This window comes from Vicugna pacos, chromosome 30, assembly GCF_048564905.1.
Source record: "Vicugna pacos chromosome 30, VicPac4, whole genome shotgun sequence".
Lineage (NCBI taxonomy): Eukaryota > Metazoa > Chordata > Mammalia > Artiodactyla > Camelidae > Vicugna > Vicugna pacos.
Window position 1 is genome coordinate 34,883,624 of NC_133016.1, and position 72,089 is coordinate 34,955,712.

Sequence of the window (72,089 nt, forward strand, 5' to 3'; positions counted from 1 at the left end):
AAATAATGCAGAGGGACGCGTGAATGACTGTGAAGACAGGGGAAGAGAAAAACCTCGGTCAGAAGCAGACATAGGAAAGCAAGTGCAAACAAATGAAAACATTGCAGTTGAACCCTGGGTTAAGACAGGGCATGAAAGAATAGAAATCATGAGTCCCAGATGGAAAAGCAAGAGATAAAGAAACAAAAAGTGTCTGAAAATTTATCTGTAGAAAAATCAGACTGAAACTTGCTGAAAGCCAAGAAAGAATCATCTATGCGAATTCAGGAATTACACAGCATCCGAAGGAGTTGGAATCCCAATAGACCTACCAGCAGCTGTATGATTCAAATCAACCAAGTTCACGAATATCCGAGTGATTTAAAATGCACCTGGAGGAAACAACATAGTCACAAGGAAACCTCCAGAGGGGTTTCAGCTGATATCTCGGCAGCAATATTGCAGGACAGGGAGGAGTGCCAGGACACAGACCATATCCTGAATGGACAAATGCTGCCACCTAGGGTAGCCTATGCCACATGAACACCATTTCAAATAACGGCAGAGCTAGAGAATTCTACAGACCGGCAAATCTTAAAAGAATTCAGCAGTTCAAAAGTTTTTCTAAAAGAAAGGTTGAGAAAACTCCCCTGAATAGAAAAGCAGCAAGATGGAATGGAAAGAAGAAACCATTATTGGAAATGCAAGAAGAGCATGTGTGGCAGAGAAGAAAGAAGAAGAACTTAAGGAGGACATCAAAACCCTAAAGATGGGAGAGGGAAGCAGGGAATCATAGGTGATTGGAAGCACTCTCTTAAGTGAATCAGCTTATTTGACTCTGTTTGAAGCGAAAGGAGAGATGCATGGCCTGACGTGTTTGCAAAACAAGCGAGAAGAAGACCAACAAAGAATCAAACCAACAAACAAGCACCAAAATGGTATGGTTGGCTGACATATACAAAGGGAACCATGATTATTCAAAAGAAAATACTCAAGGTGAGGTCAAGGGTCATTCAGAACGCATCGACCCAGTATCGTGGCTTGCATGTACTCAGCACACTTGTATTCGGAAATCAGAAGCGTGCATTCATATTCGTAAATTTTGATTCATAAGAGCATATCGTGACCTAACACTAATGCCGATTTGGAATCAAATGGATTCCTAGTCCGTGATGTAGACTTGTATGTCTTCCAACAGGATGAAGGAATGCCATATTCTAGGCTACGTAGAGAAGAAATGTAAGAAGCCTATAACAAAGGCAAGTAGCTCTGCCAAAGTGTACTAAGTGCAAAAGAGACCGACAGCAAAGTGCACATTGGGGTTGGTTTCATTTCTTGGAATTTCAGCCCCCATGAATCCAATGGATCCATGTCCTGAGAGTGTGGGTGTTTCAGCAGAAATCAGGCGACGCATATGTATTCCGGGTGTACGGATCTTATAGGAACATAAGTCTCCTTTAGTGGGTCCCTGTGTACTGTGAACTGTTAGAAAGTTTAAAGACGTGTGAAACCATCAACTGAAAAGGGACACACTTCCCTCCATTGGTACGGTGCATAGAGCTCTGAACAAAAGGAAAGAGGGAAGAAGAAAGGCCCATGGGACGCTAGTGGGTAGAATCACATTTACCTTAGGAACCTCTCGTCGGATGCAGCCCCTCCCCCAACACTGACAAGATGCAGCAGCCATTGGGGATGGCAGTTAGCGGTTGGATTCCAGGTGGAATGTTGGTGTTTACCGCGAGGCTTGTTGTGGCTGTTGGATCCTAGGTAACCGGGCAGAGTTCTGTGGGTGGATCAGTGTGATGGAGGGGCTGCCGCCCTCTGTGGAGCTTGGCTTAGGTGTTTGGTCCGGGAAGCTGTGTAAGTTCGAGATACTGCTGCTGCCCAAAGACCTGAGGTCACAGGTCAGTTTCCAGAACCTGAAAGGGCAGACAGTGGAAGATCTGCCTGTCATCAGCTTACTGGTCAGGCTCCGAGGTACTTTCAGACTTGCCCAGTCCTGGTGAAGTCGACTTTAGGGGAGACACGAAGAGAAGCTGGCCGATAAGCTGGCTGCACGGATTGAGGAGAGATGCGAACACATGGATGAGAGATGTTCTGCTACAATGGAGAATACTGGCGTGGAGACAGCTGTAGAGGATACCAGGCTCAAAAGACATTCATGAGACATATTGAAACTCACTGATACAGGCAGAAACATACGGAGTGCCAACGTGGACTTGAGGAAGTTCCTCAATTCTCTTCTCCAAGAACGGGTCCAAGGTCCCTGACGTCTGAAGGAGAAGAAATGGCAGAGATGATCAAAACGCTCCTGTTCTTGGAAGAGGTCGTGAGAATCCACACGTCCCAAGGGGCATTCCCAAGCCATTCAGACCAAAATTCAACAAGCCCAGGTAAGCCTTTTCCCAGGTTTGGGCCTAGCTAGTGAGCACTTGCCCTTGCCTCCCCTCCACTCAGGCATCCATTTTGAAGGATCAGTACCTGAGCTGCAATGAAGCCATTACGAGAAGAGCAAGCCCCTCCTAGAATCAGAGTTCCTCCAGCTTCACTCTCTGTGAACAACAGTGAACACCTTAAAGGTCAAATAGTCTCGGCTGAAATAGATAAAATTGAATACTTAGCTCACACCTAGAAACGATGTCCTTCCGCTAGATTCAGCAAATGTTGTGTTTATGTCTTCCCTGGGGTGAAGGGAGTGTGGTAAGTGAGGGGAATCTTTGACTGAACATGAATCTGTATTAGGCTTCAGTTTTTCAAGACAGTGAAGGTAAATAGTACAAGTCAGAAAGTGAACTGAACTGTAAAAGTCGCCAATGACATTAAAGACACAGCTTATGTGGATCGTCTTTCACTTGAGTCAAGCCCCCGGGGGCACTATATCATGGGGGTGCAGACTTGGTTGCGTTAAATGGCTTTAAACTACAGGATCGGATGATTAAGCGTTCTCAACACTGATAGAAAAACACCTGGTTCTCAATAGACTAGCATAACTGCAGCAGGATTCTCCTAGCTAGAATGCCTCTAGGTGCTTTTGGATTCAAACCTAAATGTATATATTTGGTTCGTTTCCTCTTGTATTTTCCTAGAGAGGGATGTTACCCCTTGAAATGCCAACATTGGCCAGTAGGTGTCATTGGGATACAGGGCACCACATGCACAAGTGTATCCAAGGTTGGGGGTTATTCCATGTTTCCAAAAGTTATTTCATGGTTCCTGTTGGTTTCGGAGGCTTCAACCTTAAAGAGCTGACATGACCCCTTGAACAGTTTGGACTGCTAGTTTGCATTCTATCTGTCTAGCTTTTCCGTCGAGCTGACACAATGTTACCAAAATTGACAAGTCTGGCTTCTAGGTCGATTGAGTGTGTTTCAAAAAATAACTCCATTTTCGTATAACTCCCAAAACATGTAAATGAGTTCTGTTAAACTTCTTAAAGACTGCAAATGGGATATCAACACAATGTCAAAATAGTTGTCTTCGGACAATCCCTCCCACCACGGCTGTATAGAAACAAAGAGCTAAGCAAATATCACATTTCTGTGAAATGTATCTGGATAGTGTTGATTCATCGATGCCCAGTTGGCAGAGAAGAAGTGCAACCTGCACTCACTCGCTCCCATGTACAGAGCAATGGAAACATCCACTCACCCAGCCCTTAGCATAGGACACTGGCCGAAGAGAGGTCTGTTACTCCCAAAGACAGGATGAGGCCTCAGGACACCTGGAAGCAGGAGAATGCAAAGCAGGGAATGGAAACCAGTGCAGGTTCGGACCCCTGGTGATGGAGCAACAAGGGTGAAACTCTGTTTAACTTGGACGCACACTCTCAAGCGGACAGGAGACATGGGTTTGAAGGTGATGTGCTGAGATTTACAAGAGTGCACAGCAGATGCTTGGCTGAGAGAACTCAAAGAAACCAGCGCAAAATATCCCCACAGTTAATTCTGAGACCAAGATCCCAGCTGCCAAGTTTGAGGTAGCAGAGGCAACGGTCAGTGAGGCATAGAGCTACGGATGATGGCACACGCTGAGTCTCAGGGATCTGGAGTGCGTTGTGGGATGTGGTGGGTCGAATCAAGAGAGCAAACCGAACTGTGTACCAATAATAAATCAACCACACTGGTCGCGCGGTTGCGATTACCGATATGTCCCATGGCCACACCCAGTACATCTGCAGGACCAGGGACCAATTGGGAATTTTGCCAATAGAGCACGTGTGGGGCTGAATCAGAGATATCGTGCATCTGGTCTGAGGGATCCAGGGGGCCTTGAATTTGAAATCAAAATGAAAAGCCTTAGGATATGCTACATTCATAACCTGGGCTGGTATTATGGTTTGGTTTGAGTCACAGGATGCGCAACAACTCTGTGGTTGCCTTCGTGCACCCGTGCCACAAGGATGAGAGGACAAGGAAGAGTGGTCCAAGTCCACAGCGTGAGAAGAGGAAGCATTCCCTTCAGCACTATCTCCCAAAAGCAGATGCTACATTTTGGATGGCACCGGCACGGTACGGCACCTAGGACAACAAGGAAGGTCTGCGGGATCATTCCAGCAGGCCCTGATATGTGACATCCATAGATATGCTTCCACTGGTGTTTCTGTAGACAGAGAAGCTCTGGAAAGAACTGATTTCATTGGGACATTCCCGTGGCAATAAAAAGCAGAAGAGCACTCTCAGTTTGCTGTTTTTGAAACACTAAAAAATGACATAGAGAAGAATGCAGAGCTGAGAACTTTTAGAAGCTTCATTTCCACAAGAGGAAGTGTCCTGTGCACTTTCAGAAGTGTGAGATAAGTATAATCAAAATGAAGTTATGCTAATCGAAGTAGAATGGGTTGTTCATCACAACTAATGCAACACCAGAAATTGGAGATATACCAAACAACACACACAGGTACAGGTTATGGCATCAATGCCTAGGAGAAATTGTCCTCACAGAAATCCCATGGAATTGCGTAGAGACAAGGGTCTAAATTTTTCAATTAACAAAGCCCTAGAAGTCTACATTAGATACCTGATATTACCTGACCAGTAGAGATGAAGAAGAACAGTAAAAGAAACAGGAAGTACAATTTCAGTTCCAAAGATATTGAAGGCGCAAAAGATAAGCTTTCAAACAACTAGTCTGCAAAACGCTATCCAGAACAAGTGTTGAAAATGAAGTTCAGGAAAACACTGAAGAACACCAGTGTCTCAGAATCACAAAAGGCAGAATACCAGAAAAGGGGAAGAGAAAGTCTCAACACGAGCCAAAAATATCAGGAAACTCAATGGTTGTGATAATATCAGGGCTAAAATTCAGTCCTTAGCAGACTAGATAATGCAGAGGGACGCGTGAATGACTGTGAAGACAGGGGAAGAGAAAAACCTCGGTCAGAAGCAGACATAGGAAAGCAAGTGCAAACAAATGAAAACATTGCAGTTGAACCCTGGGTTAAGACAGGGCATGAAAGAATAGAAATCATGAGTCCCAGGTGGAAAAGCAAGAGATAAAGAAGCAAAAAATGTCTGAAAATTTATCTGTAGAAAAATCAGACTGAAACTTGCTGAAAGCCAAGAAAGAATCATCTATGCGAATTCAGGAATTACACAGCATCCGAAGGAGGTGGAATCCCAATAGACCTACCAGCAGCTGTATGATTCAAATCAACAACGTTCACGAATATCCGAGTGATTTAAAATGCACCTGGAGGAAACAACATAGTCACAAGGAAACCTCCAGAGGGGTTTCAGCTGATATCTCGGCAGCAATATTGCAGGACAGGGAGGAGTGCCAGGACACAGACCATATCCTGAATGGCCAAATGCTGCCACCTAGGGTAGCCTATGCCACATGAACACCATTTCAAATAACGGCAGAGCTAGAGAATTCTACAGACCGGCAAATCTTAAAAGAATTCAGCAGTTCAAAAGTTTTTCTAAAAGAAAGGTTGAGAAAACTCCCCTGAATAGAAAAGCAGCAAGATGGAATGGAAAGAAGAAACCATTATTGGAAATGCAAGAAGAGCATGTGTGGCAGAGAAGAAAGAAGAAGAACTTAAGGAGGACATCAAAACCCTAAAGATGGGAGAGGGAAGCAGGAAATCATAGGTGATTGGAAGCACTCTCTTAAGTGAATCAGCTTATTTGACTCTGTTTGAAGCGAAAGGAGAGATGCATGGCCTGACGTGTTTGCAAAACAAGCGAGAAGAAGACCAACAAAGAATCAAACCAACAAACAAGCACCAAAATGGTATGGTTGGCTGACATATACAAAGGGAACCATGAATATTCAAAAGAAAATACTCAAGGTGAGGTCAAGGGTCATTCAGAACGCATCGACCCAGTATCGTGGCTTGCATGTACTCAGCACACTTGTATTCGGAAATCAGAAGCGTGCATTCATATTCGTAAATTTTGATTCATAAGAGCATATCGTGACCTAACACTAATGCCGATTTGGAATCAAATGGATTCCTAGTCCGTGATGTAGACTTGTATGTCTTCCAACAGGATGAAGGAATGCCATATTCTAGGCTACGTAGAGAAGAAATGTAAGAAGCCTATAACAAAGGCAAGTAGCTCTGCCAAAGTGTACTAAGTGCAAAAGAGACCGACAGCAAAGTGCACATTGGGGTTGGTTTCATTTCTTGGAATTTCAGCCCCCATGAATCCAATGGATCCATGTCCTGAGAGTGTGGGTGTTTCAGCAGAAATCAGGCGACGCATATGTATTCCGGGTGTACGGATCTTATAGGAACATAAGTCTCCTTTAGTGGGTCCCTGTGTACTGTGAACTGTTAGAAAGTTTAAAGACGTGTGAAACCATCAACTGAAAAGGGACACACTTCCCTCCATTGGTACGGTGCATAGAGCTCTGAACAAAAGGAAAGAGGGAAGAAGAAAGGCCCATGGGACGCTAGTGGGTAGAATCACATTTACCTTAGGAACCTCTCGTCGGATGCAGCCCCTCCCCCAACACTGACAAGATGCAGCAGCCATTGGGGATGGCAGTTAGCGGTTGGATTCCAGGTGGAATGTTGGTGTTTACCGCGAGGCTTGTTGTGGCTGTTGGATCCTAGGTAACCGGGCAGAGTTCTGTGGGTGGATCAGTGTGATGGAGGGGCTGCTGCCCTCTGTGGAGCTTGGCTTAGGTGTTTGGTCCGGGAAGCTGTGTAAGTTCGAGATACTGCTGCTGCCCAAAGACCTGAGGTCACAGGTCAGTTTCCAGAACCTGAAAGGGCAGACAGTGGAAGATCTGCCTGTCATCAGCTTACTGGTCAGGCTCCGAGGTACTTTCAGACTTGCCCAGTCCTGGTGAAGTCGACTTTAGGGGAGACACGAAGAGAAGCTGGCCGATAAGCTGGCTGCACGGATTGAGGAGAGATGCGAACACATGGATGAGAGATGTTCTGCTACAATGGAGAATACTGGCGTGGAGACAGCTGTAGAGGATACCAGGCTCAAAAGACATTCATGAGACATATTGAAACTCACTGATACAGGCAGAAACATACGGAGTGCCAACGTGGACTTGAGGAAGTTCCTCAATTCTCTTCTCCAAGAACAGGTCCAAGGTCCCTGACGTCTGAAGGAGAAGAAATGGCAGAGATGATCAAAACGCTCCTGTTCTTGGAAGAGGTCGTGAGAATCCACACGTCCCAAGGGGCATTCCCAAGCCATTCAGACCAAAATTCAACAAGCCCAGGTAAGCCTTTTCCCAGGTTTGGGCCTAGCTAGTGAGCACTTGCCCTTGCCTCCCCTCCACTCAGGCATCCATTTTGAAGGATCAGTACCTGAGCTGCAATGAAGCCATTACGAGAAGAGCAAGCCCCTCCTAGAATCAGAGTTCCTCCAGCTTCACTCTCTGTGAACAACAGTGAACACCTTAAAGGTCAAATAGTCTCGGCTGAAATAGATAAAATTGAATACTTAGCTCACACCTAGAAACGATGTCCTTCCGCTAGATTCAGCAAATGTTGTGTTTATGTCTTCCCTGGGGTGAAGGGAGTGTGGTAAGTGAGGGGAATCTTTGACTGAACATGAATCTGTATTAGGCTTCAGTTTTTCAAGACAGTGAAGGTAAATAGTACAAGTCAGAAAGTGAACTGAACTGTAAAAGTCGCCAATGACATTAAAGACACAGCTTATGTGGATCGTCTTTCACTTGAGTCAAGCCCCCGGGGGCACTATATCATGGGGGTGCAGACTTGGTTGCGTTAAATGGCTTTAAACTACAGGATCGGATGATTAAGCGTTCTCAACACTGATAGAAAAACACCTGGTTCTCAATAGACTAGCATAACTGCAGCAGGATTCTCCTAGCTAGAATGCCTCTAGGTGCTTTTGGATTCAAACCTAAATGTATATATTTGGTTTGTTTCCTCTTGTATTTTCCTAGAGAGGGATGTTACCCCTTGAAATGCCAACATTGGCTAGTAGGTGTCATTGGGATACAGGGCACCACATGCACAAGTGTATCCAAGGTTGGGGGTTATTCCATGTTTCCAAAAGTTATTTCATGGTTCCTGTTGGTTTCGGAGGCTTCAACCTTAAAGAGCTGACATGACCCCTTGAACAGTTTGGACTGCTAGTTTGCATTCTATCTGTCTAGCTTTTCCGTCGAGCTGACACAATGTTACCAAAATTGACAAGTCTGGCTTCTAGGTCGATTGAGTGTGTTTCAAAAAATAACTCCATTTTCGTATAACTCCCAAAACATGTAAATGAGTTCTGTTAAACTTCTTAAAGACTGCAAATGGGATATCAACACAATGTCAAAATAGTTGTCTTCGGACAATCCCTCCCACCACGGCTGTATAGAAACAAAGAGCTAAGCAAATATCACATTTCTGTGAAATGTATCTGGATAGTGTTGATTCATCGATGCCCAGTTGGCAGAGAAGAAGTGCAACCTGCACTCACTCGCTCCCATGTACAGAGCAATGGAAACATCCACTCACCCAGCCCTTAGCATAGGACACTGGCCGAAGAGAGGTCTGTTACTCCCAAAGACAGGATGAGGCCTCAGGACACCTGGAAGCAGGAGAATGCAAAGCAGGGAATGGAAACCAGTGCAGGTTCGGACCCCTGGTGATGGAGCAACAAGGGTGAAACTCTGTTTAACTTGGACGCACACTCTCAAGCGGACAGGAGACATGGGTTTGAAGGTGATGTGCTGAGATTTACAAGAGTGCACAGCAGATGCTTGGCTGAGAGAACTCAAAGAAACCAGCGCAAAATATCCCCACAGTTAATTCTGAGACCAAGATCCCAGCTGCCAAGTTTGAGGTAGCAGAGGCAACGGTCAGTGAGGCATAGAGCTACGGATGATGGCACACGCTGAGTCTCAGGGATCTGGAGTGCGTTGTGGGATGTGGTGGGTCGAATCAAGAGAGCAAACCGAACTGTGTACCAATAATAAATCAACCACACTGGTCGCGCGGTTGCGATTACCGATATGTCCCATGGCCACACCCAGTACATCTGCAGGACCAGGGACCAATTGGGAATTTTGCCAATAGAGCACGTGTGGGGCTGAATCAGAGATATCGTGCATCTGGTCTGAGGGATCCAGGGGGCCTTGAATTTGAAATCAGAATGAAAAGCCTTAGGACATGCTACATCCATAACCTGGGCTGGGATTATGGTTTGGTTTGTGTCACAGGATGCGCAACAACTCTGTGGTTGCCTTCGTGCACCCGTGCCACAAGGATGAGAGGACAAGGAAGAGTGGTCCAAGTCCACAGCGTGAGAAGAGGAAGCATTCCCTTCAGCACTATCTCCCAAAAGCAGATGCTACATTTTGGATGGCACCGGCACGGTACGGCACCTAGGACAACAAGGAAGGTCTGCGGGATCATTCCAGCAGGCCCTGATATGTGACATCCATAGATATGCTTCCACTGGTGTTTCTGTAGACAGAGAAGCTCTGGAAAGAACTGATTTCATTGGGACATTCCCGTGGCAATAAAAAGCAGAAGAGCACTCTCAGTTTGCTGTTTTTGAAACACTAAAAAATGACATAGAGAAGAATGCAGAGCTGAGAACTTTTAGAAGCTTCATTTCCACAAGAGGAAGTGTCCTGTGCACTTTCAGAAGTGTGAGATAAGTATAATCAAAATGAAGTTATGCTAATCGAAGTAGAATGGGTTGTTCATCACAACTAATGCAACACCAGCAATTGGAGATATACCAAACAACACACACAGGTACAGGTTATGGCATCAATGCCTAGGAGAAATTGTCCTCACAGAAATCCCATGGAATTGCGTAGAGACAAGGGTCTAAATTTTTCAATTAACAAAGCCCTAGAAGTCTACATTAGATACCTGATATTACCTGACCAGTAGAGATGAAGAAGAACAGTAAAAGAAACAGGAAGTACAATTTCAGTTCCAAAGATATTGAAGGCACAAAAGATAAGCTTTCAAACAACTAGTCTGCAAAACGCTATCCAGAACAAGTGTTGAAAATGAAGTTCAGGAAAACACTGAAGAACACCAGTGTCTCAGAATCACAAAAGGCAGAATACCAGAAAAGGGGAAGAGAAAGTCTCAACACGAGCCAAAAATATCAGGAAACTCAATGGTTGTGATAATATCAGGGCTAAAATTCAGTCCTTAGCAGACTAGATAATGCAGAGGGACGCGTGAATGACTGTGAAGACAGGGGAAGAGAAAAACCTCGGTCAGAAGCAGACATAGGAAAGCAAGTGCAAACAAATGAAAACATTGCAGTTGAACCCTGGGTTAAGACAGGGCATGAAAGAATAGAAATCATGAGTCCCAGGTGGAAAAGCAAGAGATAAAGAAACAAAAAATGTCTGAAAATTTATCTGTAGAAAAATCAGACTGAAACTTGCTGAAAGCCAAGAAAGAATCATCTATGCGAATTCAGGAATTACACAGCATCCGAAGGAGGTGGAATCCCAATAGACCTACCAGCAGCTGTATGATTCAAATCAACAACGTTCACGAATATCCGAGTGATTTAAAATGCACCTGGAGGAAACAACATAGTCACAAGGAAACCTCCAGAGGGGTTTCAGCTGATATCTCGGCAGCAATATTGCAGGACAGGGAGGAGTGCCAGGACACAGACCATATCCTGAATGGCCAAATGCTGCCACCTAGGGTAGCCTATGCCACATGAACACCATTTCAAATAACGGCAGAGCTAGAGAATTCTACAGACCGGCAAATCTTAAAAGAATTCAGCAGTTCAAAAGTTTTTCTAAAAGAAAGGTTGAGAAAACTCCCCTGAATAGAAAAGCAGCAAGATGGAATGGAAAGAAGAAACCATTATTGGAAATGCAAGAAGAGCATGTGTGGCAGAGAAGAAAGAAGAAGAACTTAAGGAGGACATCAAAACCCTAAAGATGGGAGAGGGAAGCAGGAAATCATAGGTGATTGGAAGCACTCTCTTAAGTGAATCAGCTTATTTGACTCTGTTTGAAGCGAAAGGAGAGATGCATGGCCTGACGTGTTTGCAAAACAAGCGAGAAGAAGACCAACAAAGAATCAAACCAACAAACAAGCACCAAAATGGTATGGTTGGCTGACATATACAAAGGGAACCATGAATATTCAAAACAAAATACTCAAGGTGAGGTCAAGGGTCATTCAGAACGCATCGACCCAGTATCGTGGCTTGCATGTACTCAGCACACTTGTATTCGGAAATCAGAAGCGTGCATTCATATTCGTAAATTTTGATTCATAAGAGCATATCGTGACCTAACACTAATGCCGATTTGGAATCAAATGGATTCCTAGTCTGTGATGTAGACTTGTATGTCTTCCAACAGGATGAAGGAATGCCATATTCTAGGCTACGTAGAGAAGAAATGTAAGAAGCCTATAACAAAGGCAAGTAGCTCTGCCAAAGTGTACTAAGTGCAAAAGAGACCGACAGCAAAGTGCACATTGGGGTTGGTTTCATTTCTTGGAATTTCAGCCCCCATGAATCCAATGGATCCATGTCCTGAGAGTGTGGGTGTTTCAGCAGAAATCAGGCGACGCATATGTATTCCGGGTGTACGGATCTTATAGGAACATAAGTCTCCTTTAGTGGGTCCCTGTGTACTGTGAACTGTTAGAAAGTTTAAAGACGTGTGAAACCATCAACTGAAAAGGGACACACTTCCCTCCATTGGTACGGTGCATAGAGCTCTGAACAAAAGGAAAGAGGGAAGAAGAAAGGCCCATGGGACGCTAGTGGGTAGAATCACATTTACCTTAGGAACTTCTCGTCGGATGCAGCCCCTCCCCCAACACTGACAAGATGCAGCAGCCATTGGGGATGGCAGTTAGCGGTTGGATTCCAGGTGGAATGTTGGTGTTTACCGCGAGGCTTGTTGTGGCTGTTGGATCCTAGGTAACCGGGCAGAGTTCTGTGGGTGGATCAGTGTGATGGAGGGGCTGCCGCCCTCTGTGGAGCTTGGCTTAGGTGTTTGGTCCGGGAAGCTGTGTAAGTTCGAGATACTGCTGCTGCCCAAAGACCTGAGGTCACAGGTCAGTTTCCAGAACCTGAAAGGGCAGACAGTGGAAGATCTGCCTGTCATCAGCTTACTGGTCAGGCTCCGAGGTACTTTCAGACTTGCCCAGTCCTGGTGAAGTCGACTTTAGGGGAGACACGAAGAGAAGCTGGCCGATAAGCTGGCTGCACGGATTGAGGAGAGATGCGAACACATGGATGAGAGATGTTCTGCTACAATGGAGAATACTGGCGTGGAGACAGCTGTAGAGGATACCAGGCTCAAAAGACATTCATGAGACATATTGAAACTCACTGATACAGGCAGAAACATACGGAGTGCCAACGTGGACTTGAGGAAGTTCCTCAATTCTCTTCTCCAAGAACAGGTCCAAGGTCCCTGACGTCTGAAGGAGAAGAAATGGCAGAGATGATCAAAACGCTCCTGTTCTTGGAAGAGGTCGTGAGAATCCACACGTCCCAAGGGGCATTCCCAAGCCATTCAGACCAAAATTCAACAAGCCCAGGTAAGCCTTTTCCCAGGTTTGGGCCTAGCTAGTGAGCACTTGCCCTTGCCTCCCCTCCACTCAGGCATCCATTTTGAAGGATCAGTACCTGAGCTGCAATGAAGCCATTACGAGAAGAGCAAGCCCCTCCTAGAATCAGAGTTCCTCCAGCTTCACTCTCTGTGAACAACAGTGAACACCTTAAAGGTCAAATAGTCTCGGCTGAAATAGATAAAATTGAATACTTAGCTCACACCTAGAAACGATGTCCTTCCGCTAGATTCAGCAAATGTTGTGTTTATGTCTTCCCTGGGGTGAAGGGAGTGTGGTAAGTGAGGGGAATCTTTGACTGAACATGAATCTGTATTAGGCTTCAGTTTTTCAAGACAGTGAAGGTAAATAGTACAAGTCAGAAAGTGAACTGAACTGTAAAAGTCGCCAATGACATTAAAGACACAGCTTATGTGGATCGTCTTTCACTTGAGTCAAGCCCCCGGGGGCACTATATCATGGGGGTGCAGACTTGGTTGCGTTAAATGGCTTTAAACTACAGGATCGGATGATTAAGCGTTCTCAACACTGATAGAAAAACACCTGGTTCTCAATAGACTAGCATAACTGCAGCAGGATTCTCCTAGCTAGAATGCCTCTAGGTGCTTTTGGATTCAAACCTAAATGTATATATTTGGTTTGTTTCCTCTTGTATTTTCCTAGAGAGGGATGTTACCCCTTGAAATGCCAACATTGGCCAGTAGGTGTCATTGGGATACAGGGCACCACATGCACAAGTGTATCCAAGGTTGGGGGTTATTCCATGTTTCCAAAAGTTATTTCATGGTTCCTGTTGGTTTCGGAGGCTTCAACCTTAAAGAGCTGACATGACCCCTTGAACAGTTTGGACTGCTAGTTTGCATTCTATCTGTCTAGCTTTTCCGTCGAGCTGACACAATGTTACCAAAATTGACAAGTCTGGCTTCTAGGTCGATTGAGTGTGTTTCAAAAAATAACTCCATTTTCGTATAACTCCCAAAACATGTAAATGAGTTCTGTTAAACTTCTTAAAGACTGCAAATGGGATATCAACACAATGTCAAAATAGTTGTCTTCGGACAATCCCTCCCACCACGGCTGTATAGAAACAAAGAGCTAAGCAAATATCACATTTCTGTGAAATGTATCTGGATAGTGTTGATTCATCGATGCCCAGTTGGCAGAGAAGAAGTGCAACCTGCACTCACTCGCTCCCATGTACAGAGCAATGGAAACATCCACTCACCCAGCCCTTAGCATAGGACACTGGCCGAAGAGAGGTCTGTTACTCCCAAAGACAGGATGAGGCCTCAGGACACCTGGAAGCAGGAGAATGCAAAGCAGGGAATGGAAACCAGTGCAGGTTCGGACCCCTGGTGATGGAGCAACAAGGGTGAAACTCTGTTTAACTTGGACGCACACTCTCAAGCGGACAGGAGACATGGGTTTGAAGGTGATGTGCTGAGATTTACAAGAGTGCACAGCAGATGCTTGGCTGAGAGAACTCAAAGAAACCAGCGCAAAATATCCCCACAGTTAATTCTGAGACCAAGATCCCAGCTGCCAAGTTTGAGGTAGCAGAGGCAATGGTCAGTGAGGCATAGAGCTACGGATGATGGCACACGCTGAGTCTCAGGGATCTGGAGTGCGTTGTGGGATGTGGTGGGTCGAATCAAGAGAGCAAACCGAACTGTGTACCAATAATAAATCAACCACACTGGTCGCGCGGTTGCGATTACCGATATGTCCCATGGCCACACCCAGTACATCTGCAGGACCAGGGACCAATTGGGAATTTTGCCAATAGAGCACGTGTGGGGCTGAATCAGAGATATCGTGCATCTGGTCTGAGGGATCCAGGGGGCCTTGAATTTGAAATCAGAATGAAAAGCCTTAGGACATGCTACATCCATAACCTGGGCTGGGATTATGGTTTGGTTTGTGTCACAGGATGCGCAACAACTCTGTGGTTGCCTTCGTGCACCCGTGCCACAAGGATGAGAGGACAAGGGAGAGTGGTCCAAGTCCACAGCGTGAGAAGAGGAAGCATTCCCTTCAGCACTATCTCCCAAAAGCGGATGCTACATTTTGGATGGCACCGGCACGGTACGGCACCTAGGACAACAAGGAAGGTCTGCGGGATCATTCCAGCAGGCCCTGATATGTGACATCCATAGATATGCTTCCACTGGTGTTTCTGTAGACAGAGAAGCTCTGGAAAGAACTGATTTCATTGGGACATTCCCGTGGCAATAAAAAGCAGAAGAGCACTCTCAGTTTGCTGTTTTGGAAACACTCCAAAATGACATAGAGAAGAATGCAGAGCTGAGAACTTTTAGAAGCTTCATTTCCACAAGAGGAAGTGTCCTGTGCACTTTCAGAAGTGTGAGATAAGTATAATCAAAATGAAGTTATGCTAATCGAAGTAGAATGGGTTGTTCATCACAACTAATGCAACACCAGCAATTGGAGATATACCAAACAACACACACAGGTACAGGTTATGGCATCAATGCCTAGGAGAAATTGTCCTCACAGAAATCCCATGGAATTGCGTAGAGACAAGAGTCTAAATTTTTCAATTAACAAAGCCCTAGAAGTCTACATTAGATACCTGATATTACCTGACCAGTAGAGATGAAGAAGAACAGTAAAAGAAACAGGAAGTACCATTTTCAGTTCCAAAGATATTGAAGGCGCAAAAGATAAGCTTTCAAACAACTAGTCTGCAAAACGCTATCCAGAACAAGTGTTGAAAATGAAGGTCAGGAAAACACTGAAGAACACCAGTGTCTCAGAATCACAAAAGGCAGAATACCAGAAAAGGGGAAGAGAAAGTCTCAACACGAGCCAAAAATATCAGGAAACTCAATGGTTGTGATAATATCAGGGCTAAAATTCAGTCCTTAGCAGACTAGATAATGCAGAGGGACGCGTGAATGACTGTGAAGACAGGGGAAGAGAAAAACCTCGGTCAGAAGCAGACATAGGAAAGCAAGTGCAAACAAATGAAAACATTGCAGTTGAACCCTGGGTTAAGACAGGGCATGAAAGAATAGAAATCATGAGTCCCAGATGGAAAAGCAAGAGATAAAGAAACAAAAAATGTCTGAAAATTTATCTGTAGAAAAATCAGACTGAAACTTGCTGAAAGCCAAGAAAGAATCATCTATGCGAATTCAGGAATTACACAGCATCCGAAGGAGGTGGAATCCCAATACACCTACCAGCAGCTGTATGATTCAAATCAACAACGTTCACGAATATCCGAGTGATTTAAAATGCACCTGGAGGAAACAACATAGTCACAAGGAAACCTCCAGAGGGGTTTCAGCTGATATCTCGGCAGCAATATTGCAGGACAGGGAGGAGTGCCAGGACACAGACCATATCCTGAATGGCCAAATGCTGCCACCTAGGGTAGCCTATGCCACATGAACACCATTTCAAATAACGGCAGAGCTAGAGAATTCTACAGACCGGCAAATCTTAAAAGAATTCAGCAGTTCAAAAGTTTTTCTAAAAGAAAGGTTGAGAAAACTCCCCTGAATAGAAAAGCAGCAAGATGGAATGGAAAGAAGAAACCATTATTGGAAATGCAAGAAGAGCATGTGTGGCAGAGAAGAAAGAAGAAGAACTTAAGGAGGACATCAAAACCCTAAAGATGGGAGAGGGAAGCAGGAAATCATAGGTGATTGGAAGCACTCTCTTAAGTGAATCAGCTTATTTGACTCTGTTTGAAGCGAAAGGAGAGATGCATGGCCTGACGTGTTTGCAAAACAAGCGAGAAGAAGACCAACAAAGAATCAAACCAACAAACAAGCACCAAAATGGTATGGTTGGCTGACATATACAAAGGGAACCATGATTATTCAAAAGAAAATACTCAAGGTGAGGTCAAGGGTCATTCAGAACGCATCGACGCAGTATCGTGGCTTGCATGTACTCAGCACACTTGTATTCGGAAATCAGAAGCGTGCATTCATATTCGTAAATTTTGATTCATAAGAGCATATCGTGACCTAACCCTAATGCCGATTTGGAATCAAATGGATTCCTAGTCCGTGATGTAGACTTGTATGTCTTCCAACAGGATGAAGGAATGCCATATTCTAGGCTACGTAGAGAAGAAATGTAAGAAGCCTATAACAAAGGCAAGTAGCTCTGCCAAAGTGTACTAAGTGCAAAAGAGACCGACAGCAAAGTGCACATTGGGGTTGGTTTCATTTCTTGGAATTTCAGCCCCCATGAATCCAATGGATCCATGTCCTGAGAGTGTGGGTGTTTCAGCAGAAATCAGGCGACGCATATGTATTCCGGGTGTACGGATCTTATAGGAACATAAGTCTCCTTTAGTGGGTCCCTGTGTACTGTGAACTGTTAGAAAGTTTAAAGACGTGTGAAACCATCAACTGAAAAGGGACACACTTCCCTCCATTGGTACGGTGCATAGAGCTCTGAACAAAAGGAAAGAGGGAAGAAGAAAGGCCCATGGGACGCTAGTGGGTAGAATCACATTTACCTTAGGAACCTCTCGTCGGATGCAGCCCCTCCCCCAACACTGACAAGATGCAGCAGCCATTGGGGATGGCAGTTAGCGGTTGGATTCCAGGTGGAATGTTAGTGTTTACCGCGAGGCTTGTTGTGGCTGTTGGATCCTAGGTAACCGGGCAGAGTTCTGTGGGTGGATCAGTGTGATGGAGGGGCTGCCGCCCTCTGTGGAGCTTGGCTTAGGTGTTTGGTCCGGGAAGCTGTGTAAGTTCGAGATACTGCTGCTGCCCAAAGACCTGAGGTCACAGGTCAGTTTCCAGAACCTGAAAGGGCAGACAGTGGAAGATCTGCCTGTCATCAGCTTACTGGTCAGGCTCCGAGGTACTTTCAGACTTGCCCAGTCCTGGTGAAGTCGACTTTAGGGGAGACACGAAGAGAAGCTGGCCGATAAGCTGGCTGCACGGATTGAGGAGAGATGCGAACACATGGATGAGAGATGTTCTGCTACAATGGAGAATACTGGCGTGGAGACAGCTGTTGAGGATACCAGGCTCAAAAGACATTCATGAGACATATTGAAACTCACTGATACAGGCAGAAACATACGGAGTGCCAACGTGGACTTGAGGAAGTTCCTCAATTCTCTTCTCCAAGAACGGGTCCAAGGTCCCTGACGTCTGAAGGAGAAGAAATGGCAGAGATGATCAAAACGCTCCTGTTCTTGGAAGAGGTCGTGAGAATCCACACGTCCCAAGGGGCATTCCCAAGCCATTCAGACCAAAATTCAACAAGCCCAGGTAAGCCTTTTCCCAGGTTTGGGCCTAGCTAGTGAGCACTTGCCCTTGCCTCCCCTCCACTCAGGCATCCATTTTGAAGGATCAGTACCTGAGCTGCAATGAAGCCATTACGAGAAGAGCAAGCCCCTCCTAGAATCAGAGTTCCTCCAGCTTCACTCTCTGTGAACAACAGTGAACACCTTAAAGGTCAAATAGTCTCGGCTGAAATAGATAAAATTGAATACTTAGCTCACACCTAGAAACGATGTCCTTCCGCTAGATTCAGCAAATGTTGTGTTTATGTCTTCCCTGGGGTGAAGGGAGTGTGGTAAGTGAGGGGAATCTTTGACTGAACATGAATCTGTATTAGGCTTCAGTTTTTCAAGACAGTGAAGGTAAATAGTACAAGTCAGAAAGTGAACTGAACTGTAAAAGTCGCCAATGACATTAAAGACACAGCTTATGTGGATCGTCTTTCACTTGAGTCAAGCCCCCGGGGGCACTATATCATGGGGGTGCAGACTTGGTTGCGTTAAATGGCTTTAAACTACAGGATCGGATGATTAAGCGTTCTCAACACTGATAGAAAAACACCTGGTTCTCAATAGACTAGCATAACTGCAGCATGATTCTCCTAGCTAGAATGCCTCTAGGTGTTTTTGGATTCAAACCTAAATGTATATATTTGGTTTGTTTCCTCTTGTATTTTCCTAGAGAGGGATGTTACCCCTTGAAATGCCAACATTGGCCAGTAGGTGTCATTGGGATACAGGGCACCACATGCACAAGTGTATCCAAGGTTGGGGGTTATTCCATGTTTCCAAAAGTTATTTCATGGTTCCTGTTGGTTTCGGAGGCTTCAACCTTAAAGAGCTGACATGACCCCTTGAACAGTTTGGACTGCTAGTTTGCATTCTATCTGTCTAGCTTTTCCGTCGAGCTGACACAATGTTACCAAAATTGACAAGTCTGGCTTCTAGGTCGATTGAGTGTGTTTCAAAAAATAACTCCATTTTCGTATAACTCCCAAAACATGTAAATGAGTTCTGTTAAACTTCTTAAAGACTGCAAATGGGATATCAACACAATGTCAAAATAGTTGTCTTCGGACAATCCCTCCCACCACGGCTGTATAGAAACAAAGAGCTAAGCAAATATCACATTTCTGTGAAATGTATCTGGATAGTGTTGATTCATCGATGCCCAGTTGGCAGAGAAGAAGTGCAACCTGCACTCACTCGCTCCCATGTACAGAGCAATGGAAACATCCACTCACCCAGCCCTTAGCATAGGACACTGGCCGAAGAGAGGTCTGTTACTCCCAAAGACAGGATGAGGCCTCAGGACACCTGGAAGCAGGAGAATGCAAAGCAGGGAATGGAAACCAGTGCAGGTTCGGACCCCTGGTGATGGAGCAACAAGGGTGAAACTCTGTTTAACTTGGACGCACACTCTCAAGCGGACAGGAGACATGGGTTTGAAGGTGATGTGCTGAGATTTACAAGAGTGCACAGCAGATGCTTGGCTGAGAGAACTCAAAGAAACCAGCGCAAAATATCCCCACAGTTAATTCTGAGACCAAGATCCCAGCTGCCAAGTTTGAGGTAGCAGAGGCAACGGTCAGTGAGGCATAGAGCTACGGATGATGGCACACGCTGAGTCTCAGGGATCTGGAGTGCGTTGTGGGATGTGGTGGGTCGAATCAAGAGAGCAAACCGAACTGTGTACCAATAATAAATCAACCACACTGGTCGCGCGGTTGCGATTACCGATATGTCCCATGGCCACACCCAGTACATCTGCAGGACCAGGGACCAATTGGGAATTTTGCCAATAGAGCACATGTGGGGCTGAATCAGAGATATCGTGCATCTGGTCTGAGGGATCCAGGGGGCCTTGAATTTGAAATCAGAATGAAAAGCCTTAGGATATGCTACATTCATAACCTGGGCTGGGATTATGATTTGGTTTGAGTCACAGGATGCGCAACAACTCTGTGGTTGCCTTCGTGCACCCGTGCCACAAGGATGAGAGGACAAGGGAGAGTGGTCCAAGTCCACAGCGTGAGAAGAGGAAGCATACCCTTCAGCACTATCTCCCAAAAGCGGATGCTACATTTTGGATGGCACCGGCACGGTACGGCACCTAGGACAACAAGGAAGGTCTGCGGGATCATTCCAGCAGGCCCTGATATGTGACATCCATAGATATGCTTCCACTGGTGTTTCTGTAGACAGAGAAGCTCTGGAAAGAACTGATTTCATTGGGACATTCCCGTGGCAATAAAAAGCAGAAGAGCACTCTCAGTTTGCTGTTTTGGAAACACTCCAAAATGACATAGAGAAGAATGCAGAGCTGAGAACTATTAGAAGCTTCATTTCCACAAGAGGAAGTGTCCTGTGCACTTTCAGAAGTGTGAGATAAGTATAATCAAAATGAAGTTATGCTAATCGAAGTAGTATGGGTTGTTCATCACAACTAATGCCACACCAGCAATTGGAGATATACCAAACAACACACACAGGTACAGGTTATGGCATCAATGCCTAGGAGAAATTGTCCTCACAGAAATCCCATGGAATTGCGTAGAAACAAGAGTCTAAATTTTTCAATTAACAAAGCCCTAGAACTCTACATTAGATACCTGATATTACCTGACAGTAGAGATGAAGAAGAACAGTAAAAGAAACAGGAAGTACCATTTTCAGTTCCAAAGATATTGAAGGCGCAAAAGATAAGTTTCAAACAACTAGTCTGCAAAACGCTATCCAGAACAAGTGTTGAAAATGAAGGTCAGGAAAACACTGAAGAACACCAGTGTCTCAGAATCACAAAAGGCAGAATACCAGAAAAGGGGAAGAGAAAGTCTCAACACGAGCCAAAAATATCAGGAAACTCAATGGTTGTGATAATATCAGGGCTAAAATTCAGTCCTTAGCAGACTAGATAATGCAGAGGGACGCGTGAATGACTGTGAAGACAGGGGAAGAGAAAAACCTCGGTCAGAAGCAGACATAGGAAAGCAAGTGCAAACAAATGAAAACATTGCAGTTGAACCCTGGGTTAAGACAGGGCATGAAAGAATAGAAATCATGAGTCCCAGATGGAAAAGCAAGAGATAAAGAAACAAAAAGTGTCTGAAAATTTATCTGTAGAAAAATCAGACTGAAACTTGCTGAAAGCCAAGAAAGAATCATCTATGCGAATTCAGGAATTACACAGCATCCGAAGGAGGTGGAATCCCAATAGACCTACCAGCAGCTGTATGATTCAAATCAACAAAGTTCACGAATATCCGAGTGATTTAAAATGCACCTGGAGGAAACAACATAGTCACAAGGAAACCTCCAGAGGGGTTTCAGCTGATATCTCGGCAGCAATATTGCAGGACAGGGAGGAGTGCCAGGACACAGACCATATCCTGAATGGCCAAATGCTGCCACCTAGGGTAGCCTATGCCACATGAACACCATTTCAAATAACGGCAGAGCTAGAGAATTCTACAGACCGGCAAATCTTAAAAGAATTCAGCAGTTCAAAAGTTTTTCTAAAAGAAAGGTTGAGAAAACTCCCCTGAATAGAAAAGCAGCAAGATGGAATGGAAAGAAGAAACCATTATTGGAAATGCAAGAAGAGCATGTGTGGCAGAGAAGAAAGAAGAAGAACTTAAGGAGGACATCAAAACCCTAAAGATGGGAGAGGGAAGCAGGAAATCATAGGTGATTGGAAGCACTCTCTTAAGTGAATCAGCTTATTTGACTCTGTTTGAAGCGAAAGGAGAGATGCATGGCCTGACGTGTTTGCAAAACAAGCGAGAAGAAGACCAACAAAGAATCAAACCAACAAACAAGCACCAAAACGGTATGGTTGGCTGACATATACAAAGGGAACCATGATTATTCCAAAGAAAATACTCAAGGTGAGGTCAAGGGTCATTCAGAACGCATCGACGCAGTATCGTGGCTTGCATGTACTCAGCACACTTGTATTCGGAAATCAGAAGCGTGCATTCATATTCGTAAATTTTGATTCATAAGAGCATATCGTGACCTAACACTAATGCCGATTTGGAATCAAATGGATTCCTAGTCCGTGATGTAGACTTGTATGTCTTCCAACAGGATGAAGGAATGCCATATTCTAGGCTACGTAGAGAAGAAATGTAAGAAGCCTATAACAAAGGCAAGTAGCTCTGCCAAAGTGTACTAAGTGCAAAAGAGACCGACAGCAAAGTGCACATTGGGGTTGGTTTCATTTCTTGGAATTTCAGCCCCCATGAATCCAATGGATCCATGTCCTGAGAGTGTGGGTGTTTCAGCAGAAATCAGGCGACGCATATGTATTCCGGGTGTACGGATCTTATAGGAACATAAGTCTCCTTTAGTGGGTCCCTGTGTACTGTGAACTGTTAGAAAGTTTAAAGACGTGTGAAACCATCAACTGAAAAGGGACACACTTCCCTCCATTGGTACGGTGCATAGAGCTCTGAACAAAAGGAAAGAGGGAAGAAGAAAGGCCCATGGGACGCTAGTGGGTAGAATCACATTTACCTTAGGAACCTCTCGTCGGATGCAGCCCCTCCCCCAACACTGACAAGATGCAGCAGCCATTGGGGATGGCAGTTAGCGGTTGGATTCCAGGTGGAATGTTGGTGTTTACCGTGAGGCTTGTTGTGGCTGTTGGATCCTAGGTAACCGGGCAGAGTTCTGTGGGTGGATCAGTGTGATGGAGGGGCTGCGGCCCTCTGTGGAGCTTGGCTTAGGTGTTTGGTCCGGGAAGCTGTGTAAGTTCGAGATACTGCTGCTGCCCAAAGACCTGAGGTCACAGGTCAGTTTCCAGAACCTGAAAGGGCAGACAGTGGAAGATCTGCCTGTCATCAGCCTACTGGTCAGGCTCCGAGGTACTTTCAGACTTGCCCAGTCCTGGTGAAGTCGACTTTAGGGGAGACACGAAGAGAAGCTGGCCGATAAGCTGGCTGCACGGATTGAGGAGAGATGCGAACACATGGATGAGAGATGTTCTGCTACAATGGAGAATACTGGCGTGGAGACAGCTGTAGAGGATACCCGGCTCAAAAGTCATTAATGAGACATATTGAAACTCACTGATACAGGCAGAAACATACGGAGTGCCAACGTGGACTTGAGGAAGTTCCTCAATTCTCTTCTCCAAGAACGGGTCCAAGGTCCCTGACGTCTGAAGGAGAAGAAATGGCAGAGATGATCAAAACGCTCCTGTTCTTGGAAGAGGTCGTGAGAATCCACACGTCCCAAGGGGCATTCCCAAGCCATTCAGACCAAAATTCAACAAGCCCAGGTAAGCCTTTTCCCAGGTTTGGGCCTAGCTAGTGAGCACTTGCCCTTGCCTCCCCTCCACTCAGGCATCCATTTTGAAGGATCAGTACCTGAGCTGCAATGAAGCCATTACGAGAAGAGCAAGCCCCTCCTAGAATCAGAGTTCCTCCAGCTTCACTCTCTGTGAACAACAGTGAACACCTTAAAGGTCAAATAGTCTCGGCTGAAATAGATAAAATTGAATACTTAGCTCACACCTAGAAACGATGTCCTTCCGCTAGATTCAGCAAATGTTGTGTTTATGTCTTCCCTGGGGTGAAGGGAGTGTGGTAAGTGAGGGGAATCTTTGACTGAACATGAATCTGTATTAGGCTTCAGTTTTTCAAGACAGTGAAGGTAAATAGTACAAGTCAGAAAGTGAACTGAACTGTAAAAGTCGCCAATGACATTAAAGACACAGCTTATGTGGATCGTCTTTCATTTGAGTCAAGCCCCCGGGGGCACTATATCATGGGGGTGCAGACTTGGTTGCGTTAAATGGCTTTAAACTACAGGATCGGATGATTAAGCGTTCTCAACACTGATAGAAAAACACCTGGTTCTCAATAGACTAGCATAACTGCAGCAGGATTCTCCTAGCTAGAATGCCTCTAGGTGCTTTTGGATTCAAACCTAAATGTATATATTTGGTTTGTTTCCTCTTGTATTTTCCTAGAGAGGGATGTTACCCCTTGAAATGCCAACATTGGCCAGTAGGTGTCATTGGGATACAGGGCACCACATGCACAAGTGTATCCAAGGTTGGGGGTTATTCCATGTTTCCAAAAGTTATTTCATGGTTCCTGTTGGTTTCGGAGGCTTCAACCTTAAAGAGCTGACATGACCCCTTGAACAGTTTGGACTGCTAGTTTGCATTCTATCTGTCTAGCTTTTCCGTCGAGCTGACACAATGTTACCAAAATTGACAAGTCTGGCTTCTAGGTCGATTGAGTGTGTTTCAAAAAATAACTCCATTTTCGTATAACTCCCAAAACATGTAAATGAGTTCTGTTAAACTTCTTAAAGACTGCAAATGGGATATCAACACAATGTCAAAATAGTTGTCTTCGGACAATCCCTCCCACCACGGCTGTATAGAAACAAAGAGCTAAGCAAATATCACATTTCTGTGAAATGTATCTGGATAGTGTTGATTCATCGATGCCCAGTTGGCAGAGAAGAAGTGCAACCTGCACTCACTCGCTCCCATGTACAGAGCAATGGAAACATCCACTCACCCAGCCCTTAGCATAGGACACTGGCCGAAGAGAGGTCTGTTACTCCCAAAGACAGGATGAGGCCTCAGGACACCTGGAAGCAGGAGAATGCAAAGCAGGGAATGGAAACCAATGCAGGTTCGGACCCCTGGTGATGGAGCAACAAGGGTGAAACTCTGTTTAACTTGGACGCACACTCTCAAGCGGACAGGAGACATGGGTTTGAAGGTGATGTGCTGAGATTTACAAGAGTGCACAGCAGATGCTTGGCTGAGAGAACTCAAAGAAACCAGCGCAAAATATCCCCACAGTTAATTCTGAGACCAAGATCCCAGCTGCCAAGTTTGAGGTAGCAGAGGCAACGGTCAGTGAGGCATAGAGCTACGGATGATGGCACACGCTGAGTCTCAGGGATCTGGAGTGCGTTGTGGGATGTGGTGGGTCGAATCAAGAGAGCAAACCGAACTGTGTACCAATAATAAATCAACCACACTGGTCGCGCGGTTGCGATTACCGATATGTCCCATGGCCACACCCAGTACATCTGCAGGACCAGGGACCAATTGGGAATTTTGCCAATAGAGCACGTGTGGGGCTGAATCAGAGATATCGTGCATCTGGTCTGAGGGATCCAGGGGGCCTTGAATTTGAAATCAGAATGAAAAGCCTTAGGATATGCTACATTCATAACCTGGGCTGGTATTATGGTTTGGTTTGAGTCACAGGATGCGCAACAACTCTGTGGTTGCCTTCGTGCACCCGTGCCACAAGGATGAGAGGACAAGGGAGAGTGGTCCAAGTCCACAGCGTGAGAAGAGGAAGCATTCCCTTCAGCACTATCTCCCAAAAGCGGATGCTACATTTTGGATGGCACCGGCACGGTACGGCACCTAGGACAACAAGGAAGGTCTGCGGGATCATTCCAGCAGGCCCTGATATGTGACATCCATAGATATGCTTCCACTGGTGTTTCTGTAGACAGAGAAGCTCTGGAAAGAACTGATTTCATTGGGACATTCCCGTGGCAATAAAAAGCAGAAGAGCACTCTCAGTTTGCTGTTTTGGAAACACTCCAAAATGACATAGAGAAGAATGCAGAGCTGAGAACTTTTAGAAGCTTCATTTCCACAAGAGGAAGTGTCCTGTGCACTTTCAGAAGTGTGAGATAAGTATAATCAAAATGAAGTTATGCTAATCGAAGTAGAATGGGTTGTTCATCACAACTAATGCCACACCAGCAATTGGAGATATACCAAACAACACACACAGGTACAGGTTATGGCATCAATGCCTAGGAGAAATTGTCCTCACAGAAATCCCATGGAATTGCGTAGAGACAAGAGTCTAAATTTTTCAATTAACAAAGCCCTAGAAGTCTACATTAGATACCTGATATTACCTGACCAGTAGAGATGAAGAAGAACAGTAAAAGAAACAGGAAGTACCATTTTCAGTTCCAAAGATATTGAAGGCGCAAAAGATAAGCTTTCAAACAACTAGTCTGCAAAACGCTATCCAGAACAAGTGTTGAAAATGAAGGTCAGGAAAACACTGAAGAACACCAGTGTCTCAGAATCACAAAAGGCAGAATACAAGAAAAGGGGAAGAGAAAGTCTCAACACGAGCCAAAAATATCAGGAAACTCAATGGTTGTGATAATATCAGGGCTAAAATTCAGTCCTTAGCAGACTAGATAATGCAGAGGGACGCGTGAATGACTGTGAAGACAGGGGAAGAGAAAAACCTCGGTCAGAAGCAGACATAGGAAAGCAAGTGCAAACAAATGAAAACATTGCAGTTGAACCCTGGGTTAAGACAGGGCATGAAAGAATAGAAATCATGAGTCCCAGATGGAAAAGCAAGAGATAAAGAAACAAAAAATGTCTGAAAATTTATCTGTAGAAAAATCAGACTGAAACTTGCTGAAAGCCAAGAAAGAATCATCTATGCGAATTCAGGAATTACACAGCATCCGAAGGAGGTGGAATCCCAATAGACCTACCAGCAGCTGTATGATTCAAATCAACAACGTTCACGAATACCCGAGTGATTTAAAATGCACCTGGAGGAAACAACATAGTCACAAGGAAACCTCCAGAGGGGTTTCAGCTGATATCTCGGCAGCAATATTGCAGGACAGGGAGGAGTGCCAGGACACAGACCATATCCTGAATGGCCAAATGCTGCCACCTAGGGTAGCCTATGCCACATGAACACCATTTCAAATAACGGCAGAGCTAGAGAATTCTACAGACCGGCAAATCTTAAAAGAATTCAGCAGTTCAAAAGTTTTTCTTAAAGAAAGGTTGAGAAAACTCCCCTGAATAGAAAAGCAGCAAGATGGAATGGAAAGAAGAAACCATTATTGGAAATGCAAGAAGAGCATGTGTGGCAGAGAAGAAAGAAGAAGAACTTAAGGAGGACATCAAAACCCTAAAGATGGGAGAGGGAAGCAGGAAATCATAGGTGATTGGAAGCACTCTCTTAAGTGAATCAGCTTATTTGACTCTGTTTGAAGCGAAAGGAGAGATGCATGGCCTGACGTGTTTGCAAAACAAGCGAGAAGAAGACCAACAAAGAATCAAACCAACAAACAAGCACCAAAATGGTATGGTTGGCTGACATATACAAAGGGAACCATGAATATTCAAAAGAAAATACTCAAGGTGAGGTCAAGGGTCATTCAGAACGCATCGACCCAGTATCGTGGCTTGCATGTACTCAGCACACTTGTATTCGGAAATCAGAAGCGTGCATTCATATTCGTAAATTTTGATTCATAAGAGCATATCGTGACCTAACCCTAATGCCGATTTGGAATCAAATGGATTCCTAGTCCGTGATGTAGACTTGTATGTCTTCCAACAGGATGAAGGAATGCCATATTCTAGGCTACGTAGAGAAGAAATGTAAGAAGCCTATAACAAAGGCAAGTAGCTCTGCCAAAGTGTACTAAGTGCAAAAGAGACCGACAGCAAAGTGCACATTGGGGTTGGTTTCATTTCTTGGAATTTCAGCCCCCATGAATCCAATGGATCCATGTCCTGAGAGTGTGGGTGTTTCAGCAGAAATCAGGCGACGCATATGTATTCCGGGTGTACGGATCTTATAGGAACATAAGTCTCCTTTAGTGGGTCCCTGTGTACTGTGAACTGTTAGAAAGTTTAAAGACGTGTGAAACCATCAACTGAAAAGGGACACACTTCCCTCCATTGGTACGGTGCATAGAGCTCTGAACAAAAGGAAAGAGGGAAGAAGAAAGGCCCATGGGACGCTAGTGGGTAGAATCACATTTACCTTAGGAACCTCTCGTCGGATGCAGCCCCTCCCCCAACACTGACAAGATGCAGCAGCCATTGGGGATGGCAGTTAGCGGTTGGATTCCAGGTGGAATGTTGGTGTTTACCGCGAGGCTTGTTGTGGCTGTTGGATCCTAGGTAACCGGGCAGAGTTCTGTGGGTCGATCAGTGTGATGGAGGGGCTGCCGCCCTCTGTGGAGCTTGGCTTAGGTGTTTGGTCCGGGAAGCTGTGTAAGCTCGAGATACTGCTGCTGCCCAAAGACCTGAGGTCACAGGTCAGTTTCCAGAACCTGAAAGGGCAGACAGTGGAAGATCTGCCTGTCATCAGCTTACTGGTCAGGCTCCGAGGTACTTTCAGACTTGCCCAGTCCTGGTGAAGTCGACTTTAGGGGAGACACGAAGAGAAGCTGGCCGATAAGCTGGCTGCACGGATTGAGGAGAGATGCGAACACATGGATGAGAGATGTTCTGCTACAATGGAGAATACTGGCGTGGAGACAGCTGTAGAGGATACCAGGCTCAAAAGACATTCATGAGACATATTGAAACTCACTGATACAGGCAGAAACATACGGAGTGCCAACGTGGACTTGAGGAAGTTCCTCAATTCTCTTCTCCAAGAACGGGTCCAAGGTCCCTGACGTCTGAAGGAGAAGAAATGGCAGAGATGATCAAAACGCTCCTGTTCTTGGAAGAGGTCGTGAGAATCCACACGTCCCAAGGGGCATTCCCAAGCCATTCAGACCAAAATTCAACAAGCCCAGGTAAGCCTTTTCCCAGGTTTGGGCCTAGCTAGTGAGCACTTGCCCTTGCCTCCCCTCCACTCAGGCATCCATTTTGAAGGATCAGTACCTGAGCTGCAATGAAGCCATTACGAGAAGAGCAAGCCCCTCCTAGAATCAGAGTTCCTCCAGCTTCACTCTCTGTGAACAACAGTGAACACCTTAAAGGTCAAATAGTCTCGGCTGAAATAGATAAAATTGAATACTTAGCTCACACCTAGAAACGATGTCCTTCCGCTAGATTCAGCAAATGTTGTGTTTATGTCTTCCCTGGGGTGAAGGGAGTGTGGTAAGTGAGGGGAATCTTTGACTGAACATGAATCTGTATTAGGCTTCAGTTTTTCAAGACAGTGAAGGTAAATAGTACAAGTCAGAAAGTGAACTGAACTGTAAAAGTCGCCAATGACATTAAAGACACAGCTTATGTGGATCGTCTTTCACTTGAGTCAAGCCCCCGGGGGCACTATATCATGGGGGTGCAGACTTGGTTGCGTTAAATGGCTTTAAACTACAGGATCGGATGATTAAGCGTTCTCAACACTGATAGAAAAACACCTGGTTCTCAATAGACTAGCATAACTGCAGCAGGATTCTCCTAGCTAGAATGCCTCTAGGTGCTTTTGGATTCAAACCTAAATGTATATATTTGGTTTGTTTCCTCTTGTATTTTCCTAGAGAGGGATGTTACCCCTTGAAATGCCAACATTGGCCAGTAGGTGTCATTGGGATACAGGGCACCACATGCACAAGTGTATCCAAGGTTGGGGGTTATTCCATGTTTCCAAAAGTTATTTCATGGTTCCTGTTGGTTTCGGAGGCTTCAACCTTAAAGAGCTGACATGACCCCTTGAACAGTTTGGACTGCTAGTTTGCATTCTATCTGTCTAGCTTTTCCGTCGAGCTGACACAATGTTACCAAAATTGACAAGTCTGGCTTCTAGGTCGATTGAGTGTGTTTCAAAAAATAACTCCATTTTCGTATAACTCCCAAAACATGTAAATGAGTTCTGTTAAACTTCTTAAAGACTGCAAATGGGATATCAACACAATGTCAAAATAGTTGTCTTCGGACAATCCCTCCCACCACGGCTGTATAGAAACAAAGAGCTAAGCAAATATCACATTTCTGTGAAATGTATCTGGATAGTGTTGATTCATCGATGCCCAGTTGGCAGAGAAGAAGTGCAACCTGCACTCACTCGCTCCCATGTACAGAGCAATGGAAACATCCACTCACCCAGCCCTTAGCATAGGACACTGGCCGAAGAGAGGTCTGTTACTCCCAAAGACAGGATGAGGCCTCAGGACACCTGGAAGCAGGAGAATGCAAAGCAGGGAATGGAAACCAGTGCAGGTTCGGACCCCTGGTGATGGAGCAACAAGGGTGAAACTCTGTTTAACTTGGACGCACACTCTCAAGCGGACAGGAGACATGGGTTTGAAGGTGATGTGCTGAGATTTACAAGAGTGCACAGCAGATGCTTGGCTGAGAGAACTCAAAGAAACCAGCGCAAAATATCCCCACAGTTAATTCTGAGACCAAGATCCCAGCTGCCAAATTTGAGGTAGCAGAGGCAATGGTCAGTGAGGCATAGAGCTATGGATGATGGCACACGCTGAGTCTCAGGGATCTGGAGTGCGTTGTGGGATGTGGTGGGTCGAATCAAGAGAGCAAACCGAACTGTGTACCAATAATAAATCAACCAAACTGTTCGCGCGGTTGCGATTACCGATATGTCCCATGGCCACACCCAGTACATCTGCAGGACCAGGGACCAATTGGGAAATTTGCCAATAGAGCATGTGTGGGGCTGAATCAGAGATATCGTGCATCTGGTCTGAGGGATCCAGGGGGCCTTGAATTTGAAATCAGAATGAAAAGCCTTAGGATATGCTACATTCATAACCTGGGCTGGGATTATGGTTTGGTTTGAGTCACAGGATTCGCAACAACTCTGTGGTTGCCTTCGTGCACCCATGCCACAAAGATGAGAGGACAAGGAAGAGTGGTCCAAGTCCACAGCATGAGAAGAGGAAGCATTCCCTTCAGCACTATCTCCCAAAAGCGGATGCTACATTTTGGATGGCACCGGCACGGTACGGCACCTAGGACAACAAGGAAGGTCTGCGGGATCATTCCAGCAGGCCCTGATATGTGACATCCATAGATATGCTTCCACTGGTGTTTCTGTAGACAGAGAAGCTCTGGAAAGAACTGATTTCATTGGGACATTCCCGTGGCAATAAAAAGCAGAAGAGCACTCTCAGTTTGCTGTTTTGGAAACACTCCAAAATGACATAGAGAAGAATGCAGAGCTGAGAACTTTTAGAAGCTTCATTTCCACAAGAGGAAGTGTCCTGTGCACTTTCAGAAGTGTGAGATAAGTATAATCAAAATGAAGTTATGCTAATCGAAGTAGTATGGGTTGTTCATCACAACTAATGCCACACCAGCAATTGGAGATATACCAAACAACACACACAGGTACAGGTTATGGCATCAATGCCTAGGAGAAATTGTCCTCACAGAAATCCCATGGAATTGCGTAGACACAAGAGTCTAAATTTTTCAATTAACAAAGCCCTAGAACTCTACATTAGATACCTGATATTACCTGACAGTAGAGATGAAGAAGAACAGTAAAAGAAACAGGAAGTACCATTTTCAGTTCCAAAGATATTGAAGGCGCAAAAGATAAGTTTCAAACAACTAGTCTGCAAAACGCTATCCAGAACAAGTGTTGAAAATGAAGGTCAGGAAAACACTGAAGAACACCAGTGTCTCAGAATCACAAAAGGCAGAATACCAGAAAAGGGGAAGAGAAAGTCTCAACACGAGCCAAAAATATCAGGAAACTCAATGGTTGTGATAATATCAGGGCTAAAATTCAGTCCTTAGCAGACTAGATAATGCAGAGGGACGCGTGAATGACTGTGAAGACAGGGGAAGAGAAAAACCTCGGTCAGAAGCAGACATAGGAAAGCAAGTGCAAACAAATGAAAACATTGCAGTTGAACCCTGGGTTAAGACAGGGCATGAAAGAATAGAAATCATGAGTCCCAGATGGAAAAGCAAGAGATAAAGAAACAAAAAGTGTCTGAAAATTTATCTGTAGAAAAATCAGACTGAAACTTGCTGAAAGCCAAGAAAGAATCATCTATGCGAATTCAGGAATTACACAGCATCCGAAGGAGGTGGAATCCCAATAGACCTACCAGCAGCTGTATGATTCAAATCAACAAAGTTCACGAATATCCGAGTGATTTAAAATGCACCTGGAGGAAACAACATAGTCACAAGGAAACCTCCAGAGGGGTTTCAGCTGATATCTCGGCAGCAATATTGCAGGACAGGGAGGAGTGCCAGGACACAGACCATATCCTGAATGGCCAAATGCTGCCACCTAGGGTAGCCTATGCCACATGAACACCATTTCAAATAACGGCAGAGCTAGAGAATTCTACAGACCGGCAAATCTTAAAAGAATTCAGCAGTTCAAAAGTTTTTCTAAAAGAAAGGTTGAGAAAACTCCCCTGAATAGAAAAGCAGCAAGATGGAATGGAAAGAAGAAACCATTATTGGAAATGCAAGAAGAGCATGTGTGGCAGAGAAGAAAGAAGAAGAACTTAAGGAGGACATCAAAACCCTAAAGATGGGAGAGGGAAGCAGGAAATCATAGGTGATTGGAAGCACTCTCTTAAGTGAATCGGCTTATTTGACTCTGTTTGAAGCGAAAGGAGAGATGCATGGCCTGACGTGTTTGCAAAACAAGCGAGAAGAAGACCAACAAAGAATCAAACCAACAAACAAGCACCAAAATGGTATGGTTGGCTGACATATACAAAGGGAACCATGATTATTCCAAAGAAAATACTCAAGGTGAGGTCAAGGGTCATTCAGAACGCATCGACGCAGTATCGTGGCTTGCATGTACTCAGCACACTTGTATTCGGAAATCAGAAGCGTGCATTCATATTCGTAAATTTTGATTCATAAGAGCATATCGTGACCTAACCCTAATGCCGATTTGGAATCAAATGGATTCCTAGTCCGTGATGTAGACTTGTATGTCTTCCAACAGGATGAAGGAATGCCATATTCTAGGCTACGTAGAGAAGAAATGTAAGAAGCCTATAACAAAGGCAAGTAGCTCTGCCAAAGTGTACTAAGTGCAAAAGAGACCGACAGCAAAGTGCACATTGGGGTTGGTTTCATTTCTTGGAATTTCAGCCCCCATGAATCCAATGGATCCATGTCCTGAGAGTGTGGGTGTTTCAGCAGAAATCAGGCGACGCATATGTATTCCGGGTGTACGGATCTTATAGGAACATAAGTCTCCTTTAGTGGGTCCCTGTGTACTGTGAACTGTTAGAAAGTTTAAAGACGTGTGAAACCATCAACTGAAAAGGGGCACACTTCCCTCCATTGGTACGGTGCATAGAGCTCTGAACAAAAGGAAAGAGGGAAGAAGAAAGGCCCATGGGACGCTAGTGGGTAGAATCACATTTACCTTAGGAACCTCTCGTCGGATGCAGCCCCTCCCCCAACACTGACAAGATGCAGCAGCCATTGGGGATGGCAGTTAGCGGTTGGATTCCAGGTGGAATGTTGGTGTTTACCGTGAGGCTTGTTGTGGCTGTTGGATCCTAGGTAACCGGGCAGAGTTCTGTGGGTGGATCAGTGTGATGGAGGGGCTGCGGCCCTCTGTGGAGCTTGGCTTAGGTGTTTGGTCCGGGAAGCTGTGTAAGTTCGAGATACTGCTGCTGCCCAAAGACCTGAGGTCACAGGTCAGTTTCCAGAACCTGAAAGGGCAGACAGTGGAAGATCTGCCTGTCATCAGCCTACTGGTCAGGCTCCGAGGTACTTTCAGACTTGCCCAGTCCTGGTGAAGTCGACTTTAGGGGAGACACGAAGAGAAGCTGGCCGATAAGCTGGCTGCACGGATTGAGGAGAGATGCGAACACATGGATGAGAGATGTTCTGCTACAATGGAGAATACTGGCGTGGAGACAGCTGTAGAGGATACCCGGCTCAAAAGTCATTCATGAGACATATTGAAACTCACTGATACAGGCAGAAACATACGGAGTGCCAACGTGGACTTGAGGAAGTTCCTCAATTCTCTTCTCCAAGAACGGGTCCAAGGTCCCTGACGTCTGAAGGAGAAGAAATGGCAGAGATGATCAAAACGCTCCTGTTCTTGGAAGAGGTCGTGAGAATCCACACGTCCCAAGGGGCATTCCCAAGCCATTCAGACCAAAATTCAACAAGCCCAGGTAAGCCTTTTCCCAGGTTTGGGCCTAGCTAGTGAGCACTTGCCCTTGCCTCCCCTCCACTCAGGCATCCATTTTGAAGGATCAGTACCTGAGCTGCAATGAAGCCATTACGAGAAGAGCAAGCCCCTCCTAGAATCAGAGTTCCTCCAGCTTCACTCTCTGTGAACAACAGTGAACACCTTAAAGGTCAAATAGTCTCGGCTGAAATAGATAAAATTGAATACTTAGCTCACACCTAGAAACGATGTCCTTCCGCTAGATTCAGCAAATGTTGTGTTTATGTCTTCCCTGGGGTGAAGGGAGTGTGGTAAGTGAGGGGAATCTTTGACTGAACATGAATCTGTATTAGGCTTCAGTTTTTCAAGACAGTGAAGGTAAATAGTACAAGTCAGAAAGTGAACTGAACTGTAAAAGTCGCCAATGACATTAAAGACACAGCTTATGTGGATCGTCTTTCACTTGAGTCAAGCCCCCGGGGGCACTATATCATGGGGGTGCAGACTTGGTTGCGTTAAATGGCTTTAAACTACAGGATCGGATGATTAAGCGTTCTCAACACTGATAGAAAAACACCTGGTTCTCAATAGACTAGCATAACTGCAGCAGGATTCTCCTAGCTAGAATGCCTCTAGGTGCTTTTGGATTCAAACCTAAATGTATATATTTGGTTTGTTTCCTCTTGTATTTTCCTAGAGAGGGATGTTACCCCTTGAAATGCCAACATTGGCCAGTAGGTGTCATTGGGATACAGGGCACCACATGCACAAGTGTATCCAAGGTTGGGGGTTATTCCATGTTTCCAAAAGTTATTTCATGGTTCCTGTTGGTTTCGGAGGCTTCAACCTTAAAGAGCTGACATGACCCCTTGAACAGTTTGGACTGCTAGTTTGCATTCTATCTGTCTAGCTTTTCCGTCGAGCTGACACAATGTTACCAAAATTGACAAGTCTGGCTTCTAGGTCGATTGAGTGTGTTTCAAAAAATAACTCCATTTTCGTATAACTCCCAAAACATGTAAATGAGTTCTGTTAAACTTCTTAAAGACTGCAAATGGGATATCAACACAATGTCAAAATAGTTGTCTTCGGACAATCCCTCCCACCACGGCTGTATAGAAACAAAGAGCTAAGCAAATATCACATTTCTGTGAAATGTATCTGGATAGTGTTGATTCATCGATGCCCAGTTGGCAGAGAAGAAGTGCAACCTGCACTCACTCGCTCCCATGAACAGAGCAATGGAAACATCCACTCACCCAGCCCTTAGCATAGGACACTGGCCGAAGAGAGGTCTGTTACTCCCAAAGACAGGATGAGGCCTCAGGACACCTGGAAGCAGGAGAATGCAAAGCAGGGAATGGAAACCAGTGCAGGTTCGGACCCCTGGTGATGGAGCAACAAGGGTGAAACTCTGTTTAACTTGGACGCACACTCTCAAGCGGACAGGAGACATGGGTTTGAAGGTGATGTGCTGAGATTTACAAGAGTGCACAGCAGATGCTTGGCTGAGAGAACTCAAAGAAACCAGCGCAAAATATCCCCACAGTTAATTCTGAGACCAAGATCCCAGCTGCCAAATTTGAGGTAGCAGAGGCAATGGTCAGTGAGGCATAGAGCTATGGATGATGGCACACGCTGAGTCTCAGGGATCTGGAGTGCGTTGTGGGATGTGGTGGGTCGAATCAAGAGAGCAAACCGAACTGTGTACCAATAATAAATCAACCAAACTGTTCGCGCGGTTGCGATTACCGATATGTCCCATGGCCACACCCAGTACATCTGCAGGACCAGGGACCAATTGGGAAATTTGCCAATAGAGCATGTGTGGGGCTGAATCAGAGATATCGTGCATCTGGTCTGAGGGATCCAGGGGGCCTTGAATTTGAAATCAGAATGAAAAGCCTTAGGATATGCTACATTCATAACCTGGGCTGGGATTATGGTTTGGTTTGAGTCACAGGATTCGCAACAACTCTGTGGTTGCCTTCGTGCACCCATGCCACAAAGATGAGAGGACAAGGAAGAGTGGTCCAAGTCCACAGCATGAGAAGAGGAAGCATTCCCTTCAGCACTATCTCCCAAAAGCGGATGCTACATTTTGGATGGCACCGGCACGGTACGGCACCTAGGACAACAAGGAAGGTCTGCGGGATCATTCCAGCAGGCCCTGATATGTGACATCCATAGATATGCTTCCACTGGTGTTTCTGTAGACAGAGAAGCTCTGGAAAGAACTGATTTCATTGGGACATTCCCGTGGCAATAAAAAGCAGAAGAGCACTCTCAGTTTGCTGTTTTGGAAACACTCCAAAATGACATAGAGAAGAATGCAGAGCTGAGAACTTTTAGAAGCTTCATTTCCACAAGAGGAAGTGTCCTGTGCACTTTCAGAAGTGTGAGATAAGTATAATCAAAATGAAGTTATGCTAATCGAAGTAGAATGGGTTGTTCATCACAACTAATGCAACACCAGCAATTGGAGATATACCAAACAACACACACAGGTACAGGTTATGGCATCAATGCCTAGGAGAAATTGTCCTCACAGAAATCCCATGGAATTGCGTAGAGACAAGAGTCTAAATTTTTCAATTAACAAAGCCCTAGAAGTCTACATTAGATACCTGATATTACCTGACCAGTAGAGATGAAGAAGAACAGTAAAAGAAACAGGAAGTACCATTTTCAGTTCCAAAGATATTGAAGGCGCAAAAGATAAGCTTTCAAACAACTAGTCTGCAAAACGCTATCCAGAACAAGTGTTGAAAATGAAGGTCAGGAAAACACTGAAGAACACCAGTGTCTCAGAATCACAAAAGGCAGAATACCAGAAAAGGGGAAGAGAAAGTCTCAACACGAGCCAAAAATATCAGGAAACTCAATGGTTGTGATAATATCAGGGCTAAAATTCAGTCCTTAGCAGACTAGATAATGCAGAGGGACGCGTGAATGACTGTGAAGACAGGGGAAGAGAAAAACCTCGGTCAGAAGCAGACATAGGAAAGCAAGTGCAAACAAATGAAAACATTGCAGTTGAACCCTGGGTTAAGACAGGGCATGAAAGAATAGAAATCATGAGTCCCAGATGGAAAAGCAAGAGATAAAGAAACAAAAAATGTCTGAAAATTTATCTGTAGAAAAATCAGACTGAAACTTGCTGAAAGCCAAGAAAGAATCATCTATGCGAATTCAGGAATTACACAGCATCCGAAGGAGGTGGAATCCCAATAGACCTACCAGCAGCTGTATGATTCAAATCAACAACGTTCACGAATATCCGAGTGATTTAAAATGCACCTGGAGGAAACAACATAGTCACAAGGAAACCTCCAGAGGGGTTTCAGCTGATATCTCGGCAGCAATATTGCAGGACAGGGAGGAGTGCCAGGACACAGACCATATCCTGAATGGCCAAATGCTGCCACCTAGGGTAGCCTATGCCACATGAACACCATTTCAAATAACGGCAGAGCTAGAGAATTCTACAGACCGGCAAATCTTAAAAGAATTCAGCAGTTCAAAAGTTTTTCTAAAAGAAAGGTTGAGAAAACTCCCCTGAATAGAAAAGCAGCAAGATGGAAAGGAAAGAAGAAACCATTATTGGAAATGCAAGAAGAGCATGTGTGGCAGAGAAGAAAGAAGAAGAACTTAAGGAGGACATCAAAACCCTAAAGATGGGAGAGGGAAGCAGGAAATCATAGGTGATTGGAAGCACTCTCTTAAGTGAATCAGCTTATTTGACTCTGTTTGAAGCGAAAGGAGAGATGCATGGCCTGACGTGTTTGCAAAACAAGCGAGAAGAAGACCAACAAAGAATCAAACCAACAAACAAGCACCAAAATGGTATGGTTGGCTGACATATACAAAGGGAACCATGATTATTCCAAAGAAAATACTCAAGGTGAGGTCAAGGGTCATTCAGAACGCATCGACGCAGTATCGTGTCTTGCATGTACTCAGCACACTTGTATTCGGAAATCAGAAGCGTGCATTCATATTCGTAAATTTTGATTCATAAGAGCATATCGTGACCTAACACTAATGCCGATTTGGAATCAAATGGATTCCTAGTCCGTGATGTAGACTTGTATGTCTTCCAACAGGATGAAGGAATGCCATATTCTAGGCTACGTAGAGAAGAAATGTAAGAAGCCTATAACAAAGGCAAGTAGCTCTGCCAAAGTGTACTAAGTGCAAAAGAGACCGACAGCAAAGTGCACATTGGGGTTGGTTTCATTTCTTGGAATTTCAGCCCCCATGAATCCAATGGATCCATGTCCTGAGAGTGTGGGTGTTTCAGCAGAAATCAGGCGACGCATATGTATTCTGGGTGTACGGATCTTATAGGAACATAAGTCTCCTTTAGTGGGTCCCTGTGTACTGTGAACTGTTAGAAAGTTTAAAGACGTGTGAAACCATCAACTGAAAAGGGACACACTTCCCTCCATTGGTACGGTGCATAGAGCTCTGAACAAAAGGAAAGAGGGAAGAAGAAAGGCCCATGGGACGCTAGTGGGTAGAATCACATTTACCTTAGGAACCTCTCGTCGGATGCAGCCCCTCCCCCAACACTGACAAGATGCAGCAGCCATTGGGGATGGCAGTTAGCGGTTGGATTCCAGGTGGAATGTTGGTGTTTACCGCGAGGCTTGTTGTGGCTGTTGGATCCTAGGTAACCGGGCAGAGTTCTGTGGGTGGATCAGTGTGATGGAGGGGCTGCCGCCCTCTGTGGAGCTTGGCTTAGGTGTTTGGTCCGGGAAGCTGTGTAAGTTCGAGATACTGCTGCTGCCCAAAGACCTGAGGTCACAGGTCAGTTTCCAGAACCTGAAAGGGCAGACAGTGGAAGATCTGCCTGTCATCAGCTTACTGGTCAGGCTCCGAGGTACTTTCAGACTTGCCCAGTCCTGGTGAAGTCGACTTTAGGGGAGACACGAAGAGAAGCTGGCCGATAAGCTGGCTGCACGGATTGAGGAGAGATGCGAACACATGGATGAGAGATGTTCTGCTACAATGGAGAATACTGGCGTGGAGACAGCTGTAGAGGATACCAGGCTCAAAAGACATTCATGAGACATATTGAAACTCACTGATACAGGCAGAAACATACGGAGTGCCAACGTGGACTTGAGGAAGTTCCTCAATTCTCTTCTCCAAGAACGGGTCCAAGGTCCCTGACGTCTGAAGGAGAAGAAATGGCAGAGATGATCAAAACGCTCCTGTTCTTGGAAGAGGTCGTGAGAATCCACACGTCCCAAGGGGCATTCCCAAGCCATTCAGACCAAAATTCAACAAGCCCAGGTAAGCCTTTTCCCAGGTTTGGGCCTAGCTAGTGAGCACTTGCCCTTGCCTCCCCTCCACTCAGGCATCCATTTTGAAGGATCAGTACCTGAGCTGCAATGAAGCCATTACGAGAAGAGCAAGCCCCTCCTAGAATCAGAGTTCCTCCAGCTTCACTCTCTGTGAACAACAGTGAACACCTTAAAGGTCAAATAGTCTCGGCTGAAATAGATAAAATTGAATACTTAGCTCACACCTAGAAACGATGTCCTTCCGCTAGATTCAGCAAATGTTGTGTTTATGTCTTCCCTGGGGTGAAGGGAGTGTGGTAAGTGAGGGGAATCTTTGACTGAACATGAATCTGTATTAGGCTTCAGTTTTTCAAGACAGTGAAGGTAAATAGTACAAGTCAGAAAGTGAACTGAACTGTAAAAGTCGCCAATGACATTAAAGACACAGCTTATGTGGATCGTCTTTCACTTGAGTCAAGCCCCCGGGGGCACTATATCATGGGGGTGCAGACTTGGTTGCGTTAAATGGCTTTAAACTACAGGATCGGATGATTAAGCGTTCTCAACACTGATAGAAAAACACCTGGTTCTCAATAGACTAGCATAACTGCAGCAGGATTCTCCTAGCTAGAATGCCTCTAGGTGCTTTTGGATTCAAACCTAAATGTATATATTTGGTTCGTTTCCTCTTGTATTTTCCTAGAGAGGGATGTTACCCCTTGAAATGCCAACATTGGCCAGTAGGTGTCATTGGGATACAGGGCACCACATGCACAAGTGTATCCAAGGTTGGGGGTTATTCCATGTTTCCAAAAGTTATTTCATGGTTCCTGTTGGTTTCGGAGGCTTCAACCTTAAAGAGCTGACATGACCCCTTGAACAGTTTGGACTGCTAGTTTGCATTCTATCTGTCTAGCTTTTCCGTCGAGCTGACACAATGTTACCAAAATTGACAAGTCTGGCTTCTAGGTCGATTGAGTGTGTTTCAAAAAATAACTCCATTTTCGTATAACTCCCAAAACATGTAAATGAGTTCTGTTAAACTTCTTAAAGACTGCAAATGGGATATCAACACAATGTCAAAATAGTTGTCTTCGGACAATCCCTCCCACCACGGCTGTATAGAAACAAAGAGCTAAGCAAATATCACATTTCTGTGAAATGTATCTGGATAGTGTTGATTCATCGATGCCCAGTTGGCAGAGAAGAAGTGCAACCTGCACTCACTCGCTCCCATGTACAGAGCAATGGAAACATCCACTCACCCAGCCCTTAGCATAGGACACTGGCCGAAGAGAGGTCTGTTACTCCCAAAGACAGGATGAGGCCTCAGGACACCTGGAAGCAGGAGAATGCAAAGCAGGGAATGGAAACCAGTGCAGGTTCGGACCCCTGGTGATGGAGCAACAAGGGTGAAACTCTGTTTAACTTGGACGCACACTCTCAAGCGGACAGGAGACATGGGTTTGAAGGTGATGTGCTGAGATTTACAAGAGTGCACAGCAGATGCTTGGCTGAGAGAACTCAAAGAAACCAGCGCAAAATATCCCCACAGTTAATTCTGAGACCAAGATCCCAGCTGCCAAGTTTGAGGTAGCAGAGGCAACGGTCAGTGAGGCATAGAGCTACGGATGATGGCACACGCTGAGTCTCAGGGATCTGGAGTGCGTTGTGGGATGTGGTGGGTCGAATCAAGAGAGCAAACCGAACTGTGTACCAATAATAAATCAACCACACTGGTCGCGCGGTTGCGATTACCGATATATCCCATGGCCACACCCAGTACATCTGCAGGACCAGGGACCAATTGGGAATTTTGCCAATAGAGCACGTGTGGGGCTGAATCAGAGATATCGTGCATCTGGTCTGAGGGATCCAGGGGGCCTTGAATTTGAAATCAGAATGAAAAGCCTTAGGATATGCTACATTCATAACCTGGGCTGGGATTATGGTTTGGTTTGAGTCACAGGATGCGCAACAACTCTGTGGTTGCCTTCGTGCACCCGTGCCACAAGGATGAGAGGACAAGGGAGAGTGGTCCAAGTCCACAGCGTGAGAAGAGGAAGCATTCCCTTCAGCACTATCTCCCAAAAGCGGATGCTACATTTTGGATGGCACCGGCACGGTACGGCACCTAGGACAACAAGGAAGGTCTGCGGGATCATTCCAGCAGGCCCTGATATGTGACATCCATAGATATGCTTCCACTGGTGTTTCTGTAGACAGAGAAGCTCTGGAAAGAACTGATTTCATTGGGACATTCCCGTGGCAATAAAAAGCAGAAGAGCACTCTCAGTTTGCTGTTTTGGAAACACTCCAAAATGACATAGAGAAGAATGCAGAGCTGAGAACTTTTAGAAGCTTCATTTCCACAAGAGGAAGTGTCCTGTGCACTTTCAGAAGTGTGAGATAAGTATAATCAAAATGAAGTTATGCTAATCGAAGTAGTATGGGTTTTTCATCACAACTAATGCAACACCAGCAATTGGAGATATACCAAACAACACACACAGGTACAGGTTATGGCATCAATGCCTAGGAGAAATTGTCCTCACAGAAATCCCATGGAATTGCGTAGAGACAAGAGTCTAAATTTTTCAATTAACAAAGCCCTAGAAGTCTACATTAGATACCTGATATTACCTGACCAGTAGAGATGAAGAACAGTAAAAGAAACAGGAAGTACCATTTTCAGTTCCAAAGATATTGAAGGCGCAAAAGATAAGCTTTCAAACAACTAGTCTGCAAAACGCTATCCAGAACAAGTGTTGAAAATGAAGGTCAGGAAAACACTGAAGAACACCAGTGTCTCAGAATCACAAAAGGCAGAATACCAGAAAAGGGGAAGAGAAAGTCTCAACACGAGCCAAAAATATCAGGAAACTCAATGGTTGTGATAATATCAGGGCTAAAATTCAGTCCTTAGCAGACTAGATAATGCAGAGGGACGCGTGAATGACTGTGAAGACAGGGGAAGAGAAAAACCTCGGTCAGAAGCAGACATAGGAAAGCAAGTGCAAACAAATGAAAACATTGCAGTTGAACCCTGGGTTAAGACAGGGCATGAAAGAATAGAAATCATGAGTCCCAGATGGAAAAGCAAGAGATAAAGAAACAAAAAATGTCTGAAAATTTATCTGTAGAAAAATCAGACTGAAACTTGCTGAAAGCCAAGAAAGAATCATCTATGCGAATTCAGGAATTACACAGCATCCGAAGGAGGTGGAATCCCAATAGACCTACCAGCAGCTGTATGATTCAAATCAACAAAGTTCACGAATATCCGAGTGATTTAAAATGCACCTGGAGGAAACAACATAGTCACAAGGAAACCTCCAGAGGGGTTTCAGCTGATATCTCGGCAGCAATATTGCAGGACAGGGAGGAGTGCCAGGACACAGACCATATCCTGAATGGCCAAATGCTGCCACCTAGGGTAGCCTATGCCACATGAACACCATTTCAAATAACGGCAGAGCTAGAGAATTCTACAGACCGGCAAATCTTAAAAGAATTCAGCAGTTCAAAAGTTTTTCTAAAAGAAAGGTTGAGAAAACTCCCCTGAATAGAAAAGCAGCAAGATGGAATGGAAAGAAGAAACCATTATTGGAAATGCAAGAAGAGCATGTGTGGCAGAGAAGAAAGAAGAAGAACTTAAGGAGGACATCAAAACCCTAAAGATGGGAGAGGGAAGCAGGAAATCATAGGTGATTGGAAGCACTCTCTTAAGTGAATCAGCTTATTTGACTCTGTTTGAAGCGAAAGGAGAGATGCATGGCCTGACGTGTTTGCAAAACAAGCGAGAAGAAGACCAACAAAGAATCAAACCAACAAACAAGCACCAAAATGGTATGGTTGGCTGACATATACAAAGGGAACCATGAATATTCAAAAGAAAATACTCAAGGTGAGGTCAAGGGTCATTCAGAACGCATCGACCCAGTATCGTGGCTTGCATGTACTCAGCACACTTGTATTCGGAAATCAGAAGCGTGCATTCATATTCGTAAATTTTGATTCATAAGAGCATATCGTGACCTAACACTAATGCCGATTTGGAATCAAATGGATTCCTAGTCCGTGATGTAGACTTGTATGTCTTCCAACAGGATGAAGGAATGCCATATTCTAGGCTACGTAGAGAAGAAATGTAAGAAGCCTATAACAAAGGCAAGTAGCTCTGCCAAAGTGTACTAAGTGCAAAAGAGACCGACAGCAAAGTGCACATTGGGGTTGGTTTCATTTCTTGGAATTTCAGCCCCCATGAATCCAATGGATCCATGTCCTGAGAGTGTGGGTGTTTCAGCAGAAATCAGGCGACGCATATGTATTCCGGGTGTACGGATCTTATAGGAACATAAGTCTCCTTTAGTGGGTCCCTGTGTACTGTGAACTGTTAGAAAGTTTAAAGACGTGTGAAACCATCAACTGAAAAGGGACACACTTCCCTCCATTGGTACGGTGCATAGAGCTCTGAACAAAAGGAAAGAGGGAAGAAGAAAGGCCCATGGGACGCTAGTGGGTAGAATCACATTTACCTTAGGAACCTCTCGTTGGATGCAGCCCCTCCCCCAACACTGACAAGATGCAGCAGCCAATGGGGATGGCAGTTAGCGGTTGGATTCCAGGTGGAATGTTGGTGTTTACCGCGAGGCTTGTTGTGGCTGTTGGATCCTAGGTAACCGGGCAGAGTTCTGTGGGTGGATCAGTGTGATGGAGGGGCTGCCGCCCTCTGTGGAGCTTGGCTTAGGTGTTTGGTCCGGGAAGCTGTGTAAGTTCGAGATACTGCTGCTGCCCAAAGACCTGAGGTCACAGGTCAGTTTCCAGAACCTGAAAGGGCAGACAGTGGAAGATCTGCCTGTCATCAGCTTACTGGTCAGGCTCCGAGGTACTTTCAGACTTGCCCAGTCCTGGTGAAGTCGACTTTAGGGGAGACACGAAGAGAAGCTGGCCGATAAGCTGGCTGCACGGATTGAGGAGAGATGCGAACACATGGATGAGAGATGTTCTGCTACAATGGAGAATACTGGCGTGGAGACAGCTGTAGAGGATACCAGGCTCAAAAGACATTCATGAGACATATTGAAACTCACTGATACAGGCAGAAACATACGGAGTGCCAACGTGGACTTGAGGAAGTTCCTCAATTCTCTTCTCCAAGAACGGGTCCAAGGTCCCTGACGTCTGAAGGAGAAGAAATGGCAGAGATGATCAAAACGCTCCTGTTCTTGGAAGAGGTCGTGAGAATCCACACGTCCCAAGGGGCATTCCCAAGCCATTCAGACCAAAATTCAACAAGCCCAGGTAAGCCTTTTCCCAGGTTTGGGCCTAGCTAGTGAGCACTTGCCCTTGCCTCCCCTCCACTCAGGCATCCATTTTGAAGGATCAGTACCTGAGCTGCAATGAAGCCATTACGAGAAGAGCAAGCCCCTCCTAGAATCAGAGTTCCTCCAGCTTCACTCTCTGTGAACAACAGTGAACACCTTAAAGGTCAAATAGTCTCGGCTGAAATAGATAAAATTGAATACTTAGCTCACACCTAGAAACGATGTCCTTCCGCTAGATTCAGCAAATGTTGTGTTTATGTCTTCCCTGGGGTGAAGGGAGTGTGGTAAGTGAGGGGAATCTTTGACTGAACATGAATCTGTATTAGGCTTCAGTTTTTCAAGACAGTGAAGGTAAATAGTACAAGTCAGAAAGTGAACTGAACTGTAAAAGTCGCCAATGACATTAAAGACACAGCTTATGTGGATCGTCTTTCACTTGAGTCAAGCCCCCGGGGGCACTATATCATGGGGGTGCAGACTTGGTTGTGTTAAATGGCTTTAAACTACAGGATCGGATGATTAAGCGTTCTCAACACTGATAGAAAAACACCTGGTTCTCAATAGACTAGCATAACTGCAGCAGGATTCTCCTAGCTAGAATGCCTCTAGGTGCTTTTGGATTCAAACCTAAATGTATATATTTGGTTCGTTTCCTCTTGTATTTTCCTAGAGAGGGATGTTACCCCTTGAAATGCCAACATTGGCCAGTAGGTGTCATTGGGATACAGGGCACCACATGCACAAGTGTATCCAAGGTTGGGGGTTATTCCATGTTTCCAAAAGTTATTTCATGGTTCCTGTTGGTTTCGGAGGCTTCAACCTTAAAGAGCTGACATGACCCCTTGAACAGTTTGGACTGCTAGTTTGCATTCTATCTGTCTAGCTTTTCCGTCGAGCTGACACAATGTTACCAAAATTGACAAGTCTGGCTTCTAGGTCGATTGAGTGTGTTTCAAAAAATAACTCCATTTTCGTATAACTCCCAAAACATGTAAATGAGTTCTGTTAAACTTCTTAAAGACTGCAAATGGGATATCAACACAATGTCAAAATAGTTGTCTTCGGACAATCCCTCCCACCACGGCTGTATAGAAACAAAGAGCTAAGCAAATATCACATTTCTGTGAAATGTATCTGGATAGTGTTGATTCATCGATGCCCAGTTGGCAGAGAAGAAGTGCAACCTGCACTCACTCGCTCCCATGTACAGAGCAATGGAAACATCCACTCACCCAGCCCTTAGCATAGGACACTGGCCGAAGAGAGGTCTGTTACTCCCAAAGACAGGATGAGGCCTCAGGACACCTGGAAGCAGGAGAATGCAAAGCAGGGAATGGAAACCAGTGCAGGTTCGGACCCCTGGTGATGGAGCAACAAGGGTGAAACTCTGTTTAACTTGGACGCACACTCTCAAGCGGACAGGAGACATGGGTTTGAAGGTGATGTGCTGAGATTTACAAGAGTGCACAGCAGATGCTTGGCTGAGAGAACTCAAAGAAACCAGCGCAAAATATCCCCACAGTTAATTCTGAGACCAAGATCCCAGCTGCCAAGTTTGAGGTAGCAGAGGCAACGGTCAGTGAGGCATAGAGCTACGGATGATGGCACACGCTGAGTCTCAGGGATCTGGAGTGCGTTGTGGGATGTGGTGGGTCGAATCAAGAGAGCAAACCGAACTGTGTACCAATAATAAATCAACCACACTGGTCGCGCGGTTGCGATTACCGATATGTCCCATGGCCACACCCAGTACATCTGCAGGACCAGGGACCAATTGGGAATTTTGCCAATAGAGCACGTGTGGGGCTGAATCAGAGATATCGTGCATCTGGTCTGAGGGATCCAGGGGGCCTTGAATTTGAAATCAGAATGAAAAGCCTTAGGATATGCTACATTCATAACCTGGGCTGGGATTATGGTTTGGTTTGAGTCACAGGATGCGCAACAACTCTGTGGTTGCCTTCGTGCACCCGTGCCACAAGGATGAGAGGACAAGGGAGAGTGGTCCAAGTCCACAGCGTGAGAAGAGGAAGCATTCCCTTCAGCACTATCTCCCAAAAGCGGATGCTACATTTTGGATGGCACCGGCACGGTACGGCACCTAGGACAACAAGGAAGGTCTGCGGGATCATTCCAGCAGGCCCTGATATGTGACATCCATAGATATGCTTCCACTGGTGTTTCTGTAGACAGAGAAGCTCTGGAAAGAACTGATTTCATTGGGACATTCCCGTGGCAATAAAAAGCAGAAGAGCACTCTCAGTTTGCTGTTTTGGAAACACTCCAAAATGACATAGAGAAGAATGCAGAGCTGAGAACTTTTAGAAGCTTCATTTCCACAAGAGGAAGTGTCCTGTGCACTTTCAGAAGTGTGAGATAAGTATAATCAAAATGAAGTTATGCTAATCGAAGTAGTATGGGTTGTTCATCACAACTAATGCCACACCAGCAATTGGAGATATACCAAACAACACACACAGGTACAGGTTATGGCATCAATGCCTAGGAGAAATTGTCCTCACAGAAATCCCATGGAATTGCGTAGAGACAAGAGTCTAAATTTTTCAATTAACAAAGCCCTAGAAGTCTACATTAGATACCTGATATTACCTGACCAGTAGAGATGAAGAAGAACAGTAAAAGAAACAGGAAGTACCATTTTCAGTTCCAAAGATATTGAAGGCGCAAAAGATAAGCTTTCAAACAACTAGTCTGCAAAACGCTATCCAGAACAAGTGTTGAAAATGAAGGTCAGGAAAACACTGAAGAACACCAGTGTCTCAGAATCACAAAAGGCAGAATACAAGAAAAGGGGAAGAGAAAGTCTCAACACGAGCCAAAAATATCAGGAAACTCAATGGTTGTGATAATATCAGGGCTAAAATTCAGTCCTTAGCAGACTAGATAATGCAGAGGGACGCGTGAATGACTGTGAAGACAGGGGAAGAGAAAAACCTCGGTCAGAAGCAGACATAGGAAAGCAAGTGCAAACAAATGAAAACATTGCAGTTGAACCCTGGGTTAAGACAGGGCATGAAAGAATAGAAATCATGAGTCCCAGATGGAAAAGCAAGAGATAAAGAAACAAAAAATGTCTGAAAATTTATCTGTAGAAAAATCAGACTGAAACTTGCTGAAAGCCAAGAAAGAATCATCTATGCGAATTCAGGAATTACACAGCATCCGAAGGAGGTGGAATCCCAATAGACCTACCAGCAGCTGTATGATTCAAATCAACAAAGTTCACGAATATCCGAGTGATTTAAAATGCACCTGGAGGAAACAACATAGTCACAAGGAAACCTCCAGAGGGGTTTCAGCTGATATCTCGGCAGCAATATTGCAGGACAGGGAGGAGTGCCAGGACACAGACCATATCCTGAATGGCCAAATGCTGCCACCTAGGGTAGCCTATGCCACATGAACACCATTTCAAATAACGGCAGAGCTAGAGAATTCTACAGACCGGCAAATCTTAAAAGAATTCAGCAGTTCAAAAGTTTTTCTAAAAGAAAGGTTGAGAAAACTCCCCTGAATAGAAAAGCAGCAAGATGGAATGGAAAGAAGAAACCATTATTGGAAATGCAAGAAGAGCATGTGTGGCAGAGAAGAAAGAAGAAGAACTTAAGGAGGACATCAAAACCCTAAAGATGGGAGAGGGAAGCAGGGAATCATAGGTGATTGGAAGCACTCTCTTAAGTGAATCAGCTTATTTGACTCTGTTTGAAGCGAAAGGAGAGATGCATGGCCTGACGTGTTTGCAAAACAAGCGAGAAGAAGACCAACAAAGAATCAAACCAACAAACAAGCACCAAAATGGTATGGTTGGCTGACATATACAAAGGGAACCATGAATATTCAAAAGAAAATACTCAAGGTGAGGTCAAGGGTCATTCAGAACGCATCGACCCAGTATCGTGGCTTGCATGTACTCAGCACACTTGTATTCGGAAATCAGAAGCGTGCATTCATATTCGTAAATTTTGATTCATAAGAGCATATCGTGACCTAACACTAATGCCGATTTGGAATCAAATGGATTCCTAGTCCGTGATGTAGACTTGTATGTCTTCCAACAGGATGAAGGAATGCCATATTCTAGGCTACGTAGAGAAGAAATGTAAGAAGCCTATAACAAAGGCAAGTAGCTCTGCCAAAGTGTACTAAGTGCAAAAGAGACCGACAGCAAAGTGCACATTGGGGTTGGTTTCATTTCTTGGAATTTCAGCCCCCATGTATCCAATGGATCCATGTCCTGAGAGTGTGGGTGTTTCAGCAGAAATCAGGCGACGCATATGTATTCCGGGTGTACGGATATTATAGGAACATAAGTCTCCTTTAGTGGGTCCCTGTGTACTGTGAACTGTTAGAAAGTTTAAAGACGTGTGAAACCATCAACTGAAAAGGGACACACTTCCCTCCATTGGTACGGTGCATAGTGCTCTGAACAAAAGGAAAGAGGGAAGAAGAAAGGTCCATGGGACGCTAGTGGGTAGAATCACATTTACCTTAGGAACCTCTCGTCGGATGCAGCCCCTCCCCCAACACTGACAAGATGCAGCAGCCATTGGGGATGGCAGTTAGCGGTTGGATTCCAGGTGGAATGTTGGTGTTTACCGCGAGGCTTGTTGTGGCTGTTGGATCCTAGGTAACCGGGCAGAGTTCTGTGGGTGGATCAGTGTGATGGAGGGGCTGCCGCCCTCTGTGGAGCTTGGCTTAGGTGTTTGGTCCGGGAAGCTGTGTAAGTTCGAGATACTGCTGCTGACCAAAGACCTGAGGTCACAGGTCAGTTTCCAGAACCTGAAAGGGCAGACAGTGGAAGATCTGCCTGTCATCAGCTTACTGGTCAGGCTCCGAGGTACTTTCAGACTTGCCCAGTCCTGGTGAAGTCGACTTTAGGGGAGACACGAAGAGAAGCTGGCCGATAAGCTGGCTGCACGGATTGAGGAGAGATGCGAACACATGGATGAGAGATGTTCTGCTACAGTGGAGAATACTGGCGTGGAGACAACTGTAGAGGATACCAGGCTTAAAGACATTCATGAGACATATTGAAACTCACTGATACAGGCAGAAACATACGGAGTGCCAACGTGGACTTGAGGAAGTTCCTCAATTCTCTTCTCCAAGAACGGGTCCAAGGTCCCTGACGTCTGTAGGAGAAGAAATGGCAGAGATGATCAAAACGCTCCTGTTCTTGGAAGATGTCGTGAGAATCCACACGTCCCAAGGGGCATTCCCAAGCCATTCAGACCAAAATTCAACAAGCCCAGGTAAGCCTTTTCCCAGGTTTGGGCCTAGCTAGTGAGCACTTGCCCTTGCCTCCCCTCCACTCAGGCATCCATTTTGAAGGATCAGTACCTGAGCTGCAATGAAGCCATTACGAGAAGAGCAAGCCCCTCCTAGAATCAGAGTTCCTCCAGCTTCACTCTCTGTGAACAACAGTGAACACCTTAAAGGTCAAATAGTCTCGGCTGAAATAGATAAAATTGAATACTTAGCTCACACCTAGAAACGATGTCCTTCCGCTAGATTCAGCAAATGTTGTGTTTATGTCTTCCCTGGGGTGAAGGGAGTGTGGTAAGTGAGGGGAATCTTTGACTGAACATGAATCTGTATTAGGCTTCAGTTTTTCAAGACAGTGAAGGTAAATAGTACAAGTCAGAAAGTGAACTGAACTGTAAAAGTCGCCAATGACATTAAAGACACAGCTTATGTGGATCGTCTTTCACTTGAGTCAAGCCCCCGGGGGCACTATATCATGGGGGTGCAGACTTGGTTGCGTTAAATGGCTTTAAACTACAGGATCGGATGATTAAGCGTTCTCAACACTGATAGAAAAACACCTGGTTCTCAATAGACTAGCATAACTGCAGCAGGATTCTCCTAGCTAGAATGCCTCTAGGTGCTTTTGGATTCAAACCTAAATGTATATATTTGGTTTGTTTCCTCTTGTATTTTCCTAGAGAGGGATGTTACCCCTTGAAATGCCAACATTGGCCAGTAGGTGTCATTGGGATACAGGGCACCACATGCACAAGTGTATCCAAGGATGGGGGTTATTCCATGTTTCCAAAAGTTATTTCATGGTTCCTGTTGGTTTCGGAGGCTTCAACCTTAAAGAGCTGACATGACCCCTTGAACAGTTTGGACTGCTAGTTTGCATTCTATCTGTCTAGCTTTTCCGTCGAGCTGACACAATGTTACCAAAATTGACAAGTCTGGCTTCTAGGTCGATTGAGTGTGTTTCAAAAAATAACTCCATTTTCGTATAACTCCCAAAACATGTAAATGAGTTCTGTTAAACTTCTTAAAGACTGCAAATGGGATATCAACACAATGTCAAAATAGTTGTCTTCGGACAATCCCTCCCACCACGGCTGTATAGAAACAAAGAGCTAAGCAAATATCACATTTCTGTGAAATGTATCTGGATAGTGTTGATTCATCGATGCCCAGTTGGCAGAGAAGAAGTGCAACCTGCACTCACTCGCTCCCATGTACAGAGCAATGGAAACATCCACTCACCCAGCCCTTAGCATAGGACACTGGCCGAAGAGAGGTCTGTTACTCCCAAAGACAGGATGAGGCCTCAGGACACCTGGAAGCAGGAGAATGCAAAGCAGGGAATGGAAACCAGTGCAGGTTCGGACCCCTGGTGATGGAGCAACAAGGGTGAAACTCTGTTTAACTTGGACGCACACTCTCAAGCGGACAGGAGACATGGGTTTGAAGGTGATGTGCTGAGATTTACAAGAGTGCACAGCAGATGCTTGGCTGAGAGAACTCAAAGAAACCAGCGCAAAATATCCCCACAGTTAATTCTGAGACCAAGATCCCAGCTGCCAAGTTTGAGGTAGCAGAGGCAACGGTCAGTGAGGCATAGAGCTACGGATGATGGCACACGCTGAGTCTCAGGGATCTGGAGTGCGTTGTGGGATGTGGTGGGTCGAATCAAGAGAGCAAACCGAACTGTGTACCAATAATAAATCAACCACACTGGTCGCGCGGTTGCGATTACCGATATGTCCCATGGCCACACCCAGTACATCTGCAGGACCAGGGACCAATTGGGAATTTTGCCAATAGAGCACGTGTGGGGCTGAATCAGAGATATCGTGCATCTGGTCTGAGGGATCCAGGGGGCCTTGAATTTGAAATCAGAATGAAAAACCTTAGGATATGCTACATTCATAACCTGGGCTGGGATTATGGTTTGGTTTGAGTCACAGGATGCGCAACAACTCTGTGGTTGCCTTCGTGCACCCGTGCCACAAGGATGAGAGGACAAGGGAGAGTGGTCCAAGTCCACAGCGTGAGAAGAGGAAGCATTCCCTTCAGCACTATCTCCCAAAAGCGGATGCTACATTTTGGATGGCACCGGCACGGTACGGCACCTAGGACAACAAGGAAGGTCTGCGGGATCATTCCAGCAGGCCCTGATATGTGACATCCATAGATATGCTTCCACTGGTGTTTCTGTAGACAGAGAAGCTCTGGAAAGAACTGATTTCATTGGGACATTCCCGTGGCAATAAAAAGCAGAAGAGCACTCTCAGTTTGCTGTTTTGGAAACACTCCAAAATGACACAGAGAAAATGCAGAGCTGAGAACTTTTAGAAGCTTCATTTCCACAAGAGGAAGTGTCCTGTGCACTTTCAGAAGTGTGAGATAAGTATAATCAAAATGAAGTTATGCTAATCGAAGTAGTATGGGTTGTTCATCACAACTAATGCCACACCAGCAATTGGAGATATACCAAACAACACACACAGGTACAGGTTATGGCATCAATGCCTAGGAGAAATTGTCCTCACAGAAATCCCATGGAATTGCGTAGAGACAAGAGTCTAAATTTTTCAATTAACAAAGCCCTAGAAGTCTACATTAGATACCTGATATTACCTGACCAGTAGAGATGAAGAAGAACAGTAAAAGAAACAGGAAGTACCATTTTCAGTTCCAAAGATATTGAAGGCGCAAAAGATAAGCTTTCAAACAACTAGTCTGCAAAACGCTATCCAGAACAAGTGTTGAAAATGAAGGTCAGGAAAACACTGAAGAACACCAGTGTCTCAGAATCACAAAAGGCAGAATACCAGAAAAGGGGAAGAGAAAGTCTCAACACGAGCCAAAAATATCAGGAAACTCAATGGTTGTGATAATATCAGGGCTAAAATTCAGTCCTTAGCAGACTAGATAATGCAGAGGGACGCGTGAATGACTGTGAAGACAGGGGAAGAGAAAAACCTCGGTCAGAAGCAGACATAGGAAAGCAAGTGCAAACAAATGAAAACATTGCAGTTGAACCCTGGGTTAAGACAGGGCATGAAAGAATAGAAATCATGAGTCCCAGATGGAAAAGCAAGAGATAAAGAAACAAAAAATGTCTGAAAATTTATCTGTAGAAAAATCAGACTGAAACTTGCTGAAAGCCAAGAAAGAATCATCTATGCGAATTCAGGAATTACACAGCATCCGAAGGAGGTGGAATCCCAATAGACCTACCAGCAGCTGTATGATTCAAATCAACAAAGTTCACGAATATCCGAGTGATTTAAAATGCACCTGGAGGAAACAACATAGTCACAAGGAAACCTCCAGAGGGGTTTCAGCTGATATCTCGGCAGCAATATTGCAGGACAGGGAGGAGTGCCAGGACACAGACCATATCCTGAATGGCCAAATGCTGCCACCTAGGGTAGCCTATGCCACATGAACACCATTTCAAATAACGGCAGAGCTAGAGAATTCTACAGACCGGCAAATCTTAAAAGAATTCAGCAGTTCAAAAGTTTTTCTTAAAGAAAGGTTGAGAAAACTCCCCTGAATAGAAAAGCAGCAAGATGGAATGGAAAGAAGAAACCATTATTGGAAATGCAAGAAGAGCATGTGTGGCAGAGAAGAAAGAAGAAGAACTTAAGGAGGACATCAAAACCCTAAAGATGGGAGAGGGAAGCAGGAAATCATAGGGGATTGGAAGCACTATCTTAAGGGAGTCAGCTTATATAACTCTCTGTTTGAAGCAAACGGAGAGATGCATGGCCTGACGAGTTTGCCAAGCAAACGAGAAGCAGACCAACAAAGAATCAAACCAACAAACAAGCACCAAAATGTTATGGTTGGCTGACATATACAAAGGGAACCATGATTATTCCAAAGAAAATACTCAAGGTGAGGTCAAGGGTCATTCAGAACGCATCGACCCAGTATCGTGGCTTGCATGTACTCAGCACACTTGTATTCGGAAATCAGAAGCGTGCATTCATATTCGTAAATTTTGATTCATAAGAGCATATCGTGACCTAACACTAATGCCGATTTGGAATCAAATGGATTCCTAGTCCGTGATGTAGACTTGTATGTCTTCCAACAGGATGAAGGAATGCCATATTCTAGGCTACGTAGAGAAGAAATGTAAGAAGCCTATAACAAAGGCAAGTAGCTCTGCCAAAGTGTACTAAGTGCAAAAGAGACCGACAGCAAAGTGCACATTGGGGTTGGTTTCATTTCTTGGAATTTCAGCCCCCATGTATCCAATGGATCCATGTCCTGAGAGTGTGGGTGTTTCAGCAGAAATCAGGCGACGCATATGTATTCCGGGTGTACGGATATTATAGGAACATAAGTCTCCTTTAGTGGGTCCCTGTGTACTGTGAACTGTTAGAAAGTTTAAAGACGTGTGAAACCATCAACTGAAAAGGGACACACTTCCCTCCATTGGTACGGTGCATAGAGCTCTGAACAAAAGGAAAGAGGGAAGAAGAAAGGTCCATGGGACGCTAGTGGGTAGAATCACATTTACCTTAGGAACCTCTCGTCGGATGCAGCCCCTCCCCCAACACTGACAAGATGCAGCAGCCATTGGGGATGGCAGTTAGCGGTTGGATTCCAGGTCGAATGTTGGTGTTTACCGCGAGGCTTGTTGTGGCTGTTGGATCCTAGGTAACCGGGCAGAGTTCTGTGGGTGGATCAGTGTGATGGAGGGGCTGCCGCCCTCTGTGGAGCTTGGCTTAGGTGTTTGGTCCGGGAAGCTGTGTAAGTTCGAGATACTGCTGCTGCCCAAAGACCTGAGGTCACAGGTCAGTTTCCAGAACCTGAAAGGGCAGACAGTGGAAGATCTGCCTGTCATCAGCTTACTGGTCAGGCTCCGAGGTACTTTCAGACTTGCCCAGTCCTGGTGAAGTCGACTTTAGGGGAGACACGAAGAGAAGCTGGCCGATAAGCTGGCTGCACGGATTGAGGAGAGATGCGAACACATGGATGAGAGATGTTCTGCTACAATGGAGAATACTGGCGTGGAGACAGCTGTAGAGGATACCAGGCTCAAAAGACATTCATGAGACATATTGAAACTCACTGATACAGGCAGAAACATACGGAGTGCCAACGTGGACTTGAGGAAGTTCCTCAATTCTCTTCTCCAAGAACGGGTCCAAGGTCCCTGACGTCTGAAGGAGAAGAAATGGCAGAGATGATCAAAACGCTCCTGTTCTTGGAAGAGGTCGTGAGAATCCACACGTCCCAAGGGGCATTCCCAAGCCATTCAGACCAAAATTCAACAAGCCCAGGTAAGCCTTTTCCCAGGTTTGGGCCTAGCTAGTGAGCACTTGCCCTTGCCTCCCCTCCACTCAGGCATCCATTTTGAAGGATCAGTACCTGAGCTGCAATGAAGCCATTACGAGAAGAGCAAGCCCCTCCTAGAATCAGAGTTCCTCCAGCTTCACTCTCTGTGAACAACAGTGAACACCTTAAAGGTCAAATAGTCTCGGCTGAAATAGATAAAATTGAATACTTAGCTCACACCTAGAAACGATGTCCTTCCGCTAGATTCAGCAAATGTTGTGTTTATGTCTTCCCTGGGGTGAAGGGAGTGTGGTAAGTGAGGGGAATCTTTGACTGAACATGAATCTGTATTAGGCTTCAGTTTTTCAAGACAGTGAAGGTAAATAGTACAAGTCAGAAAGTGAACTGAACTGTAAAAGTCGCCAATGACATTAAAGACACAGCTTATGTGGATCGTCTTTCACTTGAGTCAAGCCCCCGGGGGCACTATATCATGGGGGTGCAGACCTGGTTGCGTTAAATGGCTTTAAACTACAGGATCGGATGATTAAGCGTTCTCAACACTGATAGAAAAACACCTGGTTCTCAATAGACTAGCATAACTGCAGCAGGATTCTCCTAGCTAGAATGCCTCTAGGTGCTTTTGGATTCAAACCTAAATGTATATATTTGGTTTGTTTCCTCTTGTATTTTCCTAGAGAGGGATGTTACCCCTTGAAATGCCAACATTGGCCAGTAGGTGTCATTGGGATACAGGGCACCACATGCACAAGTGTATCCAAGGTTGGGGGTTATTCCATGTTTCCAAAAGTTATTTCATGGTTCCTGTTGGTTTCGGAGGCTTCAACCTTAAAGAGCTGACATGACCCCTTGAACAGTTTGGACTGCTAGTTTGCATTCTATCTGTCTAGCTTTTCCGTCGAGCTGACACAATGTTACCAAAATTGACAAGTCTGGCTTCTAGGTCGATTGAGTGTGTTTCAAAAAATAACTCCATTTTCGTATAACTCCCAAAACATGTAAATGAGTTCTGTTAAACTTCTTAAAGACTGCAAATGGGATATCAACACAATGTCAAAATAGTTGTCTTCGGACAATCCCTCCCACCACGGCTGTATAGAAACAAAGAGCTAAGCAAATATCACATTTCTGTGAAATGTATCTGGATAGTGTTGATTCATCGATGCCCAGTTGGCAGAGAAGAAGTGCAACCTGCACTCACTCGCTCCCATGTACAGAGCAATGGAAACATCCACTCACCCAGCCCTTAGCATAGGACACTGGCCGAAGAGAGGTCTGTTACTCCCAAAGACAGGATGAGGCCTCAGGACACCTGGAAGCAGGAGAATGCAAAGCAGGGAATGGAAACCAGTGCAGGTTCGGACCCCTGGTGATGGAGCAACAAGGGTGAAACTCTGTTTAACTTGGACGCACACTCTCAAGCGGACAGGAGACATGGGTTTGAAGGTGATGTGCTGAGATTTACAAGAGTGCACAGCAGATGCTTGGCTGAGAGAACTCAAAGAAACCAGCGCAAAATATCCCCACAGTTAATTCTGAGACCAAGATCCCAGCTGCCAAGTTTGAGGTAGCAGAGGCAACGGTCAGTGAGGCATAGAGCTACGGATGATGGCACACGCTGAGTCTCAGGGATCTGGAGTGCGTTGTGGGATGTGGTGGGTCGAATCAAGAGAGCAAACCGAACTGTGTACCAATAATAAATCAACCACACTGGTCGCGCGGTTGCGATTACCGATATGTCCCATGGCCACACCCAGTACATCTGCAGGACCAGGGACCAATTGGGAATTTTGCCAATAGAGCACGTGTGGGGCTGAATCAGAGATATCGTGCATCTGGTCTGAGGGATCCAGGGGGCCTTGAATTTGAAATCAGAATGAAAAGCCTTAGGATATGCTACATTCATAACCTGGGCTGGGATTATGGTTTGGTTTGAGTCACAGGATGCGCAACAACTCTGTGGTTGCCTTCGTGCACCCGTGCCACAAGGATGAGAGGACAAGGGAGAGTGGTCCAAGTCCACAGCGTGAGAAGAGGAAGCATTCCCTTCAGCACTATCTCCCAAAAGCGGATGCTACATTTTGGATGGCACCGGCACGGTACGGCACCTAGGACAACAAGGAAGGTCTGCGGGATCATTCCAGCAGGCCCTGATATGTGACATCCATAGATATGCTTCCACTGGTGTTTCTGTAGACAGAGAAGCTCTGGAAAGAACTGATTTCATTGGGACATTCCCGTGGCAATAAAAAGCAGAAGAGCACTCTCAGTTTGCTGTTTTGGAAACACTCCAAAATGACATAGAGAAGAATGCAGAGCTGAGAACTATTAGAAGCTTCATTTCCACAAGAGGAAGTGTCCTGTGCACTTTCAGAAGTGTGAGATAAGTATAATCAAAATGAAGTTATGCTAATCGAAGTAGTATGGGTTGTTCATCACAACTAATGCCACACCAGCAATTGGAGATATACCAAACAACACACACAGGTACAGGTTATGGCATCAATGCCTAGGAGAAATTGTCCTCACAGAAATCCCATGGAATTGCGTAGAGACAAGAGTCTAAATTTTTCAATTAACAAAGCCCTAGAAGTCTACATTAGATACCTGATATTACCTGACCAGTAGAGATGAAGAAGAACAGTAAAAGAAACAGGAAGTACCATTTTCAGTTCCAAAGATATTGAAGGCGCAAAAGATAAGCTTTCAAACAACTAGTCTGCAAAACGCTATCAAGAACAAGTGTTGAAAATGAAGGTCAAGAAAACACTGAAGAACACCAGTGTCTCAGAATCACAAAAGGCAGAATACCAGAAAAGGGGAAGAGAAAGTCTCAACACGAGCCAAAAATATCAGGAAACTCAATGGTTGTGATAATATCAGGGCTAAAATTCAGTCCTTAGCAGACTAGATAATGCAGAGGGACGCGCGAATGACTGTGAAGACAGGGGAAGAGAAAAACCTCGGTCAGAAGCAGACATAGGAAAGCAAGTGCAAACAAATGAAAACATTGCAGTTGAACCCTGGGTTAAGACAGGGCATGAAAGAATAGAAATCATGAGTCCTAGATGGAAAAGCAAGAGATAAAGGAACAAAAAGTGTCTGAAAATTTATCTGTAGAAAAATCAGACTGAAACTTGCTGAAAGCCAAGAAAGAATCATCTATGCGAATTCAGGAATTACACAGCATCCGAAGGAGGTGGAATCCCAATAGACCTACCAGCAGCTGTATGATTCAAATCAACAAAGTTCACGAATATCCGAGTGACTTAAAATGCACCTGGAGGAAACAACATAGTCACAAGGAAACCTCCAGAGGGGTTTCAGCTGATATCTCGGCAGCAATATTGCAGGACAGGGAGGAGTGCCAGGACACAGACCATATCCTGAATGGCCAAATGCTGCCACCTAGGGTAGCCTATGCCACATGAACACCATTTCAAATAACGGCAGAGCTAGAGAATTCTACAGACCGGCAAATCTTAAAAGAATTCAGCAGTTCAAAAGGTTTTCTAAAAGAAATGTTGAGAAAACTCCCCTGAATAGAAAAGCAGCAAGATGGAAAGGAAAGAAGAAACCATTATTGGAAATGCAAGAAGAGCATGTGTGGCAGAGAAGAAAGAAGAAGAACTTAAGGAGGACATCAAAACCCTAAAGATGGGAGAGGGAAGCAGGAAATCATAGGTGATTGGAAGCACTCTCTTAAGTGAATCAGCTTATTTGACTCTGTTTGAAGCGAAAGGAGAGATGCATGGCCTGACGTGTTTGCAAAACAAGCGAGAAGAAGACCAACAAAGAATCAAACCAACAAACAAGCACCAGAATGGTATGGTTGGCTGACATATACAAAGGGAACCATGATTATTCAAAAGAAAATACTCAAGATGAGGTCAAGGGTCATTCAGAACGCACCGACCCAGTATCGTGGCTTGCATGTACTCAGCACACTTGTATTCGGAAATCAGAAGCGTGCATTCATATTCGTAAATTTTGATTCATAAGAGCATATCGTGACCTAACACTAATGCCGATTTGGAATCAAATGGTTTCCTAGTCCGTGAAGTAGACTTGTATGTCTCCCAACAGGATGAAGGAATGCCATATTCTAGGCTACGTAGAGAAAAAATATAAGAAGCCTATAACAAAGGCAAGTAGCTCTGCCAAAGTGTACTAAGTGCAAAAGAGACCGACAGCAAAGTGCACATTGGGGTTGGTTTCATTTCTTGGAATTTCAGCCCCCATGAATCCAATGGATCCATGTCCTGAGAGTGTGGGTGTTTCAGCAGAAATCAGGCGACGCATATGTATTCCGGGTGTACGGATATTATAGGAACATAAGTCTCCTTTAGTGGGTCCCTGTGTACTGTGAACTGTTAGAAAGTTTAAAGACGTGTGAAACCATCAACTGAAAAGGGACACACTTCCCTCCATTGGTACGGTGCATAGAGCTCTGAACAAAAGGAAAGAGGGAAGAAGAAAGGCCCATGGGACGCTAGTGGGTAGAATCACATTTACCTTAGGAACCTCTCGTCGGATGCAGCCCCTCCCCCAACACTGACAAGATGCAGCAGCCATTGGGGATGGCAGTTAGCGGTTGGATTCCAGGTGGAATGTTGGTGTTTACTGCGAGGCTTGTTGTGGCTGTTGGATCCTAGGTAACCGGGCAGAGTTCTGTGGGTGGATCAGTGTGATGGAGGGGCTGCCGCCCTCTGTGGAGCTTGGCTTAGGTGTTTGGTCCGGGAAGCTGTGTAAGTTCGAGATACTGCTGCTGCCCAAAGACCTGAAGTCACAGGTCAGTTTCCAGAACCTGAAAGGGCAGACAGTGGAAGATCTGCCTGTCATCAGCTTACTGGTCAGGCTCCGAGGTACTTTCAGACTTGCCCAGTCCTGGTGAAGTCGACTTTAGGGGAGACACGAAGAGAAGCTGGCCGATAAGCTGGCTGCACGGATTGAGGAGAGATGCGAACACATGGATGAGAGATGTTCTGCTACAATGGAGAATACTGGCGTGGAGACAGCTGTAGAGGATACCAGGCTCAAAAGACATTCATGAGACATATTGAAACTCACTGATACAGGCAGAAACATACGGAGTGCCAACGTGGACTTGAGGAAGTTCCTCAATTCTCTTCTCCAAGAACGGGTCCAAGGTCCCTGACGTCTGAAGGAGAAGAAATGGCAGAGATGATCAAAACGCTCCTGTTCTTGGAAGAGGTCGTGAGAATCCACACGTCCCAAGGGGCATTCCCAAGCCATTCAGACCAAAATTCAACAAGCCCAGGTAAGCCTTTTCCCAGGTTTGGGTCTAGCTAGTGAGCACTTGCCCTTGCCTCCCCTCCACTCAGGCATCCATTTTGAAGGATCAGTACCTGAGCTGCAATGAAGCCATTACGAGAAGAGCAAGCCCCTCCTAGAATCAGAGTTCCTCCAGCTTCACTCTCTGTGAACAACAGTGAACACCTTAAAGGTCAAATAGTCTCGGCTGAAATAGATAAAATTGAATACTTAGCTCACACCTAGAAACGATGTCCTTCCGCTAGATTCAGCAAATGTTGTGTTTATGTCTTCCCTGGGGTGAAGGGAGTGTGGTAAGTGAGGGGAATCTTTGACTGAACATGAATCTGTATTAGGCTTCAGTTTTTCAAGACAGTGAAGGTAAATAGTACAAGTCAGAAAGTGAACTGAACTGTAAAAGTCGCCAATGACATTAAAGACACAGCTTATGTGGATCGTCTTTCACTTGAGTCAAGCCCCCGGGGGCACTATATCATGGGGGTGCAGACTTGGTTGCGTTAAATGGCTTTAAACTACAGGATCGGATGATTAAGCGTTCTCAACACTGATAGAAAAACACCTGGTTCTCAATAGACTAGCATAACTGCAGCAGGATTCTCCTAGCTAGAATGCCTCTAGGTGCTTTTGGATTCAAACCTAAATGTATATATTTGGTTTGTTTCCTCTTGTATTTTCCTAGAGAGGGATGTTACCCCTTGAAATGCCAACATTGGCCAGTAGGTGTCATTGGGATACAGGGCACCACATGCACAAGTGTATCCAAGGTTGGGGGTTATTCCATGTTTCCAAAAGTTATTTCATGGTTCCTGTTGGTTTCGGAGGCTTCAACCTTAAAGAGCTGACATGACCCCTTGAACAGTTTGGACTGCTAGTTTGCATTCTATCTGTCTAGCTTTTCCGTCGAGCTGACACAATGTTACCAAAATTGACAAGTCTGGCTTCTAGGTCGATTGAGTGTGTTTCAAAAAATAACTCCATTTTCGTATAACTCCCAAAACATGTAAATGAGTTCTGTTAAACTTCTTAAAGACTGCAAATGGGATATCAACACAATGTCAAAATAGTTGTCTTCGGACAATCCCTCCCACCACGGCTGTATAGAAACAAAGAGCTAAGCAAATATCACATTTCTGTGAAATGTATCTGGATAGTGTTGATTCATCGATGCCCAGTTGGCAGAGAAGAAGTGCAACCTGCACTCACTCGCTCCCATGTACAGAGCAATGGAAACATCCACTCACCCAGCCCTTAGCATAGGACACTGGCCGAAGAGAGGTCTGTTACTCCCAAAGACAGGATGAGGCCTCAGGACACCTGGAAGCAGGAGAATGCAAAGCAGGGAATGGAAACCAGTGCAGGTTCGGACCCCTGGTGATGGAGCAACAAGGGTGAAACTCTGTTTAACTTGGACGCACACTCTCAAGCGGACAGGAGACATGGGTTTGAAGGTGATGTGCTGAGATTTACAAGAGTGCACAGCAGATGCTTGGCTGAGAGAACTCAAAGAAACCAGCGCAAAATATCCCCACAGTTAATTCTGAGACCAAGATCCCAGCTGCCAAGTTTGAGGTAGCAGAGGCAACGGTCAGTGAGGCATAGAGCTACGGATGATGGCACACGCTGAGTCTCAGGGATCTGGAGTGCGTTGTGGGATGTGGTGGGTCGAATCAAGAGAGCAAACCGAACTGTGTACCAATAATAAATCAACCACACTGGTCGCGCGGTTGCGATTACCGATATGTCCCATGGCCACACCCAGTACATCTGCAGGACCAGGGACCAATTGGGAATTTTGCCAATAGAGCACGTGTGGGGCTGAATCAGAGATATCGTGCATCTGGTCTGAGGGATCCAGGGGGCCTTGAATTTGAAATCAGAATGAAAAGCCTTAGGATATGCTACATTCATAACCTGGGCTGGGATTATGGTTTGGTTTGAGTCACAGGATGCGCAACAACTCTGTGGTTGCCTTCGTGCACCCGTGCCACAAGGATGAGAGGACAAGGGAGAGTGGTCCAAGTCCACAGCGTGAGAAGAGGAAGCATTCCCTTCAGCACTATCTCCCAAAAGCGGATGCTACATTTTGGATGGCACCGGCACGGTACGGCACCTAGGACAACAAGGAAGGTCTGCGGGATCATTCCAGCAGGCCCTGATATGTGACATCCATAGATATGCTTCCACTGGTGTTTCTGTAGACAGAGAAGCTCTGGAAAGAACTGATTTCATTGGGACATTCCCGTGGCAATAAAAAGCAGAAGAGCACTCTCAGTTTGCTGTTTTGGAAACACTCCAAAATGACATAGAGAAGAATGCAGAGCTGAGAACTATTAGAAGCTTCATTTCCACAAGAGGAAGTGTCCTGTGCACTTTCAGAAGTGTGAGATAAGTATAATCAAAATGAAGTTATGCTAATCGAAGTAGTATGGGTTGTTCATCACAACTAATGCCACACCAGCAATTGGAGATATACCAAACAACACACACAGGTACAGGTTATGGCATCAATGCCTAGGAGAAATTGTCCTCACAGAAATCCCATGGAATTGCGTAGAGACAAGAGTCTAAATTTTTCAATTAACAAAGCCCTAGAACTCTACATTAGATACCTGATATTACCTGACAGTAGAGATGAAGAAGAACAGTAAAAGAAACAGGAAGTACCATTTTCAGTTCCAAAGATATTGAAGGCGCAAAAGATAAGCTTTCAAACAACTAGTCTGCAAAACGCTATCCAGAACAAGTGTTGAAAATGAAGGTCAGGAAAACACTGAAGAACACCAGTGTCTCAGAATCACAAAAGGCAGAATACAAGAAAAGCGGAAGAGAAAGTCTCAACACGAGCCAAAAATATCAGGAAACTCAATGGTTGTGATAATATCAGGGCTAAAATTCAGTCCTTAGCAGACTAGATAATGCAGAGGGACGCGTGAATGACTGTGACGACAGGGGAAGAGAAAAACCTCGGTCAGAAGCAGACATAGGAAAGCAAGTGCAAACAAATGAAAACATTGCAGTTGAACCCTGGGTTAAGACAGGGCATGAAAGAATAGAAATCATGAGTCCCAGATGGAAAAGCAAGAGATAAAGAAACAAAAAGTGTCTGAAAATTTATCTGTAGAAAAATCAGACTGAAACTTGCTGAAAGCCAAGAAAGAATCATCTATGCGAATTCAGGAATTACACAGCATCCGAAGGAGGTGGAATCCCAATAGACCTACCAGCAGCTGTATGATTCAAATCAACAAAGTTCACGAATATCCAAGTGATTTAAAATGCACCTGGAGGAAACAACATAGTCACAAGGAAACCTCCAGAGGGGTTTCAGCTGATATATCGGCAGCAATATTGCAGGACAGGGAGGAGTGCCAGGACACAGACCATATCCTGAATAGCCAAATGCTGCCACCTAGGGTAGCCTATGCCACATGAACACCATTTCAAATAACGGCAGAGCTAGAGAATTCTACAGACCGGCAAATCTTAAAAGAATTCAGCAGTTCAAAAGTTTTTCTAAAAGAAAGGTTGAGAAAACTCCCCTGAATAGTAAAGCAGCAAGATGGAATGGAAAGAAGAAACCATTATTGGAAATGCAAGAAGAGCATGTGTGGGAGAGAAGAAAGAAGAAGAACTTAAGGAGGACATCAAAACCCTAAAGATGGGAGAGGGAAGCAGGAAATCATAGGTGATTGGAAGCACTCTCTTAAGTGAATCAGCTTATTTGACTCTGTTTGAAGCGAAAGGAGAGATGCATGGCCTGACGTGTTTGCAAAACAAGCGAGAAGAAGACCAACAAAGAATCAAACCAACAAACAAGCACCAAAATGGTATGGTTGGCTGACATATACAAAGGGAACCATGATTATTCAAAAGAAAATACTCAAGGTGAGGTCAAGGGTCATTCAGAACGCATCGACCCAGTATCGTGGCTTGCATGTACTCAGCACACTTGTATTCGGAAATCAGAAGCGTGCATTCATATTCGTAAATTTTGATTCATAAGAGCATATCGTGACCTAACCCTAATGCCGATTTGGAATCAAATGGATTCCTAGTCCGTGATGTAGACTTGTATGTCTTCCAACAGGATGAAGGAATGCCATATTCTAGGCTACGTAGAGAAGAAATGTAAGAAGCCTATAACAAAGGCAAGTAGCTCTGCCAAAGTGTACTAAGTGCAAAAGAGACCGACAGCAAAGTGCACATTGGGGTTGGTTTCATTTCTTGGAATTTCAGCCCCCATGTATCCAATGGATCCATGTCCTGAGAGTGTGGGTGTTTCAGCAGAAATCAGGCGACGCATATGTATTCCGGGTGTACGGATATTATAGGAACATAAGTCTCCTTTAGTGGGTCCCTGTGTACTGTGAACTGTTAGAAAGTTTAAAGACGTGTGAAACCATCAACTGAAAAGGGACACACTTCCCTCCATTGGTACGGTGCATAGAGCTCTGAACAAAAGGAAAGAGGGAAGAAGAAAGGCCCATGGGACGCTAGTGGGTAGAATCACATTTACCTTAGGAACCTCTCGTCGGATGCAGCCCCTCCCCCAACACTGACAAGATGCAGCAGCCATTGGGGATGGCAGTTAGCGGTTGGATTCCAGGTGGAATGTTGGTGTTTACCGCGAGGCTTGTTGTGGCTGTTGGATCCTAGGTAACCGGGCAGAGTTCTGTGGGTGGATCAGTGTGATGGAGGGGCTGCCGCCCTCTGTGGAGCTTGGCTTAGGTGTTTGGTCCGGGAAGCTGTGTAAGTTCGAGATACTGCTGCTGCCCAAAGACCTGAGGTCACAGGTCCGTTTCCAGAACCTGAAAGGGCAGACAGTGGAAGATCTGCCTGTCATCAGCTTACTGGTCAGGCTCCGAGGTACTTTCAGACTTGCCCAGTCCTGGTGAAGTCGACTTTAGGGGAGACACGAAGAGAAGCTGGCCGATAAGCTGGCTGCACGGATTGAGGAGAGATGCGAACACATGGATGAGAGATGTTCTGCTACAATGGAGAATACTGGCGTGGAGACAGCTGTAGAGGATACCAGGCTCAAAAGACATTCATGAGACATATTGAAACTCACTGATACAGGCAGAAACATACGGAGTGCCAACGTGGACTTGAGGAAGTTCCTCAATTCTCTTCTCCAAGAACGGGTCCAAGGTCCCTGACGTCTGAAGGAGAAGAAATGGCAGAGATGATCAAAACGCTCCTGTTCTTGGAAGAGGTCGTGAGAATCCACACGTCCCAAGGGGCATTCCCAAGCCATTCAGACCAAAATTCAACAAGCCCAGGTAAGCCTTTTCCCAGGTTTGGGCCTAGCTAGTGAGCACTTGCCCTTGCCTCCCCTCCACTCAGGCATCCATTTTGAAGGATCAGTACCTGAGCTGCAATGAAGCCATTACGAGAAGAGCAAGCCCCTCCTAGAATCAGAGTTCCTCCAGCTTCACTCTCTGTGAACAACAGTGAACACCTTAAAGGTCAAATAGTCTCGGCTGAAATAGATAAAATTGAATACTTAGCTCACACCTAGAAACGATGTCCTTCCGCTAGATTCAGCAAATGTTGTGTTTATGTCTTCCCTGGGGTGAAGGGAGTGTGGTAAGTGAGGGGAATCTTTGACTGAACATGAATCTGTATTAGGCTTCAGTTTTTCAAGACAGTGAAGGTAAATAGTACAAGTCAGAAAGTGAACTGAACTGTAAAAGTCGCCAATGACATTAAAGACACAGCTTATGTGGATCGTCTTTCACTTGAGTCAAGCCCCCGGGGGCACTATATCATGGGGGTGCAGACTTGGTTGCGTTAAATGGCTTTAAACTACAGGATCGGATGATTAAGCGTTCTCAACACTGATAGAAAAACACCTGGTTCTCAATAGACTAGCATAACTGCAGCAGGATTCTCCTAGCTAGAATGCCTCTAGGTGCTTTTGGATTCAAACCTAAATGTATATATTTGGTTTGTTTCCTCTTGTATTTTCCTAGAGAGGGATGTTACCCCTTGAAATGCCAACATTGGCCAGTAGGTGTCATTGGGATACAGGGCACCACATGCACAAGTGTATCCAAGGTTGGGGGTTATTCCATGTTTCCAAAAGTTATTTCATGGTTCCTGTTGGTTTCGGAGGCTTCAACCTTAAAGAGCTGACATGACCCCTTGAACAGTTTGGACTGCTAGTTTGCATTCTATCTGTCTAGCTTTTCCGTCGAGCTGACACAATGTTACCAAAATTGACAAGTCTGGCTTCTAGGTCGATTGAGTGTGTTTCAAAAAATAACTCCATTTTCGTATAACTCCCAAAACATGTAAATGAGTTCTGTTAAACTTCTTAAAGACTGCAAATGGGATATCAACACAATGTCAAAATAGTTGTCTTCGGACAATCCCTCCCACCACGGCTGTATAGAAACAAAGAGCTAAGCAAATATCACATTTCTGTGAAATGTATCTGGATAGTGTTGATTCATCGATGCCCAGTTGGCAGAGAAGAAGTGCAACCTGCACTCACTCGCTCCCATGTACAGAGCAATGGAAACATCCACTCACCCAGCCCTTAGCATAGGACACTGGCCGAAGAGAGGTCTGTTACTCCCAAAGACAGGATGAGGCCTCAGGACACCTGGAAGCAGGAGAATGCAAAGCAGGGAATGGAAACCAGTGCAGGTTCGGACCCCTGGTGATGGAGCAACAAGGGTGAAACTCTGTTTAACTTGGACGCACACTCTCAAGCGGACAGGAGACATGGGTTTGAAGGTGATGTGCTGAGATTTACAAGAGTGCACAGCAGATGCTTGGCTGAGAGAACTCAAAGAAACCAGCGCAAAATATCCCCACAGTTAATTCTGAGACCAAGATCCCAGCTGCCAAGTTTGAGGTAGCAGAGGCAATGGTCAGTGAGGCATAGAGCTACGGATGATGGCACACGCTGAGTCTCAGGGATCTGGAGTGCGTTGTGGGATGTGGTGGGTCGAATCAAGAGAGCAAACCGAACTGTGTACCAATAATAAATCAACCACACTGGTCGCGCGGTTGCGATTACCGATATGTCCCATGGCCACACCCAGTACATCTGCAGGACCAGGGACCAATTGGGAATTTTGCCAATAGAGCACGTGTGGGGCTGAATCAGAGATATCGTGCATCTGGTCTGAGGGATCCAGGGGGCCTTGAATTTGAAATCAGAATGAAAAGCCTTAGGATATGCTACATTCATAACCTGGGCTGGGATTATGGTTTGGTTTGAGTCACAGGATGCGCAACAACTCTGTGGTTGCCTTCGTGCACCCGTGCCACAAGGATGAGAGGACAAGGGAGAGTGGTCCAAGTCCACAGCGTGAGAAGAGGAAGCATTCCCTTCAGCACTATCTCCCAAAAGCGGATGCTACATTTTGGATGGCACCGGCACGGTACGGCACCTAGGACAACAAGGAAGGTCTGCGGGATCATTCCAGCAGGCCCTGATATGTGACATCCATAGATATGCTTCCACTGGTGTTTCTGTAGACAGAGAAGCTCTGGAAAGAACTGATTTCATTGGGACATTCCCGTGGCAATAAAAAGCAGAAGAGCACTCTCAGTTTGCTGTTTTGGAAACACTCCAAAATGACATAGAGAAGAATGCAGAGCTGAGAACTATTAGAAGCTTCATTTCCACAAGAGGAAGTGTCCTGTGCACTTTCAGAAGTGTGAGATAAGTATAATCAAAATGAAGTTATGCTAATCGAAGTAGTATGGGTTGTTCATCACAACTAATGCCACACCAGCAATTGGAGATATACCAAACAACACACACAGGTACAGGTTATGGCATCAATGCCTAGGAGAAATTGTCCTCACAGAAATCCCATGGAATTGCGTAGAGACAAGAGTCTAAATTTTTCAATTAACAAAGCCCTAGAAGTCTACATTAGATACCTGATATTACCTGACCAGTAGAGATGAAGAAGAACAGTAAAAGAAACAGGAAGTACCATTTTCAGTTCCAAAGATATTGAAGGCGCAAAAGATAAGCTTTCAAACAACTAGTCTGCAAAACGCTATCAAGAACAAGTGTTGAAAATGAAGGTCAAGAAAACACTGAAGAACACCAGTGTCTCAGAATCACAAAAGGCAGAATACCAGAAAAGGGGAAGAGAAAGTCTCAACACGAGCCAAAAATATCAGGAAACTCAATGGTTGTGATAATATCAGGGCTAAAATTCAGTCCTTAGCAGACTAGATAATGCAGAGGGACGCGTGAATGACTGTGAAGACAGGGGAAGAGAAAAACCTCGGTCAGAAGCAGACATAGGAAAGCAAGTGCAAACAAATGAAAACATTGCAGTTGAACCCTGGGTTAAGACAGGGCATGAAAGAATAGAAATCATGAGTCCCAGATGGAAAAGCAAGAGATAAAGGAACAAAAAGTGTCTGAAAATTTATCTGTAGAAAAATCAGACTGAAACTTGCTGAAAGCCAAGAAAGAATCATCTATGCGAATTCAGGAATTACACAGCATCCGAAGGAGGTGGAATCCCAATAGACCTACCAGCAGCTGTATGATTCAAATCAACAAAGTTCACGAATATCCGAGTGACTTAAAATGCACCTGGAGGAAACAACATAGTCACAAGGAAACCTCCAGAGGGGTTTCAGCTGATATCTCGGCAGCAATATTGCAGGACAGGGAGGAGTGCCAGGACACAGACCATATCCTGAATGGCCAAATGCTGCCACCTAGGGTAGCCTATGCCACATGAACACCATTTCAAATAACGGCAGAGCTAGAGAATTCTACAGACCGGCAAATCTTAAAAGAATTCAGCAGTTCAAAAGGTTTTCTAAAAGAAATGTTGAGAAAACTCCCCTGAATAGAAAAGCAGCAAGATGGAAAGGAAAGAAGAAACCATTATTGGAAATGCAAGAAGAGCATGTGTGGCAGAGAAGAAAGAAGAAGAACTTAAGGAGGACATCAAAACCCTAAAGATGGGAGAGGGAAGCAGGAAATCATAGGTGATTGGAAGCACTCTCTTAAGTGAATCAGCTTATTTGACTCTGTTTGAAGCGAAAGGAGAGATGCATGGCCTGACGTGTTTGCAAAACAAGCGAGAAGAAGACCAACAAAGAATCAAACCAACAAACAAGCACCAGAATGGTATGGTTGGCTGACATATACAAAGGGAACCATGATTATTCAAAAGAAAATACTCAAGATGAGGTCAAGGGTCATTCAGAACGCACCGACCCAGTATCGTGGCTTGCATGTACTCAGCACACTTGTATTCGGAAATCAGAAGCGTGCATTCATATTCGTAAATTTTGATTCATAAGAGCATATCGTGACCTAACACTAATGCCGATTTGGAATCAAATGGTTTCCTAGTCCGTGAAGTAGACTTGTATGTCTCCCAACAGGATGAAGGAATGCCATATTCTAGGCTACGTAGAGAAAAAATATAAGAAGCCTATAACAAAGGCAAGTAGCTCTGCCAAAGTGTACTAAGTGCAAAAGAGACCGACAGCAAAGTGCACATTGGGGTTGGTTTCATTTCTTGGAATTTCAGCCCCCATGAATCCAATGGATCCATGTCCTGAGAGTGTGGGTGTTTCAGCAGAAATCAGGCGACGCATATGTATTCCGGGTGTACGGATATTATAGGAACATAAGTCTCCTTTAGTGGGTCCCTGTGTACTGTGAACTGTTAGAAAGTTTAAAGACGTGTGAAACCATCAACTGAAAAGGGACACACTTCCCTCCATTGGTACGGTGCATAGAGCTCTGAACAAAAGGAAAGAGGGAAGAAGAAAGGCCCATGGGACGCTAGTGGGTAGAATCACATTTACCTTAGGAACCTCTCGTCGGATGCAGCCCCTCCCCCAACACTGACAAGATGCAGCAGCCATTGGGGATGGCAGTTAGCGGTTGGATTCCAGGTGGAATGTTGGTGTTTACTGCGAGGCTTGTTGTGGCTGTTGGATCCTAGGTAACCGGGCAGAGTTCTGTGGGTGGATCAGTGTGATGGAGGGGCTGCCGCCCTCTGTGGAGCTTGGCTTAGGTGTTTGGTCCGGGAAGCTGTGTAAGTTCGAGATACTGCTGCTGCCCAAAGACCTGAAGTCACAGGTCAGTTTCCAGAACCTGAAAGGGCAGACAGTGGAAGATCTGCCTGTCATCAGCTTACTGGTCAGGCTCCGAGGTACTTTCAGACTTGCCCAGTCCTGGTGAAGTCGACTTTAGGGGAGACACGAAGAGAAGCTGGCCGATAAGCTGGCTGCACGGATTGAGGAGAGATGCGAACACATGGATGAGAGATGTTCTGCTACAATGGAGAATACTGGCGTGGAGACAGCTGTAGAGGATACCAGGCTCAAAAGACATTCATGAGACATATTGAAACTCACTGATACAGGCAGAAACATACGGAGTGCCAACGTGGACTTGAGGAAGTTCCTCAATTCTCTTCTCCAAGAACGGGTCCAAGGTCCCTGACGTCTGAAGGAGAAGAAATGGCAGAGATGATCAAAACGCTCCTGTTCTTGGAAGAGGTCGTGAGAATCCACACGTCCCAAGGGGCATTCCCAAGCCATTCAGACCAAAATTCAACAAGCCCAGGTAAGCCTTTTCCCAGGTTTGGGCCTAGCTAGTGAGCACTTGCCCTTGCCTCCCCTCCACTCAGGCATCCATTTTGAAGGATCAGTACCTGAGCTGCAATGAAGCCATTACGAGAAGAGCAAGCCCCTCCTAGAATCAGAGTTCCTCCAGCTTCACTCTCTGTGAACAACAGTGAACACCTTAAAGGTCAAATAGTCTCGGCTGAAATAGATAAAATTGAATACTTAGCTCACACCTAGAAACGATGTCCTTCCGCTAGATTCAGCAAATGTTGTGTTTATGTCTTCCCTGGGGTGAAGGGAGTGTGGTAAGTGAGGGGAATCTTTGACTGAACATGAATCTGTATTAGGCTTCAGTTTTTCAAGACAGTGAAGGTAAATAGTACAAGTCAGAAAGTGAACTGAACTGTAAAAGTCGCCAATGACATTAAAGACACAGCTTATGTGGATCGTCTTTCACTTGAGTCAAGCCCCCGGGGGCACTATATCATGGGGGTGCAGACTTGGTTGCGTTAAATGGCTTTAAACTACAGGATCGGATGATTAAGCGTTCTCAACACTGATAGAAAAACACCTGGTTCTCAATAGACTAGCATAACTGCAGCAGGATTCTCCTAGCTAGAATGCCTCTAGGTGCTTTTGGATTCAAACCTAAATGTATATATTTGGTTTGTTTCCTCTTGTATTTTCCTAGAGAGGGATGTTACCCCTTGAAATGCCAACATTGGCCAGTAGGTGTCATTGGGATACAGGGCACCACATGCACAAGTGTATCCAAGGTTGGGGGTTATTCCATGTTTCCAAAAGTTATTTCATGGTTCCTGTTGGTTTCGGAGGCTTCAACCTTAAAGAGCTGACATGACCCCT